We start from the raw sequence: 72,089 nt of genomic DNA, 5'->3' as shown, positions 1-72,089 counted from the left end.
TCATATGAAGACAAAAATTATATACTATATTGTATAATAAGAAGAAATTTACAGAAGCTCAAGATGCCAAATGTAGTTGACATAGTCTAGAAGGAATGTTTAGACTATATTCCTAAACAATTTGGTTGAGGCCGTGGAAAAATTGTCCTCTAAAAAAAACTACTTTATTTCATTATTAATTGAAATATTTAGATGAAGAGATCATCTCTTGCTTTAACTCCTTTAATGGCTCCCCAGTAAATACAGGGTGAAATTCAAACTTTTTAAAGTAGCAAAGCCCTTCACCACCTGGCTTTATTCTCCTTCGGTGAACCCACAGTCAATGTTCCAGTCATAAAGAACTATGTACCTGGCTAAATACAGTCCTTTTTCATACCACCTTCCATGATCTCCAAGTAGAAAAACCTCTTCCAATCTTTTTATTTGTCTACTTTAGTGAACTCAAACGTACTCTTCAAGACACTTCCAGGCATTTTATCAGTTTATTTTAAAATATGTGTTGAGTGCCTACACTATCCAGGCATTACACTGGGGTACACAGTTGAAAGGGTGAAGTTCATGCCCTTAATAACTGATGATCTGGTGACAGTAGTGTGTAAAGGCAAATAATTTCAATGTAATGCATATGTTCTAAGTTTTGGATGTGCTGAGAGTAAAAGGAGAGCTCTGATGAGGGGCTTTTTAACCACCGTAGAAGGTTAGGGGAGCTTCCAGGAAGAGACAATGTCTGGTGCCACGTCTTAGAGGAGTGAAGGCCTGAATTAAGAGGGAAAAAAAGTGGCAGATTTGAACATCATTCTCTGTAAATCCTACCTCAGCACAGTTGACTCTTTTGTTTATTTTAGATATTAATGCATCGTGAATGAACTTAATATATTTATTGTAGTATGCATAGGACATACTCTTAAAAGTAATCATTAGACTGTAATTCACTGATTGATTTACATTTTTGTCACCTTAGTAGACAGAGCTATGTCCTTTTGAAGTCATTATATTTAAAACAAAAAAGTGATTAATATATGCATGATCACATAGAGTATAAATATTTAGTAAATGTATACGATCAAGGCCCATTGGGATAATCATTCCAATAGGAAAGTGACAACCAATGTCAAAATATAAAATCTTCATTTCAAAATATGAGGTAGATAGAGTCACAGAAAAGCACATCAATTTCTGTACTGTTTCATTGATATGATTTCTTTTTCATTAATATGAAAGGAGGGTCACCAGTAATATAGTCCTGAGAACCCTCTTGGAGCAGTGCTGTGCAAACAACACTGCCCTCTAGCACTAGACTTTTCTGATCACAGGAAATACCACAGGTAACAAGAAAAATCAATAAGCAGGATAGGAAGGAAAAATGCTCTAAGGACACAGAAACGAAGTCATCAAAACTGTCTTCTTTTAGGGAAAACCCACATTGCAACAGGTAAATCAGTTGCTTGTCAGTAGTAATGGATAGACTCATCTTTTCTAAGCAAAGGATTTGAGGATATAATAGGTTAAAATAGTTAGAAGTAGAAATATAGAAATAGAAATATAGTTAGAAAAATAGAATTCACCAGATTCCATTCCATAAATAATAGTTTGACTCACTATAGAGTTCAAACAAATAAAACAGAAACAAAAATGTTTGTAATGTTGCTTGTCCTTTAGTCCATAAAAAAGAACCCAAAGGCTGATATTATATGTGAATTAAAGATATTAGAACTAAAATTTTTGAATGGATATGGATTCTATTTCTAAAATATTTAGAAAGCCTTCTTTCCTACAGGGTTCAATGTTAAATGGAAAAAAAGTCTTCTTATTTTAAAACACAGACTCTCTTAAAAATGTTGATTGACATATTTGATAAGTTTTTTTTTTTTTTTTTGTGAGGAAGATCAGCTCCGAGCTAACATCCATACATCCATGCTAATCCTCCTCTTTTTGCTGAGGAAGACCGGCTCTGAGCTAACATCTATTGCCAATCCTCCTCCTTTTTTTTGTTCCCCCTAAAGCCCCAGTAGATAGTTGTGTGTCATAGTTGCACATCCTTCTAGTTGCTGTATGTGGGACGCGGTCTCAGTATGGCCAGAGAAGCGGTGCGTCGGTGCGCGCCCGGGATTCGAACCCAGGCCGCCAGTAGCGGAGCGTGCACACTTAACGGCTAAGCCATGGGGCCGGCCCTGATAAGTTTTAATTGTGTCTGAAATTAGGTAGTTTTTCAATAATGTGGAAATATGACTAGCAAATTGAATTAAAATCTTAAATCCCTGAAGCAAAGTTCACTTACTACCTAGAACATCCAAGTCCTCAATAGCTATTTTAATAAGTTTATATCATTTTTTCACTATATAAGGAATATATTCTATGTAGAAAATTTGAACCATACATCAAAATGATAAAATATATAAAAACATTCACTCCTAGTCACACCATCCAGAGATAAGCACTATAATAATTTTGGTGTAATTTTTTCTACTTTCACTATTTTTGTTTTACATTTTTTACTTTATTATTTTGCTTTTTGTAATCTCTATTTTGATTGTTTTAAAGGTTATCTTAAAATTTTAAGTTGCATAATAAATACAGTATTATTCATAAATATACTCTCCTTAACAATATGAGTCTTAGAACAATAAAATGTGATTAACCCTTTCCAAATTGTGTATTATGATTGTGCAGGTTTATAGTTTTAAAATGTTTTTGCCCTCCAAATTAGACATTCTTATTATTTGTTACATTATATAGTCAATGTTTGCCTAGGTTTATCCACACATTTGCCAATTTCATTGTCTGTCATTCCATCTCAGACCTGAGAGAATTTTCCTTCCTCCTGAAGGACATACTTTTAAAGTTCACTTAGTAAAGATCAGCTGGTAGTGAAATATCTGTTTTTATCTGAAAATGTCTATATATCACCTTTGTTCTTTTAAAACATGTTTTCTGCACTTACAATTAAAAGTAAAATTTTTAGCTTCTGTACAACAAAGGAAACCATCTAAAAAATGAAAAGGTAGCTTATTGAACTGGACAAAATGTTTGCAAATCATATATCTGATAAGTAGTTAATATCCAAAATATATGAAGAACCCAGACAACTCAATAGCAAAAAAACAAACAATTCAATCAAAAAATAGGCAGAGGATCTGACTAGACATATTTTCCAAAGGAGACACAGATGGACAACAGGTACATGAAAAGATGTTCAACATCGCTAATCACCAGGGAAATGCAAATAAAAACCTCAATGAGATATCACCTCACACCTGTCAGAATGGCTTTTATCAAAAAGATGGAAAATAACAAGTGTTGGCAAGGATGTGGAGAAAAGGGAACCCTTGTACACTGTTGGTGGGAATGCAAATTGGTGCCGCCACTGTCAAAAACAATACAGGGGTTCCTCAAAAAATTAAAACCAGATGATCCATATGATACTAGCAATTCCACTTCTGGGTATTTATCTGAAGAAAATGAAAACGCTAACTCAAAAAGATATATATACCCCCATGTTCACTGCAGCATTATTTACAGTAGCCAAGATAGGTGTCCATTGATGGATGAATGGATAAAGAAAATGTGGTATATGTATCCAATGGAATATTATTCAGCCATAAAAAAAATGAAATTCTGCCATTTGCGACAACATGGATGGACCTGGAGGGCACCATGCTGAGTGAAATAAATCAGACAGAGAAAGACAAATACCATATGATTCCACTTATATGTGGAATCTAAAAACAAAACAAAACAAACAAGGTCACAAGCAAAGAGAACAGATTTGGTGGTTGTCTGAGAAGGTGAAGCAGGAGGTAGGTGAAATGGGTGAAAGGAGTCCAAAGGGAAGGTACACACTTCCAGTTATAAGTAAGTCATGGGGATGTAATGTACGGCATGGTGACTACAGTTAATAATACTGTATTGCATATTTGAAAGGTGCTAAGAGAGTAGGTCTTAAAAGTTCTCATCACAAGAAAAAAATAATTCTGTATGGTTACAGATGACTACTAGACATTGTGCTGATTGTTTTGCAATATATCAAGCATCAAATCATTATGTTATACACCTGAAACTAATATAATGTTTTATGTCAATTATACCTCAATAAAAGAATAAATTTTAAAAAGTAATATATATATTTTTGGACTTTGGAAGGTGTTATTTCACTGATATCTGGCTTCTGTTGTTCTTTAGAAATCACCGGGAAATCCACCTGTCACTCATTATTAGGTACCACGTTCATTTAGGTGGTCAGCTCCTTGTAAATTGGATCATCAGTGAGTGCTGTGCCACTTCTTTTTTCCAAATTATCCAGATAGAGTATTTATTCAGAGCCTATAAAGGAGCAAGAGTCCAATTTCCATTCTCCAGAGAAAACAGCTCTGGAGGTTTCTCTCAACATTGCCAATTCGTCAGCACCAGGTCTAAGCAAGGGTATTCTTCTCTTGCCCTAAGGTGCTCTCATGGAAGTAGGATGATGCAGTCCAAGTCCACTGATGAGGGTCCTTTCCATTTGCTACATCTCCTACCCCATTTTTATTTCTTACCTGTTTTGACCCATACCCTTCCTCCCCCCAATAGTTGGGGTTACCTACTCAGATGTGCTGCTTAGCCTAAGGGCCAATAATAACAGCAGTCTTTCTAGTGTTTCTTCTTAGCCCAAACTGTCACCAGAAACCAGGCAAGGAAAAGGTTACTTAAAATCCAATCCATAACTTAACATAGTCTGTCAAATGTTTTCCAGACAAGGAAAAAACTAAACGGTGCTATTTTCCAGAAGTTGATTTTCTCATTTTTGCAGATGTTGCCATCCTACAGTGAAACTTACACAGTTGCAGCAGGAGCCCTGCAAATTGTGGGGGGACACTTGCAAATCTAAGTGTTCAAAAGTTACTGTGCACCTGTTATGTAATAGCATGTTACATGGACCTCGTTATGTAATGGCCTCGAACTCATTATGTAATGGCCTGTACCTGTGCCCTGATTAAGCCTAGTTGTTACACAGTTGTGAACATATCCTCTGCACTCTGGACTATAAGGTCTCCACTAGGACTGAGCAGGGTGGGGGTGGGGGACATTGCTTTGGGAGCTATCCCTGGTGTTCTCCATTGCTTGTACAAGCCATAAACCTTTTTCTTCCCCCACTTCAGCCTTGGTTGTGCTTTTCTGCTCCACACTCACCAAGAGACAGATCCATTGAGTTTGGTTACAAAACTCCATACAGATACCATAGGACTTGACAGGTAAAGAATAACAAGACTCATAGGAGGGGCCACAGTCATAAGCAGCACTAATTTGGCTATTTGAGGTGGAGTAAAATTACCATCTAACCCAAAGTACCTTGAGTATAGCTCATTGTCAAATATGATGGCATTGTATATGGCATTGTATATGGCATTTTGTTTACACAAGAAAATAATTTACCCTATGTCCTGAGAACATCAGTCCAGGAAAAACAAAAGGAAAAACTTGTCAGTCAGTAAGGACATATAGCTGTTTATTTGCTTTCCCCCCTATATCCTGCCATCTCCTGATCCTAGAAAACTTTCCAGTAGAATCTTCCAATAATCAACCTGAGGACACATGTTATTTAAACAACAAAGCCAATTCTTAAAAATTTTTTTACCAGATGTTTTGACTAATGAGTGTTTTGATGGCCCACTTTGATTAAAGGGGGATAAGGAATGAGGAATGGCTATGCAGAATTTTTTGCTCATTCTGCACGTTAGTAGCTGTAAAATGCCCAGCTTGATCAGAAGAATTATGTCTAGACCAGTTGAATGATAGAGAATCTGCTGTTTCAAACTTCTCCTTGTGTTCTTCAAAGTTGCTTCTGTTACGGGATAAGTGAATCTGAGAGTGTAATAGGTGCCAGTCCTAGTTAACACCCTTTTGTAGCTTCCTGGGGTCCCTGATAAAGGTCCAATGTAATGCCCTTGCAAATGGTGTGCAGGATCGTGTCCTTGGGGAATTTTACGCACAGTCATTTCTAAGTGATTTCTTTCCTGTTGCCATTGGATGCAGTTTCTTATCACTTCAGCCGTTTTATCAGGGACAACAAAAATGCGCTATGACTCTGCTCATTAGTGCATGGCTGAGCATCCACAAGTCTGCTCCTTTCACGAAATCAAGTAGCTGGCTCTGGGGATCTGACTAAGGCATCTGCCCTAGCATTCCTGTTCCCATGAGCCCTTAGCTGTGCATACTCTGTGGGCATCTACAGGACCCATTTTATTCTTCCTCTAAATGCACAGAGGAATTTCCATAAATAAAGGATTCATTCAACGGTATTCTTTATTGTCTAGTTATTTAGGGCTCATTTGCCTGAAAATATAGCAAGGTGATTGTCAAAGGGTAAGGGTTTCTAGATGAGGAAAATGGTCTAATCTCTGAGCACCTTGATTTTTGGCAAGGTCTGTGACAAGTAGCAACTTATTTTTCACGTTTTGAGGAATGCTCCCAATTGCAGCAGCCCACGTAATTCTCAGAAATTTCAAAGGCTGGGCTCAGCTTTGGATTTTAGCTGGATTTATCAGTTAGACTCTCTTTGTCATCTGGGTGACTATGTTTTTAACTCCTTTGCCCTTTTTCCTCTGAGAAGGCAATTCTCATGATGTCACCATATATTTCACTAAGTTGCTCATAATGGTTGTTAAGTTCCAGTCTCATTTCACTAGATTATGGGAATAGGCTGGCGAATTAAAATATCCTTGTGGCAAGATAGTACATGTATACTGGATCCCATTACATAAGAATGTAAATTGTCTCAGTTTGATTTAGAAATCGGAATTGAAAATCAGTTTGCTAGTGGGTCTATAATAGCATACAATACCTCATTGGCCTATTGTCCTTCCTGTATAGTCTTTATCATATCAGGTACCACTGAAGCAATCAGTGAAACCACTTGGTTTAATCCTGGAGTGTCCACTGTTAACCTCCAGCAACCATCTGCCTTAAGAACTGGCCACATAAGAGATAATGGATTACAGGCCTTCTGCTTAATCATCTACATCCTATCAGGCCGATTACATAGTCATATTCTCAGAGTTGGAGAATACATGCTCATATTCAAATTGCTGATATCAAACCAAGTATTATATTGAAGGTTTTCCACTTACATTAGAAGGATTCTAAAAATATTGGTTGCATAAGCAGGATATGGTACTGAGAGTTTGAAAAGAAAAGCATCTCTCTTTTTTTTACTTTTACATACTTTCTGCATATAAGGAGGCATTATCTCCGTAGTCAGGAGTAGGTTGCTAGTTCATTTTTTTAATCAAGAATTCTTAGTCTATACTCTTACCAAAGTATTATCTCTGTCTGGGCTAAATGTAAGTTTCAATCCTGCTCACTTCCTCCTAACTTACATTAGCAAATTTATTACTAAAAAGTAGAGCATTTCATTTTATTGGATTTTTAAATCCTATTTAAAATATAGCTTGACAAATAGAACCCATTTCTTGGGTCTACTAAAGAGCAAAGACTAACTCTAAAGGGAAAATACTTTGTTTTGTAGCAGAAAAAAAGAAATGTGCTTCCCTATCCAAACATCCTTATTGTTTAACACTGGTGGCAATTTTATGAGACTAATGTGATCTAATATCCTAGGCCCCTTGCAGCTTAATGAATTGACTGAAGACAAAAACCCGACACCAGATCTTGACTACTCCAGGTGTCCGGGAAGTATTTCAGGGCCAGATGTTTGTAAGTAATGTGATTTTGTAGTTATTATCTCTGGGGCTGGGAAAGAGGTAAATTCAGTTTGGTTCATTTTTGTTTCAATGTTCTTTTACTTTTCACTTTTCTCCACGGTGTCAATATAGTTCACATTTCTAAGGAGTGGTAAAATAATATTTCATTAAGGTAGTATCTTTGGCTTCTGCAGACTTTCTTTTTATAGATCTGCCTTTGTTGTTTCAATTCAGAAGACATAAATTTAAAGATGTGTACTCTATTGCATCATAAATAAAACAGCCACGTGGGAGAGCCCATTTTAAATGCCCATGCTGTCAGGTCATTTCCACATAAAGAAATCATCACAGGAGAAAGTTAGACATTTGTTTGGCATAACTAATTTTATCTTCAAGTGGGAGCTTGTCAGGGCCCTGAGTATATTTGCACTCTATTCTTCAAAAGCAGTGGACTGTTATGCCCTTTCATTCAATGCTTTTGCTTCCATATGATCGGTTCCTAATTGTTCTGTTACAGAAAAAATAGAGTTTTGATCAAAGAATGACTGAAGTTTATTTTCATTTAACTTTTTATTGTCTTTCTATCTTTCAGTTCTTGCTAAGATTTAAAATGTAATCCTTTATTGAATGTCAGGTTATTCCAATGAAAAAAATTATAATGAATGTGTATATATCCAAAGAAAGTATTTTATTTTATGCTAAAAATACTCAGAGGATTTTTCCAAAGTACCTAAGAAATCCTAAGAATAAAGACATTTTTTTTTCAAACATTATTAAAACTTCTTCAGAACCATGGCTCTTCTAGAAGAAAAGGTGTTGCTGATGTTGGATATGGCTACTTCACTCTGATGTTGGCCTTTGAAAGTGAACACATATGTGTACAGAGATAGGAGCATTTCACTCCTATCAGATGATCTCAGGGGTCCCGAGTCAAGGTCTACACTTGCGTTAAATGGAAAATCTGAGGCATGTATGATTTAGATAATGAATTTGGAACCTTGACTAATATTACCACAATGCTTCAATGATTTGCTCTCCTTAGGGTAGTCAACAAGGTAATTTTGCTAGTTTCTGTAGTGAGCAGTATAAAAGGAAGAAAGTCATCCTAATTTGGGTCTCTTGATTGAGAGAAAACATCACCTAGAACACAGATTAGACAAGCAACATAAACTACCCGTATTATTAGTAGTAGAACGATTCGTTTTCACCGTAATTACGTTCTTTTTGCAATTGTTTTCTGGGGTTAAGTAATGAGATGAGCAGGGACAATTTAGGTCTATATAGGCAGTTTTATCCTAAGCTTTGCCCTGTATGCCAAATATTGCTCTTAGAATTGATCTGTAATAATAAATGTGTGTCCATCCCATGTTCTTTAAGAACAATTTTATTTTCTAGGGTGTATATATTCTTATGATGATATAGCTATGCTGTTAAGTCAAAATCAAAACACACTTATTGAACCTCCAAGCAACTGAATTAGGGGGATTTTATGACTGTGTTTTAAACTATTTCAACTATTCACATGAGAGGAATTTAAAAAAACTACTGTGAAGAATTCTTGACATAAGAGAGTGTATTAAGATGATTGAATGAATAAATAATTTATCAGATCATTCCGCCTGCCTGACAAAAAATAATTACACTATTTGATTCACTCCCAAAATGTTAGTTTTTAAAAAATTTTACATATAGTGTTTGCTTAAGAAGCAAAATGATTCTTTATACTCTATGATGCCTAAGCATTCACTATGTTCACTAAGTTCACCATGATGTGAACTTAGGAAAATGGGTGGAACACTAACAACATTTCCTAAAATCTTAGTTTCTACTTATCGTACACACTTATTTCACCTAGGTCATGACCTTGCTGAGTGTGAAATTGCAAGGACTTTCCAACGCTTGAGCTTCTATTCTCAAATCTTTTCAAGATAATCAGAAATCATAATGCAATAGCAAACTCAGGAAAACCTCGCCTTACTACTTTCTTCCCAAACCAAGATTGAAAATTTTCAAATGATGTGGATAAAGAAATATCATTCTCTTGGATGCTAACTAGGATTTAGACCTCTGAATCTTATGTAGTTTGCCCCTCTGTCTGATCTTCAGGCAATTTGAGAGGTGTTTTTTTTTTTTTTTTAATCTATACTGAAAGTCTAGGATTTTCACATACTTACCTCTAAAGAGGGGGAAAAGCTCTTTTCCATTAAAAGACTGATTTCTCTTTGAAGTATAGCTCCAGTCAAACCATGTATATTTCAAAAAAAAAAACACATCAAAGCATCAGCCATAATTGATATGGAACGGCTAGTTTGATATTGAAGAGCTACTATGGATTAAAAATTCCAGATAACAGAAAGTGTGAGTTTAACTTCATGTATATTTTAAGCAATGCACATACACATAAATAACATAGATATGTATTTTCATTGTACAACATTTCCATCCACCAAGAAATGTGAATAAATAGTGTGATAACCTAGGATTAACATCGTCCTATAATTTCCTTTTAGTTTGTAAGTTTTCACTAATCTATTTTATCAGATTACTACTTAACCAACAATCCATTTTTTTCTTTTTTTCCCCAGTCCAGCTTTATACTTCCATCTTTATACTTCCAACCAATTTATTACTGGTGAGATGAATAAATATTATTATTTAAAAAAAAAACTAGAAAATAACTTGATCAACCAAGACAGAGTTTGATGTTTTGTTTATAGGACTAGACTTGCACCATAAAGTTTTGTGTTTATTCAAATATATTCTATTTAATCACTCACTGCTTGCTACTGGCTTCAGTGATGACTCAGTTTTCTGGTTATCTTCCTACTTCTCTCTCTCCTTCTCATTCTATGTGTGATCTCTAAATGTTAGAATCCCTCAAGGCTCTACTCTGAGCTGCCAGTATTCTTTTGGAAACTTTCTTCTAAGTGATCTTATCCATATCTATGGCTATAATGGAATCTATATATAAGGACTCCAAACGCAAACTCTAGTTCAATTGACTCATTTGAGCTTCAGATTCATATATTTAACTTCCTATTTGAAATATCCACTTTGATATTTACAAGGAGAAGAAAAAAGAAAGAAAAAACATAGACAGGAGAAAGAGAAAGAAAAGAAGCAAATAAACATAACAAAACATGCCCCAAACTGACCAATTCATCTTCCTGGGTAAATCTCTCTGTAGTCATTGCCATCTCAACAAGTGACAGGATTATCCAACCAGTTGCTTCACTTGGACATTGGAAGTTATTGCTGATATTTCTCTTTCCTTTGTCACCACCATAATCCATCATCAGGTTTGGTCAAGTCAATTCTATAATTTGGCTCATATCACCATCTGTACGACCACTGCCTGGTAAAAACCACCGTTGTCTCTCACCTAGGCTGCAGCAATAGCTTCCTGTCTCCCTATTTACACTCTTGCTTCCACTCAATCCATTATTCACTGAGTGATCTTTTAAAAAGCATCATGCCATTACTCTGTATAATGCTCTTACAAGTACTCTTAGGATAAGGACTCTATAAGAAGCCTGTTTGATCTGGCCCTTTCTAACCTCCCTACCTCTCCTTACAGTTTCCTATTGCTTCTTTACGAAGCTCCAGTCACAATAATCATCTATCCATTCCTAATTTCACCAAGTTCTTTCTCATCTCAAGGTCTTCCATATTCTTGTGTATGAGCGCCTGAAATGAATTTCCTGGAACCCTTCAGTAGAAGACCTATCACTCTTCCTCAACTATCAGCTCTCAACTTAAAAATCACGTTGCAAAGAGCACTTACCAGATAACCATTCTAAAGATGAGTCTCCTTATTCTGTGTTCTCACTGAACCACCACTTTTGAAAAATAATTTTTCCCTATCTTTCTCTCTATCATCTTTCTGCCTAAAACCTGTCTATGTTTTAGCTTACTATAGTTTCAACACAGAATACCCTCCTCTCCTTTTAGTAGAGCACAGAGGGAAAGGCATTATTTTCCCTAAAGATTTATATTGCCTCATTCACGAAGATAACTTTCTGTGAGAGAAAAACATTAGATTGGAAGTCATTTTCAATAATCTATGTTCTTTATAAGGGAACAAGGCAAAAGCAATTCTTTAGGAGATTAAACATTGAAGGAGATGAGCTTAATCAGAAAATCCCAATCAAGTAGCTGGGAGCCCTGCACTAGAGAAATAGTGTCCTAGTCTAGTGAATCACAGAACAGGAAAGGCCTTGTGCAATTCCTATCATCAAAGTATTAGTCTCAATTTCAGAAGCCAAAATACATTATATTCCTCTATTGTAAATTCATTTTCTTGCTAAATAATGTAAAAAGTAAATCATGAAGTAAATATATACCTTGAGAATTAAGGAACAAAATTAGCACAGAAAAGAAATAATAAAAGTGGAATTAAAGAAAATGAAAAGTGAAAAACAGTCAAATTAAGTAATAAAAGAGTATACTGAAAAATGTTAATAAAATATAGACAATTGACAAAGATGTTAAAAGTAAAGCTACAAAAGAGAAGGAAGACATGGCAACTTACACAAAAGTTATTTAAAAAATACTATTAGAGAGAGTTAAACTTAATTCAGGGTCTCTCAACCTTGGCATTATAGACTTTTTGAATTGGATAATTCTTTATAGTTGGGGATGGAGGACATTGACCTGTACATTGTGAGACATTTTAGCAACATCTTTGGCCTTTACCCATTGATGCCAGTATCAATTCTTCCCCGGGTTGTGACAACAGAAATTATTCCCAAGCATTGCCAAATGTCTCAAGGAGAGCAACATCACCCCCAACTCACCCCTTCCCACTGAAAACCCCTGGCTTCACATGGCTTCATGTGAAGGGAACATGACTTTGTATGAAAGTATCCAGTGAATTAACAGTGAAATTTTGGAAAAATCACTTAACCAATATATATCTAAAATTTTCCTCAGGAAAATGGATATATCTACCCTGCCTACTTCGTAGATTATATTATTCAAATGCTTTCAAGAAAATAATGACAAAGTAGAAAAATAAAAATGGAAACGACAGAGTAGAAGACTTTATAAATGCAGATAAAAGAGTCAAACACAATTGTTATATTGCAGTTTCAAATTTTACTTTGATCTCTTGGCAGCTAAAGTGAAAATGAAGATGATTACTTGCCTAATTCCTTAACAGACAGGAGACAAAAAGCCAGTTCCTCTAGGAAGCTTGGGTTCTCTTAGCCCTTTCCTATTAGACATCCTTGACTTTATGAAGAAGACAGAAGGACATAGAGGACAGAACCCATAATACTTTTATGGCAAGTATACTCGTGATTTTGATACAGTTGTTTAGACGTAGTGTTCTTCAATAAATGCTCAGGGAATAACATTAAAACATAATCTAGTGAGGCAACTCTGTGATCAATTCACATGCTAAAGCCCACCTTGACCTAAGGCTATGATTTAAAGTTTAAGATCAGTGATTGACTGGATAGCCTTCAAGATTTTTTTTTTTTTTTTGGTGAAGAAGATCAGCCCTGAGCTAACATCTGCCAATCTTCCTCTTTTTGCTGAGGAAGACTGGCCCTGGGCCATCTTGCTCCACTTTATATGGGACGCCTGCCACAGCATGGCCTGACAAGTGGTGCGTCAGTGCACGCCTGGATCTGAACTGGCGAACCGCGGGCCGCTGCAGCAGAGCTCGGGAACTTAACTGCTTGTGCCACCGGGCCGGCCCCTGCCTTCAAGATTTTTAATAAGAATTACTTCTTTCTGGCTTTTTATAAGCGCTTGATATCAATTATTTTGATATTATATTTGTGGATGCAGCCTTATTAGATAAACTGCATAACTGGGCAATTAAAATTATTATTTCTTTCTCTTTCCTACCAAAGTACATATGAGCCATTGCCATCCGAAGTACAAGGCCTTTTCTGAAATTGGTGCAGGGTATCTACCTGCCTGGGCTGAGCAATGGGAGTTGGGTATGTAGTAGATAGAAAAGGTGCTGAGCAAAAAGAGACAAAAATTTCTTTAACTCCACATCACCATTGCACTGTATATGAATTTTGCTAATTTTATCTTTCTTCAATATCTCTTTGAATATAATCATATTTTTTATTACTGTATTTCTCCAAGACTTAATCTTCCTGAGCTAATCTTTTTATATCAGTAAAACAAACAACAAACTGGAGGAGAGATTTCTGTGTGTTGAGTTTGAAAACAATGGGCTTCTTTTTCAATGACCCCCTCTCCAGAATAAACACTAAAAGGTCAGTCCATTGCAAGGCAGGGAATATTTCTTTTGTTTTGTTGTTTTATTTAGTAATTCCTTATTAACACTATTTATGAAATCATTAAAATAATATTGTCTGCTGGGCCATTAGTGCTGTCTCATGAACAACTGAGGCCTGACTTGTTAACAAATTATATATTTATTTATATATATATATATGTAAATATAATGATATCTTATATAGACAATGATCTCTTTCTTCAATATGTAGTGTCCCAAAGGCCCCCGTATAGGCCAGCTAATTTAAAGACCATGTGTCTGTGCAGATCTACAAAAGAAGCAAAAGGAATTGGCCAAGGAAAAGGGCAACCCCAGAGAATTTGCTGGAAATATAATACTTTGCACATAACTGAGTCTCACTAAATAAATATTAAATAAAGGAGAAGAATATAATATGGTAGTTTGGCTATCAGCCAGGGAGAAATGTATTCACAATTAGGAAGTCAGTAACCACCTGCCTAAGGTGATTGACAGAGGTTATTTAATTATTTGAGCATAAAAATCATGCTGCAATGTATTCCTTTTAGAGTAATAAAATTATTCTTCTTGTTCTCTTAAAGACTTGAGGAACACTGATATGGCATAACTGCTAAGATTTTCAGATTAATTATTCCTTCCTTGTGCACATGTAATTCCCATTTGTTATCTGGTTATCTGATTACTTACATAACTTCACATGCAATTTAAGATGCCGGCCAGAAATCCCCAAGGCAAATTTTGGCAAAAGAAGGTGAAAAAGTTGAAAAATAAAAATCTTCCAACATTTTTCTGTTTTTATAAAGGCTGATGTGGCTGGCTTGGCACCTCGTTAAGCAAATCAGTGTTAATTGCTAACACTTTAGTAAATTAAAGAGGCACGAGAGGGCTGTGGACAGTCAGGCAGAAGGTAGTAGTTCTGGAAGTGCCAACTAACTAAAACCTCACAGGTCCAACTCAGCCTGGTCATAGTGAGGGGCATTCCCTGGGAAAGCCAGTAAAGAAGGCAATTCTATGAGCACTTTTGGTAAGGAAATGAACAAAATACTTCTGAAAATTCTTGGAGTGTTTGTCTTTTTGCACAAGGTCCAATCAATTCGACTGCCACAAAAGGAAGTCTGAGGAGAAGCTAAACTAACCTGAGGATTGCCATGAGCCCACTAGTTTACTAGGGCAAATTATAGATGCCTAAATAGGCCGGAAAAGATAATACAAGAATGAATTCAAATCAAGGAAATAATCGCTAATTCTCTAAAATAATATTAGTTGGTTCAAGATGAGAGTTATCCATTCAGAGTTTCTTTTGCCCATCAAGCATAGTTTTCATATCAGAAAAATGACACTTAGAGAGGTTAGATATGTGTAAAGTCATACAATACAGGTGACTGAGATGGGGCTAGGTTCATCATTTCTCGGTTCTCTCTTCTCTCCACTGGATCTTGATACAGTCATACACAGGCAAAGGCAACATCCATGTATCAGAATGGAGAGAATTAGTCAAGGCAAATGATGTACTTTATGCTCAACCCAATAAATGATTGCCAGATATGTTTAGATGCAGAGAGGACAGAAGAGCTCTGCAGATGTTGGTTTTCAGAAAGCAGCTCGAAATGCAGGTATGAAGTTTTAGAGGAAGACTGGAGTTAGAAAAAGAGATTTCAGGTCTTCTACAGAGCAATTTTCTGCATCCAATTAGATGGGTAAAACTTTCACAAAAGAGGGGTACATTAATTATCATTATGTGTCTAGAGCAAGAAGAGAAGGACAAAGAGGAGTAAGTCAAGGAGACAATATTTTCAGAGGAGAATGAGGAGAGAGCAGTGCTGTGGACATTAAGGAAAGAGAAGACGGCTGACACTGTCAAGTCTTGCAAAGAAGTTATGAAATACGAGAATGTAGCAGACAATGTCTCAGCCGAGGAAGAGTTCATGTGCACCTTGAGGGGAGGTATTTCATGGAGTTGAGGTCTCAGAAACGAAAGTAACATAGCTTGGGAGGTGACTTGGAGGCCATCACTGAGTGAGTATCAGTGTGATTCTTAGACCTCCTAACTGACAGTCCTGGAGATTGTGTGTATGTGTGTGTTTGGGGGTGGGGGTGTAGGTTGTTTAAATCGAGAGGGAGAAGGACCTACAAAAGAATGCATAGACACATTTTTCAAGAAAGATCTTAAATCCTAACAAAACACAAACAAAACCAAAATAATTATTACTTATCCTCACATCATTTAGAGATCCTCCCCTTTGCCTAACTCTAAAAGGCACCATTTGCCTAGGTAGTGATATGAAGTGTTACCTGGAATTTTGCAAAGTGGCTACCCTGATTATTCCATAAAAACAACATCAAAAATATAGAAAATGCATCAGAGTAATTAATAAAGAACAGCAATATATGTATAGAAACATGCACATATGAACCATTTTATCATTTCACTAAATTATGAAAATGTAATCACAAATTAGCACTAGGGTACTAAGTATTACTGTTGTGGCATTTTCAGAATTATAAAGAAAAGCTATGCCAGAGCTACAACAAGAATATAGGTCCCTTACTATAATATAAGTCCATTCAGATTTATTTTCTAAAACCAAATTTGCAAATGAATATAATGAATAAACATTTGTACAGTGATGGATGGCAACTAGACTTTTGGTGGTGAACATGATATAGTCTTCACAGAAATCAAAATATAATGATGCACACTGGAAATATATGTAATGTTATAAACCAATGTTACCTCAATTAAAAAATTAATTAAAAATAAGTAAATAAACATCAAAACAAACAAAAATGTTGATTAGAAAAATCTGACTAAAGCTCTATTTTTATGTTTATTTCACATTTTAACCTCTTTATAAGAGTAAATAAAAAATAATGAAGATTAATTAGTTTCAAATTTTTACCATGTAAGAGAGGAAAGCTGTTGCTAATAACCATTTAACTTAAGATACATTCCTATATATGTTCAAGGTCAGTATTTTTCACACTTGGTTGTACACTGGAATTACCTGGGGAGTTTTAAAAACACTGGGTTCAATCCAGAGCGATACTGATTGAATTGGTATGAGATGTGGCCTGGACATCAGTGTTGTTTTAAGCTCCCTGGAGTTATTTTAATGTGCAGCCTAGTTTGAGAACCACTGTTCTAAGGCAAAATATCTGGTAGCCAACTTCTTTTATGAAAATGGTTAAGCTTGCTCAACAGAGTTAGCAAAGGGCATTCCAAGAAGAGGCTTAAATTGAAATGTGTGGGTAGAAAGCAGGCTTGAGGATGCACTGGATGATCCCTAGAGCCCCACTCAAGACTGGAACAAGTACCTAAACCAAAATTGTATTTGTCAAGTGCTGGTTTTATTTGTTTGTTTATTTTACAAGATTAGGAGCACATTCTATTGTATCTACAGCCTGCAGGAACATCAAAAGCCAAGAGATCTGGGCCCTTGAGTGATCAAACTTTCCCAAATGGGAAGGATTGTAATTGAGTCACGAGGCTTCAGAACCCAAACTCCTATGCTCAGATCCGGAAACTTGATTTCATACAGTCCTTTGGGGTGATCAGTGCAATCAAAAACACAATAGGTTCATCCATCAGCCAGTACGTCAATTTATTTTCATCCAAAAGTAGCGATCTGAATAGGTCACGCTCTACTTTGAGGCATATCCAGTTTGGAGACCAACTTGGATGTGAAAGGTGGCTTGGCAAGCAAGCAATTAGAAAGAAGATATTCTCTGGAGAAGGGCCATGAGTATTTGGTAACCTGAAGAAAGGTCATTTTCCACTCTAGGGACATTTAGTCCAAAGAGCCTTTGCTTTCTCCAGTCGTGTAGAATCAGAGAATCATCTCTTTAAAGTGTGGCTTAAATACTGCTAAATCCTTGCTTTCATCTTTTCTATTCCTAGACTCTATGCTGACTGCTGCAGTGTTTATTACAAAAGTGTTCAGACAATGTTAGTAAAGTTAGATACCTTAACCTCACTCTATTCCATCTGGTGATAACTTCCACACAGGATGCTCTGGCCATCTTTAGTAGATATTCCAGGCTCTTTGGCATAGTGGCTAAGAGCATGTGCTTAGAAATCTGATTACCTAGGTTTGAATTATGATCCCACCACTCATCAGCTTGATTAATTAAATTCTCTAACCTTCGGTTGTCTCGTCTATAAAATGCAAACAATGATACCAATCTCATATATCACTTGTGAGGACTAAATGATGCATTCATTGTAAATAATGTTTGCAGTGTTTGGCACTGGTAGTAAAACCATTCATTATAATTATTATTTTTACCAATCATCATCAGCAATATATTTTATTCCACTCCTACCACATGTTACTGAATTAGAAGAGCGAGAATAGCACATTTTAGAAGGCACAATGGATGAGGAGCAGAAATATCTGTGAAAGGCAGCCCCTAATCCATGGAAATATAAAACTCAGCCAAAAGAAACTCTTTTCTTTACAGGTCCAGAGACTTCTGACTAAGATTACACATATCTATTTGTGGCTCACTATATCTTTCCATTAAATGGTATAGCTCTCCTTTCGTTTTAGTGTCAAGTGACTGACGGTGTTATATATCTAGTAACTATTAAAAGGAGTTCAATGCTTGTAATCCAAAGAAGATGAACATTTTTTTGAAATAGAGATATCTCAGATAGTCACCGACTGGAACACACACAAAAATAATATGGTAATAACAAAACATTAGCATAAATAGTCACAGATCACAAATGTGACATGCACATTAAGAAATAAGTAATATTAGATATGGACCCGTAGAATGACTTTAATTTTGTGATACAGTAACCAACTGCAAGTTATTGTAGAAGAGAAATATACCTGACAAACAGAGAAAAACCATCAGCTTCCCAGCAAAAGGGAAGATTTGACAAGGTTTTGATCAGAAGTATCATTAATGAAAGATTAATAACCTGAATGATTAATAAGATCTGAAAGTGAAGAATTTCCTTTTATCTCCTTTTGCCTTCCTGTCCTTTAATGTAGGTGTTAATGAGTATTGAAATGTACAAAAGGCAAGAAAAGGTATAAGAAAAGGGGGCAAATTAAATCTTCATCCTTGAATAATCCAACTTGGTCTTCATGACTTTCCCTATTTGAGCACCTCAGAAAATAGATATTCTGTGACAGGAATTTTCCATGGCTATTTCTGCACAGAAAGTAAATATTCATAGAATAAGAAAAATGTCACTTAGGCCTTCTATTAGATGATCTCTAGGAAAAGTAAAAATTCTTAAACAGCGTATTTTCTGAGAGAAGAAAAAGCTGTTGTCCTCAGCAAAATAAGCACCCCTTTGTAGCAAATCCGTATCTGCCCTTCACTCTCTAACTAGTCCCCCACCTTCAATGTTCAGAAGAAAATGTTCTCATCAGGAACTAAGGAGGGGTTTTATTTTCTCTCATCGTTGTTTTGACCAAATATTTCAAATTAAATATCTGTTTAGGGTCTGCAAATTTGCTACATTTGCCAAGTGGGGAACCCCCCCAACTGTGTGAGCAGACCCTCTAGATGCCTACACAATGGGAGACAGTGATGTTACAAAGGAACATGGCACAATATGACCACAGGCTCGTCACAATAGCTGTAACTCTGCCTAACAGCAAATCATTTTTTATTTCTTCATTAAACAGAAAGCTAAGGTTTACATCAGACCAAATACTTATAACTGTTTAATGTTGTGGTTTTGTGTAACTACACATCTTACTTTTCTGGGATTGGTACTTTGGTACCTGTGTGTGGCAAAAGTCAAGATCTCACTGCTATTCGGTCCTCCTAACACCCAAGTCAGTCCGGCCAGGCTTGCAGCAGGAGGTCCCTCTGTCTTCCCTGGAGCCCCCTGACTATGCCTCTTAGGCTCGTGCTAGTCTGAAATGCAGGGGAGTGCTCTGAGACCCCTTCTGCTGCTCTTGTTGGTGCATTGACTACTTGTCCTCTGGACATATATTACCACATCATTTTAACTGTTGCTGATATCCTATGTTGTCATCTCCACAAATGTGCAAGGCTGTATATTTTCTTTGGCCACCTGGCAATCTGAGAACAAATTTCATATTTTCTAGGCCCCTATTATACCTTAATTTCATTCTGTGGTAATCGGAATCACTGAGTGGAGATAATACTCTCAGTCTTTTGAAAGGCCCGTTTCATGCCATGACCCACAACATCAATATCTCAGGGGCTGCACCCCTCCTTTGGGTGTGCTGACCTCTGTGACGGCACTAGCTGTCTAGCCAGTGACCAGCTCGAGCAATTTACACTCAAGTCTCCTTGGTCCCTGAAGATACTGTCTTGGAATTATCCCATTAGAATCTACTCCTAGAGCGCTTCATAGAGCTCGATATTTCACTCTGTGCTTTCATATGAGACAATAGATTTCCCAGTTAAATGTCATTGGAAATACTAACATGGGGAACAATGGGATAGAAAAACCAAAGCTCAGGGGTCTGGCCCACCTGGGTTTGAGCCTTAGCTCCTATAATCTGTGACCCTGGACAACTACGTACCTCCCTGGCCTCCGTCTCCTCACTTGTGAAGTGGAGATAATGGATGGCTGCTTCACCAAGCTGCTTGAAGGTTAAATGAGGTAAGAAATGTAGGGTGCCTAATTAGTGCCTAAACCTGTCATGGATGCTGAATACATGGTAGCAGTGGATGTTAGCATCTTTTTTCAACACCTCCTATCCCTTTACTATCACCTTTGTATTCCTCACCTTTCTACAAAAAAATGATGGTATTTTTTGTTTGTTTACTTTTTATTTTGTCAAAAACATCTTTTGACTACCATGCTTAGCTATGGCAATGTTATCAAATGCCGTCAAGGGAATCAATGCCATTAAAAAAAATTCACTCAATTTTGTTCATATCTAGGTCTCACTAGCAGAATAAATTAATACCTAAATATAAATAAATAGAAAATGAATTGTGTCATGTATTATCAGTCCCAAATTGCACCCTTTAGTGCTACACCATATTAGCTTGAGTGAGATGTAAACTAAAAATATTTTCAAATCATGATGCTTAAATTAAGACATCAGAAGTTATGCTACAAATACTCAGATGGAATTTCACTGCCCTCGGTAGAGCCAGAAATACATTTTGCTACAATTTTTAATTATGTAACATAAAAATTGAAATATTTATAAGCAATCATAATCAAACTAAAAACTAAGCACAATTTTAAAACCCATGTTTATGGGTAATGTTTTTCATCCTCTCCTCCCAACAAAGGAGATTAAATGAACAAAACAACATGCCTCAAGTATCTTACACTTCTTTAATTTCACAGTCCTGGTTAACCCATATCCCAGTGCAAATTTCACAAGGATAATTGAAGCATCCCAACCTTGGCGACAACCCAGGTCTTTGGAGGATGAAAAATAGTAAAGACAGGATATGCTTGCACCTAGTCAAAGGATGACGCTCCCTGGGGACTAAGGCATCCTGAAAGGAAAAATTGTTAGATACTTAAAAGTTTGTTTATATCTGTGGTAGTTACTACTGCTATTTTCCAAATATTCCTGTCTCTCCATCGTCCTGGGGCCCTTTGTGGATGGGTGAGCCATGTGGCTCCTTTGCCCAGTGAGTTAGCTATATGAAAGTGCCTTTTACTGCTAATACATTTAATTGCCAATGCAGGAACTTGTTGGGATTTCCCTTTGGGACTGTGACTGTTATGATCGCTGCACAGTGAACCTGGGTCCCTGAGTGTCTGCATGGAGCAGATTCACCCCGGATGACCAGCAGTGGGCATGTGTGAGTGAAAGAAAAACATTTATTGTTTAAAGCATTCGTTAAATGGGAATTGTGGAAGACAACCTTCCTCTTCCCATCACTCATCTCCCACCCTTCACAATAGACCATTACCGAAGAAATAAAGAGGGCTGGCTCTGGAACACATTCCTGAGAAATTTGTTAGAGACAAGAGGTACAAAGAATTCTATGGGCTGATACAAAAGCCAGAGTTGGCCAGGAAAGAAACACCAGAAAGAGAATCTCTAGGTCAGAGCAAACAGAGAAACAGGGAACACACTAAAACTGCTCTTCAGGAGAGGAAACACTCAGATCATATTTTATTCAACAATCTGTTAGCTTTAAAAATTATAAAGCAAGTAACAAACTATTGAATAAAATATGTTATATCTTCCTATCTTGACATATATGCATTCATATGGGCAAAATGTATAAAGCTATGTTTTTTATTTGAAAAAAATTTGGAAAAATATCTAAGTTGAATGCATCTATTTTGCATATTTCTTTAGTTCTGTTGATGGACTGGCTATGGTTGAATGAACAATACTTATTCTATAAAATTATTGATTCCAATTCTGCAAAATCACTAATTTTGTTGTTATAATCAAAGCTTTCACATAATTTGTGTAACACTGAAAATAATGATCTAGGAAAGGGTTCAATCAGCTCTGAACCACGATACTTGTTCTGGCACAGCCCTCAAGTGAAGAATTTTTTTAATAGTTTAAATGTTGAAAATAATTAAAAGAAGAGTAATATTTCATGATAGCCAGCCTCAGTGATCTAGTGATTAAGATTCAGCGCTCTCAGCGCCACGGCCCACGTTTCCAGACTAGACAGACTAGGAAGAAGGACCTGGCCACCAACTTCCAAAAAAACTGGCCATGAAAACTCTAAAATAGCAGCGGAGCACTGTCTGATAGAGTGCTGGAAGGTGAGAGGATGGCACATACAGACAGGGCAGGTTCCACTCTGCTGTACCAAGGGTCGCTAGGAATCAGAATCAACTTGACAGCACTAACAACAAATATTTCATGATACATGAAAATTGTATCCAGTGTCCTTAAGTTAAGTTGTATTGAAACTGGCCAAGCCCACTCATTTAGGTGGTGTCTATGGCTGTTCTCCCACTACAACAGCAGAGTTGAATAGTCGTGACTGAGGACTGCGTGGCCCACAACTCTAAAATAGTTAGTATCTGGTACTTTACAGAAAAGTTTGTTAACCCCTGATCTGAAGGACCAAAATGTAACCATATGCAAATACAAAAATGTTTATTTATTTTTTAGAAAAGTGTAAAGGAATGAAACTATTAAAAATTGAATAATTGTTTTATGTCTTCAAAAATATTCCCTTAAATTTTCTATTAAAATTAAATGGTAAAACACAAATTATATTAAAGTGTCTTAAACTCCAAATCAAAAATTTTAATCAGGCTGGAATGTTATCTGTTTTTTAATGTAATTAATTTATATTAAACATTTCCATTAAAATGAATCTATCTTCACTAAGTGCAACTCTAGTATTTAATATCCATCTAGTTGCCAAGGTAAATCATTAGTAACATGTTTCCATCACATCATATCTGTACCTATACAAGAGTAGGATGAAATATTTTATATTTCCAACCATCCTCAGCAGCCACGTTCAATTATTATGAACTGCCCTCATCGTGTGTACCTCCAAAATGAATTAGAGCAAAAAGAGAAGCAAGTAAATGGACTTGAAAGCTTTCTGATTACAAAAAATAACGTATTACATCTCTGCTATGAAAGAGAAATGATTTGAAAAGTTAAATCACTTTTCTTTCCTCTTAACCTAAATATATCCACCACACCACCTCTTCCCTTGCTCTGAGTCAGTGTCTCTTTCCAAAGTTGGCAGTTGCACACGATGCAGACCCTCATGGTGTTCCTACTAGACTGCCTTTTGTAAGGATAGAGATTTCAACCTGAAGCCTGAACAGTGTTAGTAATTAGAGCAGACGTTTAGAGTTACATCAAGTGGGACAGAGATCCCTATGTTCTATAGTAAATTTGTCTTTGCTGTTTGTGGCTTGTGGGGTATGGGCTCTGCTTGCTTGAGTTCAAGGGTGTTATAGTTGTTCAAATATGGTTAGGGCCAGAGGGAGTCCAGGGCTGGGGCCCTGTCCTCCACCTCTCCAAGGGATGCAGATGCATGTTACTGATGTTAGAAGCTCTAAATATTCTTAATCTTATTCAATATTAGATCCTAGGAAGCTTTAATTTGGCTCCTTGACAATGACTGCTTTTCTTTTGAATCTGGTATGAGTACAACCAATATTCCCCAATCGGGAGCCTCCCATGGAAAAGTAGCTTTCTCCTTTCAGAAGATGGGAATGTAACATTCCATTCGCCCCAGTGTCTTCACTTGTTTGACATCTGGCTTTCCCTGAGAACTTCCATAAACAAATGGCCCTCAAATGTAGACTGCTTAGCAACAAAGGATTCTTGACAATGCTTGCACTATTACAAAAAAAAAAGTAGATGTTATGGGCTGAAGTATGTTCTCCATCTCAAAATTACATGTTGAAATCATAACCTCTAGGACCCCAAAATGTGACCATATTTGGGGATAGGGTCTTTGCAGAGGTAATTAATTTTAAATGAAGATATTAGGGTGGGCTCTAATCCAGTATGACTGGTGCCCTTATAATAAGAGGAAATTTGGACACAGAAACATAAAAAGGAAGATGATATGAAGACACAGGGGGAAGATGGACATCTACAAGCCAAGAGAAAGGTCTGGAACAGATCTTTCCCTCACAGTCCTCAGAAGAAGCCAACTCTGATGACATCTCGATCTCAGACTCCTAGCCTCCAGGACTACGAGAAAATAATTTCTGTTGTTTAATACACTTAGGCTGTGTTTCTTTGTCACTATAGCTCTAGAAAACTAATACAATAGCATAGCAGAGGAGCAAGCCTACAGGAATACAGACATACATGTTGTGCTCAGTAGAACACACTAGCCCTGGCATATGCCACTGCGGAGGATGGGAAATTAGAGGACTTGTCCCTTCTCTTAATGACTTCACCTTGTAAGTTTTTCCTTTTGCCAATAAAGCCTATTTCCTATCCCAACCAGGAGTTGATGTTTCGAAATTTGTCCTGAATCCTGATGTTCAAACAATGCTAATCCAGAAGGGACCCATCTGGCATGAAAGTCATTATCTTTTATTTTTTTATTTCTTGTTTGTAAATTGTACCACATAATGACTTGACGTGCATATATTACAAAATGATTACCACAATAAGTTTAGTTAACATCCATCTCCTCATATCATCTTTAAGGTTTATAAGTATTCAATTGTCTTTTTCTGCATAACAAACCTCCATAAGACCAGTAGTATAAAACACCACTTCATTAGGCTCACAGATTTTTGTGGTTAGGATTTGAGACCAAGCACACTGGCAATAGCTTGTCTCTGTTCAGTGATACTGAGGTCCAAGCTAGACAGATTCAAAAGGCTAGGGAGGTGCCCAAATTGGGAAAGAGCAAACTGCATAGGAGAATTTTGGCTTGAAGCCAGAAAGCCTGAGTTTGACTCCAAATTTGCAACTAATTTGTTGTGTAACCTTCTGCAGTTCATATAATCTCACTGACCTTTATTTCTTCACTTTTAAAATGAATGTGCTAAGGCACTCTTTTCAGTAATCTTCATAAGAATTAAAGATTGTGCACAAATTTCCTAACAGGATGTCTGATAAAGAGTAGATTGTTTCTTCTAACACCTTATTGAGGTGTAATTGACATACCTTAAAGCACACGTGGTTAAATTTTAAGAAACTGACAAAATGTTTTCTAAAATAGTTGTAACTTTTTGCATTCCCACCAACAGCACATGAGAGTGCCAGTTCTTCCATATCCTCTCCACTTTGTATGATTTGTCTTTAATTTTAGCTATTTTAATTGTAGTGTTAGCTATTCTAATAGATATCCAGTTGTATCAGAATGTGTTTTAATTTGCATTTCCCTAATATTAATGATATTAAATAGCTTTTTATATTAGCTTATCTGTCATTCTTATTTTCTTAGGTGAAGTTTTGCTCAAATATATTGCCTTGTTTTTTTAGTAGCTTGTTTAATTCTTACTGAGTTTTAAAAGTTCTTTATATTTTCCGGATATAAGTCCTCTATCAGATATATGCCTTGCAAATATTTTCTCCCAGTTTGTGGACTGCTTTTTCATTCTCTTGACAGTGTCTTTCTAAGATCAGAATTTTTAAAGTTTGAGGAATCCAATTAATCATTTTTTCCTTTTACGGATTGTAATTTGGTATTGTATCCAATAAATCTTTGATTGACCCAAGATCAAAAGATGTTTTTCCTGTATTTTCTTCTAGAGGTTTTATAGTTTCAGCTTTTACATTTAGCTGTATGATCCATTTTGAGTTAAGTTTTGTATATAATTTGAGGTATGACAATATACAATGCACATAACAACCTCCTTGAACACAGAATTATCTGAACCAAATATCAATAGTGCTGAGAAGCACTGGTTTAGAAGATGACCAGTAGATTCACATGGCAGGTGCACCAGGCACACGTGAGAGAATGCAGGGATGCAAAGCTCCAATGCTGGTAGATTTAGACTTAGATTGTCAAAGGTCTTTTGTGGCATGCAAAGATGTTGTACAGGGAAGGGGTGGAAAGGCTAAGAGGTAAGAAAACTACTACTGGAGATAGAGGTCATATTACTTCATAGTATTAGGTCAGAATATCAAATAACATTAAATCTATACTAAAGTTATTCCCTCTTCGATTCTCTTTTGATTTTCTTAATTATCTTACAGTAAATGTTCTAGTTTGTTAGTAACATGCCTTTTAACACCTCACTAGCATTTGCTATTTTTTTTTAATAAGGAGCAATCTTCACCTGCTGTGTCATCAACAAACAGCATCTCCCAGCTAGAATTTAATAATAATGTCAAGTTTTCATTGCTTTTCTTTTAACAGCTGCGTTCTGTTAATGTAAGTGAAAATGTTTTTCAACTATAGTAGTTACAGAAAGTTTTCTTTTTAAATGAATTTAAGTTAAAAATGAGAGTTGCTCTAAAGAAAAATATTAAGTAAAATAGTAGTAGAGATGGTAGGGTATGAAGTTATGGCAAAAGCTATAGTATGGTGTGCAAATGACAGAGTTTTGGACAATAATATCTAGATGATGGGAAATATTTTGAAAATTAAGCAAGGAAATAATAGGATTAATTGCCATTTTAGAAATATTACTTTGAATGTGAAGTGAAGTATCCATGGATGGGAGGAACAGGAAATATAGGCAAGGAGATTGTGTCATAACTTATGCAAGAAACCTGAAAATGGACGCTCTCGAGATATTTTAGGAGGTGAAAAAGAGTGTCTCATAACTCAAAGGGTTTAAAAAAAAAAAGATATTTCTGTTGGAAAAGAAGGAATCCACTGTCTGTAAATAATTAATGATGGCTGGGATTGTTTGAATAGAGCCAGCATGATTATCTGCCAGGGATGGTGGGGGACTTCTGAGTTGATGCAGGTTGTAACTCTTCCAAATATACGTTTTTTGATGATTTAAATGTTTAATTTTTTTATTCACTCACTAAATAATACCTTTTGAAGTTCTCCTGTATGTCGAACACTGTGTTACATCTACAACAATGAAGAAGGGTGGTGGAAAATCTGCTCTTTAGTAGCCAAGGAGACAGGCAATTGAGCAGATAATTAGAAGGATGTATGACAAAGCTCATTAGTGGAAGTAGATGGGAGGTCACAACAGAGGGGTCAGGGAAGGGCAGGCAGGAAAAAGGGAAAATACAGGAGCTGAGCAGGGAAAGGGTGGAGGAAGCTGAATCTTGAAGCAGAAAAGAGTGAGTGTGGGTTAAGAATTGTTATTCCAAGCAGAGAAAATTAAATGGGCAAAGGTTCTGAGGCAAACAGAATGGCTCTTTTAGTGAAATGAGGAAAAGTTAGGATGCCAGGTGATGGTGGGAAGATGTCATGAGGGGAAGGATTGAGATGTAAGCAGTGAGGCTTTGGACAATTGAGGAAATTCTTGAAAGCCTTGTCAAAAGTTTTGGATATCATCTTAAAAACAATGGGAAGTCATTCAAAGTTTTGACCTAGAAGGTGTTAACTTTTTCACATTTCACATGTTCATCCAAATATGCATAAAGACTGGTTTAAATGCTATTGATTTACTTATATTATTGAGATATTTTAGAATATTCCACACAAAATTGTCTAGCTTTCAAAGTTCTAAATGACTGAACATCCAGTAATTGTCATTTCTCAATTTATGTAAATTTAACTACAAATAACATTGATATTTATAGGCCTCAAAAAAAATATTTTGTATGAAGTTTTACATGAATTCAAGAATAATGATAGTTACAATTTGTAATACAAATAAACATCCATCTTTAGTCTTAAAAAGGTTTTGGAATGGGGCTCCAGTTTCTTGTACTTGGGCATTTCAAATGGGCTCAAATTTGAATTGTTTCACTGTTTTTACTTTTCTTTGTAGGTTACAAAAATATATATTGTATTAGATTTTGCCTTTTCTTAGGATATGGGAGAAATTCAATCTAGTAAATTAATTGTATTGCTATATTTTCAGAACTTAGCTCATATGCAGTGCTTTTTAAGTTTATCATGACATGCAACTGTTCGTATTTATTTTAACTTGCATAAAGTGTTTTGTAACTTATTCTTATTCTTTAAAACCTGCATTCAACACTCGAGACTGCAGAGCTAATCTGTGAACTTCTAATTGAACAAACTAATCGCATCTCTAGGTTATTCAATTTACCTTTGTCCCCCTCTTTTTCAATAGATGCTGTGGTATTTTGCATCTTGTCTATCAAGACAGAAACCATCTCCCTAAATAACTGCTCTAAACTTGAAGATGACGGAGAAGATAGAGTGACCCTTCAATGGTAAATGTGCAGTAACCGTATAGATATTGGCTATGAAACACATTACTATTTCTCTACAGTTTCACAGCTTTCAAAAGTTACTCCTCTAACTCCACAAAGGCATAACATTTGCTCTTGAAGAAGAAATATTTTAGCTCATTTCAATTGGAAATTGCTGAAAAGAAACTCTTGTTTACAGGAGATTTCAAGCCAAAACTTCAACTTTTTAGATGAACCACATATCTCCAACACCCAAAATTTAGTTCTAAAAAAATTAACAAACCAAAAGTTACATCCTGAATCACTAATTCTAAGTTCTTGTATATAAGTTTGTTAACATCTGATCCATCTCTCTAACATTAGTACATTGTATACATTTTTTGTAATGTTCTCAGCAGTGCATCTGGTTTGTTTCTGCATGCCCAGGGCCTTGGCACCACATCTCAATTAACACCCACCAACAGTACCCCAGAGAATGTCAGCAAGGGGTTAATTTTTACCACTTTACCTACCAAAACAGTAACACAATTCTCAACAAGAGCTGGGCATGTTCAAAGAAGTATATGCTGTGTCTTCCAATTGAAGCAATCATTAGATTCAGACAGCAAGTGATAACCAATTAAAAACAAACTGTTTCTAAGAATTTGGTTTGACATTGGGAATGTATCAAATACAATATCACTTAAAATATTAGTACATGTACAGTTAGTTCATTTTGTGGCAATCTCCTTCAAGAATTTCTAGGCCTTGAGAAAATCTGTCTTGATAGAGACAGGGAAAAAAATAAAGAAAATAAAGAAATAAAGGAAAATAAATAAATCTCTTGATAGAGAGGAAAAAAACTTTTGAAAAAATAAAGAAAGATAGAGATATGAAAAAATAAATAAAGAGATAGGAAAGGAAAGTAAGAAAGAGAGAGAGAGAGGGAGGGGGCGAAGAAATAAATTCAACTAAGAAAAATCCATGGTGCGTGAAAAAACACCAAGTGAGGCTGTTGGTGAAGTTGGATGTAGCAACAATTCATTTAAGAAATATATTCTAAATGCCAACCATGGGCAGTGCCTTAAGTTCTTCACACAGAACTCTCAAGAATCTGGTAGTCTCATTGGGAAGATACAATTTAGACCCAACGTAAGGCAAAACTCCGCTTCTCAAGAGAGGTCCGTGAGCCACCCACATCAGAATCAAGAGAGTTGCTTATTTAAAATGCGGATCAGATTCACAACGCTTACTCCAGATCTACTGAATTCTAATCTGAAGCCCTCCCCACGTCCCACTACAAATAAGCATTTTACTTAAGTCCCCTAGTTGTTGCATATAATATACATTAAAATCTGAAAAGTCCTCGTGAAGAACATATGAAGTAACCTGAGGGAGGTACAGGAAAAATGCTTCAGAGATCAAAGAAGATAAATGACTTCAACAAAGGAGAGTCACCAATATCCCTTAATCTGCAGGAGTTACATCTAGCAGTCACCTAATAGCACCACAACAATTAGTTTAGTAACAAATAATGACAACATTTCAAATTAAGAAAAGTCCTAAAGCAAGATATTATCATTAGATCTACCTGAATTCAACATAATAAAAGGTTATTTAGTTCATGAACTCAGCATTCGGAGATTTCCCAAAGAAAACAAAAGATTACTAATTCCCATTACTGAAAATCTTCCTACGGTCTGTGAATTGTTCAGGTTCCAGAGATTTTCTTTCAAGGGAGTTAAGGATATCTTTTCTGACTATATACCTACAAAATCTCCAAATTTTATCTTATTGTTAAAGGTAATATGTGTTCTATTAATCCTGTTCAAAAAGGCGTTCCTATTCCCAGAATACACCCAGCCCCCCTTATATGCAGGTTCCATAACCATGGATTCAACCAACTGCAGATAGAAATCCCCAAGATGGTTGCATCTGTACTGAACATGTACAAAATATTTTTTTCTTGTCATTACTCTCTAAACAATACAGAACAATACAGAACTATTTACAGAGCATTTACATTTTCTTAGGTATTATAAGTAATCTAGAGATGATTTAAAGCATACAGGAAGATGTGCATAGATTGTATGCAAATACTACACCATTTTATATAAGGGACTTGAGCATCCATGAATTTTAGTATCTATGAGGGTCCAGGAATCCATCTCCAGATATATTGAGGGACAACTGTACTATCATTTTCCCCATAGGGCCCTTGGGTTTTGGAAAAGGATCATATTATTAAATTTTGTACATTAGTTTCAAAATGTATTAGTGGCATAGAGAAATATTTTAGAGAATCCTTATTTATGTTCAGTATTTACAAATGTGCCTGGAACTTGAACTAGGAATAAAACCTATGTAGAGAAAGGTGTGTTGAATCAACTAATCCAGAAACAGTATTCTCTGGGGATTGAGACTCTAAATATATTCTTAAACATAGGTTTCTGTTTGTATTCATAGCCAGTAACACAGAACTGAAGAGGATTGGATTGGTCCTGTGGATGGAAGTGTTAATTTTTCAACGAGGTGAATATTAACCACCAAGCAAGAGTTCTTTATATAGATTAAATTATCTACTGCCCTACCTCTAACAAAAAAAGCATATTAAAATTGCAAAAAACCTAACACATAAAGTACAAGTTTGATCCAATTGACATCTCAAATAATATTACAAATCAAAGAAGGGTTATCCCTCTGAGGAGAAATTCTAGAAGAGATGGCTGACCTGTGCACGTTAGCAGACATAAAAATCCTACCTGTCTCTACAAACTGGATAGCAATGCCAAGCTTTATCTTCCGTTTATTAGAAAATAATTGATTTGTTTTCTTAAAGACCGGCTCTCTGCCTCTCCAGGTGAAAAGAGTTTCCCGCGCCTTCAACCTTTTGATTACAGAAGTCGTTTTTTATCCACATCTCCAGGGAGAACACCAATTGCTCATTATGGTTCATACTGTCAATAAAACAGCATTGTGACAGTGGCAGCAGGCATGGAGTTCCCCAACAACCCAAAAAATGTTCATGTGAAAAAATCTGTTAAACAAATCATTCATGCAGAAAGCCACCGTGTTATTGAAGACAAGTTCAACAGCCTATAGAGACAAAAGCCCAGCGTCTTAGAACTCCCCTTCATTGTAACTGGGATGAGGTCCTATAGTCTTTGTGACTGGGATGAGGTCTTATAGATGACTCCTCTCTCAAGTTCATCTAGTATTCCTCTTGAAACACTGTAGGCCAGACAAGTAAAGAGATCTTGCTTTGTGTTTTGGTCTCATCTCTTCCTATCATGAAATATGTTGAGGGAATGCATGGATTCCCTAGAGGGCAAACAGGATAACTTCTACTGACTGCTTTGCTGTAACTTTTTCTACTTCAAGATAATCTATGAACTAAAGATTTGAAAACATCATAGTTTTGTCTGACCTCTTAACTTAAAAAGCTCCCCCTAAGATCTAGTCCACCCAAATCTCATTAATTCTAAATTTAATGCTAAAAGAAGTCTTTATTTAAAATGTGAATAGTTCTCAACAGTCTGTATGCATATTCACTCTTCATTATTATTCATTATCAATCTTTGGGTCTTTTTCCTAGATTAATTAGGGCAAAAAATAATACAATAGTCTTCATTTAAACAAACAAACAAAAACTACTAACATGTCCTGTATCTCATTGTTTTCTTTTCTCAAAGCCTTCAATACAATAATCTACATATACAATAATGGAAACATGTTTAAACAAATTATGATACATTCATAAACATGATTATTATACAGCATTGAGATTTATCAATAATTTCAATGGCATAGGTAATTTCTTACGCAATAATGTAAATATGAACTACACAGTATTACTTAGTATTTTTGTTCTAAATATGGAGAAAAGACAGACTCAAAATGAAAAACAGATAGAGAAGTAATAGAGAAAAGACTACTAATGGATACGGGTTTTCTTTTCAGATGACATAAATCTTCTACACTTAGATTGTGGGTATGGCTGTGGAACTCTGTAATACACTAAAAACCATTGAATTGTGTACTTTAAATATGTGAATATTATGGTATGTGAATGATGTCTCAATAAAGATGTTAAAATGTTAGATAAGATTATTTTAAATAATTTTATTAAAGTATAATTCATATAAAATATCTACTTTAGGTATACAGTTTGATAAATTGTAACAAAGGTTTACACTAACAAAATCATGACATAGACCATTTCTCTTAGTTCAAGTATTATCTTGTGTTCCTTTCTAGTCAGTCTCTTCTTCAACCCTCAGCTTCAGGAAAGCATTAATCAGATTTCTGTCACTCTAGATTAGACAATTTTTCTAGAGTTTCATATAAATGGAATCACACAGTATGCACTCTTTTATTTAGCTCAACATCGTGATTTTGCGATTGCATGTATCAGTATTTTGCCTCTTTACACTGATGATTCATGTTTCATTCATTTCTTGATGAATTTTGGGCATGCTTACAGATTTTTAGTATTTGGCTATTAAGAACGAAACTACTATAAACATTCATGCATGCATATGTGTGGCTATGTATTTTTATTTCTTTTGGGTGAGTACTAAAAAGTGAAATGGGTGGAGTATATGGGAGTTTGTTTTTGTTTTGTAACTTTTTATGAAACTGTCAAACTATTTTCCAAAGTAGTTGTACCGTTACAAATCTCATCAGCCATATATGAGCTTTTTGATCCACACCCTCTCCAGTTCTTGGAAGTTGTCATTATTTGTAATATTAGTCATCCAGGTAGCTGTGTAGTGATATTTTTCTGTGGTTTTAATATACATTTTTCCCAATAAATAACAATACATGCAAATATACCCTCTCGTAATGATGTAAAAAATCTTTATTGGACATTCTGGCTTTTTCCTTTGTGAAGTATCTTTTCACATATTTTTATTGGGTTGTATCTTATAATTAATATGTCAGAAATAGCTGCCCAGCTGTGGGGTATCTGGTCGTCCCAATACAAGTAAGCTCAGGGTCTGCCTGAGCCGTGGGGAGCCACCATGCCTGAGGTCACAGCAGTCCTGTGGAAATCCATACGCGATGAGTGAGCAAGACAAGGATAGAAGAGCCTGGCCATGTCAGCTTGATGTGGAACACTTCAATGGCAGTATTAATTTGAGAATCCGCTAGGTTAGCTGAAGTTTTACTAGATGTGTATTGTAATTTGACTTCTCTTTCTTTATAAATCTTGCTGTCTTCTCTTCCTTTCAAAGAAACTGCCCCCTGATTAACATTCCCCTCCCCATCTCAGCATCTGCTTCTAGAAAACTCAACCTACAACATGACCGAAATCCTCTTTCTGTGTTTATTCTTGTCATTCTTTAAAAAGTAAAAATTTTCATTTACAGCTGCATGAGTGACAAACAACAAAACAGTACTGTGTTTCTTCGTAACTGGTTCTAACACTCGAAAATCATAAACAACTAAGAACACTGGGTAACCTTTGTACACCAGACCCTAACTGAAAATATGTTCTTTACCCATAAATAATAGGATGTTTTAACCAGCTGTGAACTCTGCCTTATTAAGAGTTCTAGTTTTCAAAACGTAAATAGCATGAACACTGAGATAGTCTCTTTGTAGCACCTTGAAAGCCATGATATTTTTTTTTTTTCAAATTCTCCTCAGAGAATGATTTCCCTATCCTGACAAGTAAATAAATTTAGGCCTTCACTATTAGAAAACAAAACAAAAAGGCTTTGTTGTTCTTCGCTTTATTTTTTGACAAAACTCAGGCTTGAACCCTGCCCTATCCTATGCTGATAGCCCATTTCTCTGTGTGTAGAGAAAACTCAGTTTGGCAGCCTAACCTTTATTTTCCAAGTTTGTTTGTCTTGCCTAACTTCTGGATTTTGCTTTATGCTCTTCTCCTTCTTAATCGCTTGGCTCAGTTCCTGGGCCCAATCCTGGTTCAGACTCCTGTTGCCTGTCCGACCCTGTGGCCTTCCATAATTTGGTGGTTATATCATGCACATGAAATGGCAGTGAGCGTTTATATTAATAAAAATTACAGTCTCATTATGTCATTTGCAGTCACACTGATATGCAGAAAGACAGATTGGAAGAACTTGGTGAAGATTATACATAGTACGTGCAATATTGTTGTCTATTAATTAAGTAAATGTTCCTCTACTTCCAGCACTACTTAACCTCACCAAACTCCTTTAATTGGTTCTCTAGCTCCAGGCACATCCTCTGTTCCATAATTAATGTCCAGGCTCTCAATCTCAGCTAAATCCAGGCCATAAAACCACAGAGAGCAGGGCAGTGAAAGTCAGAGAAGATTCCAGAGCCCAAGAGGCAAAAAGAAGGAATATAAGACAATCATCAGAATTCCAATCACTGCAAAAAGAAAATACAGATAAATCAAACTCCCCAAGGGCTCCGAAGCTTTCTAATTACAACTTCACACGCAAACACATCCACACCAACACACATGTGCACACACACACAGACAAGAACACATGAATACACACGCACATTCTCTATATTTCTTTAACATCAAGGAAACAAGTTTCCTGAATTAGCTGGAGAAAAAAATAAGATATTCAGAGGTGCCAAGGAGAATAATAAACAGGAGAAAAATGCATCTTGCATCTAAAACAAGCCTTTTGTTCCTTCTGGAGGGATATCAAAAAAAAGGAGAGAGAAACAGATGCCCCCTATGTAATGACCTTTTATAAGGGCATAAAGAGTTCTGGCACCACCATTATTCCCTGAGTGCTGTTCTTTTGCACTAAATTACCACCTGAAATTCTCCTTTGCTTTATCCTCCTCTGCTGAACCTCAGAGGTGAGGCTGGGTACTGCTGACATGGCAGGTATAATGCAGTCAGTGAAAACACTTCACAACAAGCACTCTTCCCCATTGACCTTCAGCCCCTCCTCTGGAGGGGAAGCATCTGGCAGCTTTGTATTACAATATGGGCAAGGCATTGTGCACAGCCCTAGGACTTCTCTCCTTCATGTCAGAAACCCCCCTTAGCAAAAATTAATGAAGGAGGAAATGGGGCATGAGGCCCAAATATACTGTTCTCTCTCAAAGTGAGGATTTAAGGCTTTGAATCATATTAAGCATAAGCATCTGAAAGAGACATTTCCTGTCATACATCATCATTTTAGTGGAAGAGATTTTCACGGGGAATACAATCTGATTAGCCTGTTAGGATAGAGTTTATTTATGTATATGCCACAATATGGGATAGACAGTGGTTTAAAGGAAAAAGTGTTCCTTTTATACTATCTTTGGCATATAAACTAAGTATTATATTTCCTTGACTTTTGAGTTGTTATTGATTAACATATAGCATGATTTTGCTAGGTAAGTTTCTAAAATTTGGTACTTTTACCTTTAAAAAGTTTCCCCAATATTGGGGGCATTTGAACTCAAAGTGTGAGTTCTTTCTGCAAGGCCCCCAAATGCCCTTCTGCAAGAATGAGGACCCCAAGTTGAAGCCAGTTAACCTGAAGACAAAATGCACCTGTGAAACCAATAGGTTTTGCACTACTGCTGAAACCCGGAGGCTGGTAGGAGAAAATGTAAGGTGATCAAACTGACATTTTTTTTTTTTTTTAAATGAGAGCTTAAAATTCTGTTTGCTGATAACTTTATCTCCACCAGAAGTATTATTTAATCTTACCAAATTCACTTGGATTGGTTTTTATTTGAATCATTCAATGTTGAGAGGTAATTCTCCATTGGATCTCTCGCAATTTCCCAAGTCTTGCAAGCAAGGTACTGACTGCTCTTTATTTCAGGCTATCTTTTCAAGGTTGTTTGTATGAGGAACAGCCTTCAAAAATAGAGACAGTATTCCCTTCTGTAGCAAAGGGTAGGTATTCTTACTCTCTAATATAATAAAGATAATCTCTCCCTCTAGAGCTAAAGGCAGCCATGCTTATGCTATTTATAAAAAATTTGAAATCCCAAACCTCAGGATTGATCTCCTATAATGCAGTTTAGTGCAGACAGCCTCTGGTCCTTGTCTTAATACTCTGTGGGAACTGAGGCTCGAAGACCTGAACAAACAAGCTGATCCTATCACTACTATTATGGCTGTGAATAATCACTGGTCTTTCTCCTCTAGCCAGGGGTGTGTGTCTTCTACTACCATCCATGAAACTAGAGTATACTAACTGTGTGCCTGAAAGTAGAATAAAATTACAAACCTTTCTATTTTCTTGACAGATTTAATGATGAAGATGCGATTATGTGAGAGGCATGACTTTCTGAAAACAGAAGTATGAGGGCCTTATGGGCAGATTAGTGAGATTTGAGGAAAGTCCTTGGGAATTGGTAGCAAATATTTTGACGAAATTGTGTAGTCTAGTGAGAAATAAATGGTTCTCTACTTTATTGCCAGTTAAATGAGGGGAGATTGGGGAGGTGGTTAGAGGCAGAGAACCAGAGAGCTGCCTGCACTGTGCGCTAGTTGGCTAACTCTTCTCTGAGTGGAAGACTTCTTCTCCAAACTGCCCTGTTGCATAATAAACCCAGACAAAATTCAAAGACCTGATATCCAATTTAAACTCCCTGGGACTACGTGAATGGATGCAAAGTACTTAATCCATCTGGCAGTTTTAACGACTAGTCCTAAAATGTGTCCTAGATGGGCGGAAGTTTCTTCTTCTCTTTGGACAACAGTTACAAAAATGTGCTTCCACACTGAGCATAAAATGGGGTAAATTTCTGACAACTATGAACAGAAACCAAGTGAATCATCAGAATTTTGTCTGGGTTGCTTGTGAGATGAGGAGGCAGGGCACATAATACTTGTTGAGAAAGACTGGAAACAGCTGGGTTGCCTTACAGCCCCTGTATCCACGTCTGTCATGCCAATTTTAGATCCATTCAGAGAAGACAATAAGCAGTCTCAGAGCTTTTTGCAGTGGATGCTGTTATAAGGGAGCTTTGCCCCTATCTGGGAGATTTCCCTGAGATAGGCAAACTCCTGTGGGAAACCATAGATGAGGCATCGACTAATATTCAGAGTCTCTTACTACTTGAGGTTGAGTTTTCAATACCGAGGAAGATGACCAATTGTAGAATGAGAAACTGACCCAAAGAAATCTAGATAAATTCTTGAAGCCAGCCTTAACATCCTGGAAAACTTCTCTAGCCTAGAGATAAAACTTAAGCGATGTTATGTTTGTAATGGGGCAGCAGATGCTTTGGATGTAGGTGGACTCCTCAAAGAAAGTTAAGTAGTGTGACCCAAGCCTGAGCCAGCCAGAAAGCGCAAACCCCACGATCCCATCCAAAAAAACAACGTGGATGTAAATGCTGAGTCAAAGGCTTTGAAAGCTGAAATAGATGGTGTCAGCCAGGAAGATCTTGCTGTATAATACAGAGCATTGAGCAGGCCCAAATGCTGGAAATTTGGCTGAGTCATGAGCTGCCAGCATGCTGCTCAAAACAAAAAGTAAATACAAAGCCATGTTTAATGGCATGGTACCGCTTTCTTCTTGTGTGTTACGAATCCCTCCCATGCCCTCTATCCTGACCTCAGCTATTTTAAGGAGAATAAAGATGATTAGAAGAGAGGCCAATAACTCCATTACCCCTAGAGGGATCAAAGATCCTACACACCCTTCTAAGTACGTGGGGGGCTCTGGGGAGAAGAAAGAATCAAACTTTTATGCCTTTGATGGATATGTGTGCCCAAATCACAATCCTCTCCAGACTATGGAAAGAAAAAGCACCCAGATTCAACTAACAGGGTTGAGCACAGTGGGGAAGAGAAGTTAACATGACCTTGTAGTGGGATGCTTCGGGCCAATTAAATGAAATGTTGTTGTTTCTCCATCTAAAAGTAGAATAGGAATTGATGTTATATGTGTGTACTTCCCCAGCACGTAAGTGACAGGAGATTCTCCAGATCAGGAAAAGCTCAGGAAAACCACAACATGTAAATCATTTCCCTCCATTCCCCCTTTCGTTTGCAACCAGTGGTTGGTTAGGATTGAGTGTGAATGCCTCTAGTCTCCAGGTTCAAAGCTTAGTTGGCAAGTCAGAATCATCAGGCTCAACAGCCCTGACTATGATGTTATCACACTACCACCTGCAAGGGTAGCTAATAAACCCTGACAAATTGCAGGTACCTGTCTGACAACTTAAATGTCTTGGGACTATGTGAATGGATTCAAAACACTTAATCCCTCTCGCAGTCAAGGGAAAACTGTTGTCTCATCCCACTGCCTGATAGGAAAGCTACTAGGCCCATGGGGCCCTTGATTCACAGAGGTTCCCCTAAATGTCTGGGCTTGGTTCATTGATTTGGCTAAGCTGAAAACTTATGACATCCACTGGGCTTCTGTATCCGTTCAACCTAGGTGCTAGCAGTGAAGAATAGAAAATAGTGTGATCGATTTGCTCAGTGGACAGAACTCATGGCCATTTTCATATCTCTGGCAAATACCCACCTTGATGAAACTTGTTACAATTTCACTGAAGCTTGGGTGATTGCCAATGGCCTAGTGTTTGGTCTGCCACTTGGAGAACTACAGACTGGTAGATTAATACTCTCCTCTTTGGGGCCACGAAACACAGAAACTAATCACTGCTACTGATCAAACCATCTGGTTTCTTCACGCAAAAGCTCAAGTTAAGTGCCCTTTATCTGATGAGACCAACTGAAGTCAAGCTGCTGTTTGAGCCTGCATCACACAAAATACTTCCGTTTCTGCCTGAGCATAGCAACATGTTCTCAATCACAAACTGTCTCTGATGTAGACACTGCTCCATGCCAGACTCACGACTTCTTGAAAGGGTTGACCCCTTTGTCGCACAGTAAGAGAGGCCACATTGCATGAAGTACTGCTTCTGCCTGATGCTAGCAGATATACTCACACTTTAGATGCCCTCTCAGTGTTATCAGCAGTGTCTCACCATGGTTGACATGTCTGCAGGTTACATTGTTGCTGGTCATTCTGATCAGCCAACTCACGTGACACTATTGTGGCCCGTGAAACAAACCTGTGTCATGTGTCTAGCATGACAAAACATTTTCAATGTGATAATGTAGAGCATTTTATCACAAAATCTACTTGGCATTGGACTTTCCATGCTCCTAACCATCCACAGATATCTCTGCATTTTTGTAAGCATTTGGTGATGTTGCTTTTTATTATACCTATTCTAATATGTAGGTAAGGATATATCATTGACCATAATTTGATTGTCACTCCCCTTAAACTCACCTTATGGCTGCTGCTGTCTCTCCTGGATACATTTCAATTGACTGTCAATACACCTTTACACAAAATAAATTATACCCTGGTCCATACTTATACAAATATATGAATTTTGTATTTTCCTGTATAATTTTCTCATATAATACATGTCTACTAATTACTTGACAAGAGTTCAAAGAATTAAAGGAATAAGGATATGTATATATAAATCTCAAGTGATTCAAAAAAAATCTGTATTTTCTCAACAGCATCACTGCCTTATTGATGTATGCTACCATATGTTCAGGTTAATTTGTCTTAGTCCTACAGAGAGAATATCATATTTTAGGCAAGTCTATATTGAGAAAGAATGGTTATCATACTGGGATATTAGGTATCTTCTTATGATAACACAGGAGCACACCAAAAATGACCAGTCTACTCTTAGTAATTGAATAATTAAGATAGAAGTCACATAGGCTATAGTTGGGAAAGCTCAAGGTAGGACTCAATATTCTAATTAGTAGTAATTAGCATACTAGCGCCAGGAGAAATAGTAATAACAAATATTTATACAATAATTTAGAGCTTGGACATCATTTTCATAAATTAACCTCTTCGGTCTTCCCAATAAATCTTTTATTATTGACATTTTACAGATAAGGGAAATTAATCTTAGAGAAATTGAAAAATCTGTTATGTCAGATCATAACCTAAGCCCCAGATTAGAATGCAGATCTGCTGAATACCAAATCTATACTGATATTTGAGAGAGAAGAGAGAAGTTCCTGTCTTTGGCCTCTTTCTCCCTCCCTTGCTGAGTTTTCTGCCTCATGAAGGTGATCAGGAGTTGCCGCTAGATTCATAGATGTCTTCCTTGAAACAGGGTGATCAAATATAATTTAACACATCATTTTAATTACTAATAAATACGTGGATAAGCAAAGTTCAAAATAAAAGGTGATGAGGATTACTGGTGAATAAATTCTTGGAGGTACCCAGCTTTATATATCTTAACAGCCTCAATTCAAAAGTGGTGGTAGAAAAAGTTTATTTAAAATGTGTCAGCCTATTCATAAAGTCTTACATTGCTAGGCTTATGTCCTTGCCCAGACAGAGAAGGGATGATTTCAAGTATTTGGAAAAAAAAAAATTACCCTCTTAATCAGGAACGTGGTGAATCTATGCCTTCCCCATGACAATCTTAACTATTAAATGGTTAAAAAGAAAAATAAAATGTTTTTTGAGGGGAGGACTATGCATACATGTTGCAATGTTTAGCTTTAAAAAAAATTAAAAAAAACAAAACTTAGTGTGTTCTTAAATATTTAGCTTGTAAAAACTAGTGAATTCCATGACAATACTGTACTCTCTAAAATTTACATTATAACCTGAAGAAAAGACTTTACTAGCTGAAGAAGTAAAAGACTTTACTAGCTGAAGACAGTTTAAGACTGTCCTAAAGTCTCATCTATTTTATAAAGACATGATTCTCTTCCCCAAAAAACATTTCAATATTTTTAAATCAAGTCTTAACAGAATTTTTCCTAGTAGTTGTGGTTTGATATGTGACAAATTCTATCAGTGTACAAAACATTTAACAATCAATTGTGAGTTCATGGGATATTACTACATTAAACAATGAGGCCTTAATTTTAAGTGTATTTGCCCTTCAGAATAGAATGTGAACATGTTCAAAGTTATAACAATTCAAATGTTAGCACCAGGCAGTGTTTTCTCTCTTACAGCAATGGTTTAGATGAGGATGTCTTACCACTATTAACAAAACATCTGTTGGAGACTCAGCCATTAAGACAAATAGTTTCCTTTCTAATTGTTCGAATGTGAAATGAACATTGGGTTATTAAGAGAAGCTCAGGCCAGACAGATACGAATCTATAGGAGGAAGAAAGAGAAGCTGAGCGTGGGCAAGAGCACGCTTCTGCTATGAGCTGCTTAGAAGGCATCCTCTGTCATAGACAGTGAGGTCAAGACAAAACAAACCAGGCAGTGCCACAGGATTGCTACTTTAGACAATAACAAAACAATTCTCTCTTAAAAGAGGAAAATGAGCTGATGTAGCACTTTCCCGTTTCTCAGTAAACTCTGAGTAACCTCAGGATGATGGATATATTAGTGATGATATAAACCCTTCTGCACTTACTGTCCTGTTTGAGGTGATCCTCTCTCAGGCTTAAGGATCGGAAAATGTTTTTCACGCATCCCTCAGTCTGAATCGCTATTTGATTAAATTTTGTCAATGATGTCATTCAATTATCTCAAATGATTTAATCTTTTTTCTAATAATTTAATATACATGGTTTTAAAAGGTAATCGCTACTAAAATGCCTCATTTACGTCTTTTTCCAACAGCTGCTCTATTAGCACAATGAAAACCAGGACTTTACTCTGCAATCTCATGATAGACAGAAAACTGAGCTAGATTTCCAGTATATCCATACTAAATCGTTCAAAGTCCTGAAGTCATAATGCAGATCTAAGTTGGCAGTTTAAAATCGTCTGACCTCTTTGTGACTTTCCTGAAGTGAGCTCCTTCAATGAGACCAATGACAAAAGAAATGGCCCATGCTGGATTGATATTAAGGCTCACCTCTTTCCAATTCTTTTTTCAGTAGTCTCAGAGGAGGGAAGGGATCAGACATGCTCCCTTAATTTTGTTTCCTGGCAATTAACTCCCAGAATAACACCAAATAATTACAACCATAACATTGCAGAAAAAGTTAGAGTAGCCGTAAATGTTGCTAAGCTGTGAACTTTGACAAACGAGCCCCTGTAAATGGTGCAAGGCTGACTGCCATGCACCCAGTAACGGGCTCTGCATTGACACTCAGAAGATGTGGGGAAGGAGACAGTTCAGCATGCTGAAGGAAAATCTAACAGCTTGAAGTATGATATTGTGTTTTGGGGGTAGGGGACAGGAGAAATATCACACAGAAAGAATTCATTAAGAGTTGTTACAGAGAAAACCACAAGCCCAAAGTGGCGTCACTAGTGCTAAAGCCCGTAATACCAAAACTAGATTAATACCTAAACTAATTGCTGTTTCAACCTCTCCCATCTTGTTAGTCAATCAGTTGGGAATTTTCCGGTCAGCGCCAATGAGGTAATCTGTTATGGAGCCCCTCTCCATTCTCCAGAGGAAGAAGAGGCAATCTACATGACACAACTCTTGCCCTTCCCTGCAAAAAAGATGTCCTGGCCTAAAAATAATCTTGTCTTTTCTTCTGCTAATAGCTCCCTTGCCTACCCTCCTTCCTATAAAAACCATCCATTTTGTATAATTCCTCAGAGTATGTCTATACTTGCTAGATGAGATGCTGCCTGATTCATGAATCACTTAATAAAGCCAATTAAATCTTCAAATTTACTGGGTTGAATTTTTTAACATAGTGAAAGCAGCAGTACCTCAAGTGAAATATCCCTGCATTTACCTGTCTATCTATTTCTCTATTATTTTACTTTCTTTGAAGAAGGAGAGAGACAAAAAATAATGAATAATCTTCCTATGTTGTTCTCCTCAAGGGTACACAGCAGAGTGGCCCTGAGTTTCCGCGTGTACTAGTAAGCAGAAAGAGAACTGTTCTGTTTACCAAACTGAGGGCTGAGTAACTCTAGGTCACCAGTGGCCCTCAGACTCCCTCAAGCATTGTCAGTCAGAGTGACCAACCCCATCCACACTAGTGCATGTAGTCTGTATATTTTATTGGTGAGAATATAAATTCCTTAAGTGTTTTGACTTCAGCCGTGCTCCATTCCCTTTCAATTATTCCTCTTTCTTCAGTGCATGTTCCTCCTTCCACCCACTATTTCCCCAGCCCAGTAACGCTGACCTTGCTTCAAGTCACTTCTAGAATTGAACTCTGCAGGCTGTGAGTACTCTACTACCAAGGCCTTTCTTAGTTTTGCCCATTCTCACATTGCATTTCATTCCATAAGGCCATGAATAAAACAATTAATAGAAAAAATTTGAGTTAAATGTTTAAAGAATTCATAGATACTCCCTTCAGTTAATCTTTGCATTTCCATAGTGAATAAGATGGAACGCTCCAGGATGATGACAGGGAGACTCTGGAAAAGTACTGTTTCCTAGGGATCTCTGCGTCTTTGAAGTAATAGCAAAATGGTTCCATTTAAAAGATTTTCTGCTAAAAAGTGTTTTTTTGTTTCAGTTATCTTCTAATAAAAGTAGGATCTTTCTAAATCTTAAAACTTTAAAAACAGCTTGAGGGGCAGGCCTGGTTAAGTTTGAGCATTCTTCTTTGGCAGCCCAGAGCTCACTGGTTCGGATCCTGGGCGCAGACCTACTCACTGTTCATCAAGCCATGCTGAGGCAGCGTCCCACATAGAAGAGCTACAACTCTACAACTATGATACATAACTATGTACTGGGACTTTGGGGAGAAAAAAGAAAAAGAGAGATCGGCAACAGATGTTAGCACAGGGCTAGTCTTCCATCAAAAAAAAAAAAAAAGACAAAAAAAGAAAAGCAGCCTAGGATCTAATAGTCTCATAGTAGTTTGGGGACAGCCATTCAGCAAAATATCCCCAAGAGCTCCAGCCTTCAAACGGAAAGAGTAAAAAAGGTGGTTGTGTAGGCAAAAAAGTCCTGTCCTAATTGGGAGACAATAAAGCCTGAATTTCAGTTAGCAGATATAATACACACGTGTAGGTGTGTCCTTCCTCTTGATTTCTGATCATTGAGGAAACGTGATGGTATAAATCTGATTATTTGGGCCCCTGTCCTGTCATTCAAAAAACACATATTAAAAAATCAGAGGCAGCAATCTAATAACCCACCATAATTATTTTAATAATTCAAAAATCAGATAATTAGAGAGAGAGAGAAAAAAAGAAAGCTAGAATTTACACTGGCATAAGCAAAAAGCAAATTCTTTGGAAATATATCTACAAGCACAAGAGGGTGATTTATATTCCCAGGATCTTTTAAATGATGAGCCATAGATTGGAAAGAAAAGGTAAGTCCAATGGAGATGTGAGGAAAATAATGACTGAGATGTTATTATGCTACTCAAAGTCTCAGGCAGGAATGCCTATGCTTTTTCCACCTTTTCAACCCAAATGCCTTACCATGCATGCTGTTAGGTGAGTGGAAATCAGGAAAAAGAAAATCAGTTACAATAGTGTACTAAAAACCTAAAATAAGAGTTGATATCTACATGCTCTAGAATGTAACCTAGTTTTAAAGATGATATTATGCTAATTATAGTCATTTCCTTTTTGTCTCTGTTTGTTTTGATACAGTGTTTAGCTATTGATTGTGAAAACATTATTAAGGATAATAGGTACCCTGATGCTCGACACGGTTGACGTGCCTGTGAGAAATCAAATTTTTGGAACATGAGGATGCATTGTAACGTATTCAGTAAAAATATATAGGTTTATGATTAAAATCTTGGACAATACTAGTTTATGTAGTGTCATCAAATGTCACAGTGTCTCTTCAAACATGATGTAACCTCAATCTGCATTTACCTAAATCCCGCGACCTGCTTGTTAATCAAAATTTCTACAAGTTGTTTTGTGAGTCAACTGATAATAGAGATATTGGTTATGAATAATATGCCAGAAGAGCTAACTTTGGTTTATATTGGATGTGATGTGAATGTACCTAAGGAATGACTCCTTAGGTACATTGCTGAATTCATGCCCCAAAGAATGTGGGATTAAAAGAAACAAACAAATAAAATAAAATTTTAAATCAGAGTAAGGCAGTCACTGACCTATGGGATTCTTCTAATCCCATAGTTTCACTGAGTTCTAAATACCTCTAAGTGTGTAAGCAATTGTAACCTCATGGTACGGGCCTGGCATGGAGTCACAGACAAAGAAATACCAGAAAAGCCAATCCAATACTGAGAATAATTAAAAAGCAATTAAATAATTCAATCTTTAATAATGTTTACCAAAAAAATTCATAAAGTTAATCCATTTACAAAGTAACTCAAACTTATTGAAATTTGTATTCTCCATTCTCTTTCTAAATATGTAACATATGTATGTATATATGTATATATATATAAGGATGGATGTGTATATGTGTGTGTGTGTGTATACTCTGAATGTATATCTGATACATCTATGATCTAGTTATCTCTCTATATAAATATTGCCTGCCCTGCTGGTCTAGTGGTTAAGAATCTGCGCGCTCACCCCCACAGCTCAGGTTTGATTCCTGGTCAGAGAACCACACCACTCATCTGTCAGTTGTCATACTATGGCGGCTGCAAGTTGCTGTGGTGCTGAAAGCTATGCTATTGGTATTTCAAATACAAGCAGGGTCATCCATGGTGGACAGGCTTCCAGACTAGACAGACTAGGAAGAAGGACCTGGCCACTCCAGAAAAAATTGGCCATGAAAATAGCAGCAGAGCATTGTGGAATATAACCCTGGAAGGAGAGAGGATGGTGCAAAAAGACCTTCAGGGTTCCACCCTGCTGTGCACAGGGTTGCTACTGGTTGGAATTGACTGACGACACTAACAACAACTATATAAATGTATCCATGTATGTGTATATATATGTATACACACACACAAACATACATATATACACACATGTATATATACATACATCTCATGTACTTGGCAGCTACCTTAGGCCAAAAATGCTCGTCCAATCTGTTTCAGTACCTTTTCTCTCTTTCTGTTAGTCTCTGAACTGGCTCTTTATTAGGTAGATCAATTTAAACTATCATGCTTCTTTAACTATTTTCCTAATTCAGTCATTAACAGCAATTCTTTCAAATTTGGAGGGTGAGAGTTGTAAGGATGAAGAAAGAATTTAATTTCCTCTCTTTTATCCATTAGATACTATCCCTTAATCAAATATTTGTGGCTCTTTCCAATATATGTATAGATTCCACTCCCAAATCATCCACAGTCCACTCAAATCCCACCTCTCAATTTCTTTTCTCCCACATTGAGTTGGCTTCCTCTTGAATTCCTGCATTGATAGGGGCCAGCTCAAGATCACTCCTCCCAATGAGTGAGAAATTCTGGGGAAAGATCCAATCTCACAAGACTCTCTTACCTCTGCTAAAAGAATCAAGATAAACAGCACTCAGAGTAAGATCTAGCCTTCCTATTTTTTCAGACCAATGGATTTGAGCAGAAGTGATTTAGAACATTTCCAGGCCTGTTCTTTTTTTTTTTTTTTTTTGTGAGGAAGATCAGCCCTGAGCTAACAACCGTGCTAATCCAACTCTTTTTGCTGAGGAAGATCGGTTCTGAGCTAACATCTATTGCCAATCCTCCACCTTATTTTTTTTTTCCCCAAAGCCCCAGTAGATAGTTGTATGTCATAGTTGCACATCCTTCTAGTTGCTGTATGTGGGATGCAGCCTCAGCGTGGCAGGAGAAGCAGTGCATCAGTGCGCGCCCGGGATCTGAACCCGGGCCGCCAGTAGCTGAGCGCGCACTCAACCACCAAGCCACGGGGCCGGCCCCCCAGGCCTGTTCTTTAAAAGCATCCATCAAGATCCCACAGCCCTTTTGTTTCTCTGCGTTGTGATGTTGGAGACCACATGTTTCAAAGGACATAATTCCAAGATGGAGATGAGCAGCCCAAACAATTTGTGGACTGTGATTCAAAAAAGATACAAGCCTTTATTATATTAAGTCTCTATCAGAACTTCCAAATCTTTTTTAGGTTGAGCTAGTAACAATAATTGCAAAATGTGTTTGATTACAAGTCCTGTAACATTAAGCAATTCCCTAGAGGATCTGGCATCTTTCAGTGGAACAAGAAATGTCTTTGAACTAGTTTAAGTGTTCATTTTCACCATCTATCCAAAAAGGCTTCAGATGCATTAAGAAAGTGGTGTTTTTGAAAATTTAGGTAAAAAGTAGGTTTAGTTTGCAATTTCATGAGTTAGTGTCTTCTGTTTTCATAAACTCACCTAGGACGTATTTTAATGCTCTGTAGAGTACTTTCTTGTAAAAACATAGAATTGTTTGAAAATTTTAATTTTTATCTCAGAGACTTCTATTTTCCTCTATTTTTGATGTACTAGTCTAAAAACTCTCACATTTCATGTCTGAACAGCTTCCATCTCATAGTACAATAGCTGATACTTGGACGATAGTGGCAACTATGTGCTCTCGGCTCAAGATTAATCTGCTAAATTTCAGGTGCAGATGAGTGTTTGACTCTAAGTCCAAACTTGGGAGGGAGAACCCACAAAATAAAAGTTACCTGAATAAAGCCGAAGCATCTTGAGGGCTAATCCAGGTATAGAGATATAATCAAGCCTGAAAACTTACATAATTAAAGACAGAGAAATCTTTCCTAAAGTCTTTTAAAGAATGACAATAGGGAATGGAATTCTATAATATTCCAGCAGATGAAACTTTTACCATCTTCCCTCTTTCTCTTTTTTTTTCCTCTCTCCACCTCCATTTCTGTGTGTGTAGGTGTGTACCCTTGCACCTTACACCTTCAAAAGTTTCCCCCAAATCTTTCATTCATGTTCTTTAAAATTCATCCACTTCCTCTCCTGGGCTAACATATTTTTATGTAAAACAAGTCAGTTTACTTAGCTGTCTTCAATATTTTTCTTATTTACCTATCACCAATATTTGGTATTCAAAGAGACAATGCAAGGTTAATCCAACTAAAAAACATATATTTCCCCAATTTGGTTTCAAAATACAAGAAAAGTTTGATGTTCCCCTAGATTAGCTGAAAACCAATCCCTCATCCTGCAAGTGGTACCAACCTCTCCCACTTCCATTATGCCCTAGACTCTGAAAGTGAACACTGTCATGCCCAAATGTCCAGACTTGTTTACTGCCTCAACACTGGAGATTTCTAAATCTTACCAAAATCTGGTTACTCCAGAATAAGCATCGTCAGATTAGTCTTGCAGCTAAAGCGAATATCTGATAGAAGCTATTATGGACTGAATGTTTGTGCCCCCTCGAAATTCTTATTTGGAAACCATAACCCCCAATGTGATGGTATTTGGAGGTGGGACTTTGGGGAGGTTTAAATGAAGTCATGAGGGTGGGGCACCCACGACGATGGGATTAGTGTCCTTATAAGAAGAGGAAGAGATACAAAAGCTTGCTTTCTCTCTGCCATGTGAGGACACAGAGAAAAGATGGCCGTCTGCAAGCCAGCAAGAAGGCCCTCACCAAGAGCCAAATCTGCTGGCGTCTTGGTCTTGGACTTCCCAGTCTCCAGAACTGTGAGAAATAAATGTCTATTGTTTAAGCCGCCAGTCTACAGTATTTTGCTATAGCAGCCTGAGCTGACTAAGAAGCTATTGAAACCATACTCTTTCAACAGCACTGGAGCTATTGATGGCATCTGTCAGGTCAGATGCGATGTGGCTGGGACGAAGCCTTGGTTTGGTCTCTATGATGAACATGAGTGCAGATCTCTTTCTATACCATAGCAGTTTTTATACCTGAAAGATAAGACCAAGCAATCATCATATACCCACCTAAGGAAGCCCCACATCAAAATTTATCAGGTCTTTACTTTTCCTCATTCTTCCACTGCTCTGGGACATAAAATGGCCAGTAGTATATATAAATTTGGACAGATGCTGTTATCTTCAACTTTATAGATCTAGTGTCACTATTTCATTTTGAATACTCACTAAAAATTTTAGCTCACATTTTCTGTCTAGTTTGATCTTCAACAATTATGTATCAATAGCTTATAGATACCTCACCGTCAAAGAATCTAGAGTTATTATTTTAGTTTGGTGGGATTATGGGTATTAGTAATCACTCGTATCATTTCTTAAGAAGTTTTAATAAAAAATGAACAGTACACCTAATCTATTCAATTTTGCATTTATCAATAAACTAATAGACATAATTAAATTACCATGAGGTGTCCATTATAGATTTGTGTAAAAACATTGATATTAATGTTAAATTTTGAGTGTAGAAGTAATTTTCATTTAGAAGCAAACGTTCACAACTTAAACAATGATAAAAAGAACAAGGATTTTTAATGTCATTCTCTTGATTGTTTTTGAGTTATTAAGTATGGCTATTAGCTGTGTCCAAAATTTAGTATTAAGTTTCTATGCTTCTAACTATAGATATTTTATCTTGGCTGTAGTTGGACAGAATTGTTTGTTATTAAGTTTATTAAAGATGAAAATCAATTATGACAAAATTTAAATTTTATATAATAAATTATTGTCTATTTGAAAAACAACAAAAACAACCAAAAAACAAAATGATTTAGCTAAATATTTCTTCATATTTCCTAATGATCCTGGAATTCTCAACAATTTCTACATTATTATCTTCCAGGAGTTAAATGATACTGTGATATCCAAGATGTTAATATATTGACTTTATAACAAAGTGCAAGCAGAGAAGTTAAATTTAGAATCTCTTCATATTTCTGAAATGTGCACATGAATATTTTTCATTCCAATGTTTAATTTACCCTGGATTGAACGAGTCAGAATAATCCTAAGAATGCAGTGTTTTCACCTAAGAATTAATCACTAAAAATATGATTATTTTAATAAATTCACATTTTTTCAAAGTTCTGAAAACCTGGATTTTCCTCCTTTAATGATACCACAAATTTTTTCTTCATTTTCCAGAAAAGAAAACAGATTCAGAAATTGTGAAATTAAGTTATGCTCAGAGTCTATGCTTTTGAACCAATAATGTTTTTCTATGCTCCTAGCTCTTACAATGATCCTATAAGGATAATTCACTCAAAACATGCCTTATTTCCAGGCTGAGTCTGTTTTATTTATCACAGAGTTCGACTATTTCTTATAAATTAGATAGGTTCTTATAAAGGAACCTAAATTTGGAAAGTTATTTCCATAAATTTCAAAATGACTAGCTGGGAGAAGTTTGAAAATTAATGAGTTAGAAGACTAATATGAGGTAGAATTTTTAAAAACTTAAGAATTCTGATTCTTATGTAAATGTTTTAGTTTCATGAATTTGAAATTCTACCTTTGGTATAAAAGACAGCACTTTTTACCAAATTAATATTTCATATAGTTTAAAGCCCTTCTGAAAATTGTTTTCTAATTACATTGATTTGGGGAAACAAGAAGGTTACAGTTTTGATAATTTTGAGAACCTAATCTATTTTACTTTTAGTTGGTATGCTGAGAATTGTCTTCATTATTTATCCTTCCAAGCACAAATATTAGCTAATAGAATCAGTAACGAAACATAGATGTGAACTGATATTAACACTACTTCAATACATAAACATGAGTAGTTTTAAATGGAATAGTAATAAGATAGAATAACAGAGGCTGAAATCAAAAGCCTGAAAATTCCATCTATACAATTAACAATAAAATTGATATTGTCTTCACCCTAGTCTACAAAAATCCACTTCATATCTACTGGGAGTCGGGATAGCTACTAGAAATTTATAGTTTCCTAACAGTTATTATTCTTCAGAAAGCATAGAGTTTTTAAATTTATTTGCTTAATAAAGGAAAATATCTATCATTGAGGTCACTGTGATTATAGTTCTTATAAATATTTGATTCTACAAAAGAAATTTTATTTGATTTTGTTGCAAAATAAGTTTCATGTTTGACAATTTATTTACTCTCTTACCCAAATATCTGATCCTATCTTCGATCTTTAAAATTTAACAAGACATATCAATTACAACTCTGTTGTCAGCTATGAATGTTCTTCTATAAATTGTATATGAATATTTTCCATCTGAATATGTAACCAAATCTTTTATAAATATGTTTGTACTGTGTCTACAAAGATAAACAAGAATTAAAAATATTTCCTATATATTGTAAAGACAGCTATTCAACTTTATCTAAATTTACATTACTTAATAGAAGATGGGTATTTATATTACATTCACTATTACAAGTTGTGTTAAGGACCAAATTATATATAAATGCAGTAAAATCCTGTGATTACACTCACGGTGATGAATACTATGAGCTCAGATTTAAAGTAATTGACAATTGGCTCCCAAATCCTGAGAACTGCAGGCAGCCTAGCTGTGCAGCCAGGCCTGAATCATTTAATTAAAGTCACAACAATACCACCCTGCATTTTAAGCAATTGAATTGTTTCAGACTCTAATTAGGTGTTACATGTTACGGTGTTTTACTATTATATATGGTGTTGGGGTGTGTGTGTGTGTGTGTGTGTGTGTAAGGATGTTTTTATTGCACATAAATGCTTTTATGAATGAATTATTTTCCAAAGTCTTTCCCAGATATTTAAAAGAGGCAATGATTAAGAAGACAACTGATAAAGGACCATTTTGGGCAGAAGATATTTAAAGAACTATTTGGGTTACATAAGGAACCCATTAAATCTAGTGATTTTCCTACATTTATTTTTTCAGTATCACCTCAGTTTCATGCACTTCAGTCATTTTATCCACTTTTACTGTTTCAGGTAGAGTGTATCTTCGGTAATTTATTTCCCTGATGGTATCTTATCCCCTTTCACTTAACTGCATATAAGCCTTAAATGACCTGGAATTTACTTCATGAAAGGCAACACGGTATAGAAAGAGGACATAACGTGGGGGTTTTTATTCCCTGCTTTAATGCTTAATGCTAGTTTTAGGCATTGAATTCCCTGAGATTTGATATTCACGTAAAAATCAAATAATAAACCTGCCGGAATTCATTGGGTTAATGTAAATGAGAAAATTAGTGAGCATGCAAATATGAGATCCTAGTTTTTTTTTGAACTATAAAAAATTTTTCTATCAAAACAATCATCCAACAAAACACTTTTAAATATCTAAGTTCAAAACATGATGTTCTGCGTCACGCCTGTAAGTGAATATGGCACAGGCAGAGTTTACCTTACAAAGCTTGTAAGCGCGTGGCCAGTGTCACTCAGGCCCGTATTTAACACTGAGCCCATAGGAAATAGAAATTGAATATGTTATATTTGGAGCTATAGTCTGTTCTGATAAAACACGTTTCCGTTACATGAATTAACTCTTATGTGATTGTTCAACGGGATAATTTTGTCAGTTTAAGTTGAGTGTTGGGTTGGGCCATATGCAATTTGAAGCTAGAATAGTCTGCATAGAATTTGAACCTTCCGCAGGAAAAGACAAGTCCCTTAGTGCAGCTGCTGTACAAGCAAGAGCACTTGCAGCTGCACAGACTCTCCATCCACACAGAAGCACACCCTGCTGTCACCTTTGGCAGCTGGCATTTTCTCCTGTACTCAGAGCTCAGAAGCTACCATTTAGACACTATTTTTCAATGCATTCTAAAGCCCCTGAATCAGCATTCAGCTGCCCTGAGATGCCTGGCTAGACTCTTCAAGTTATTTGTTGATGAATCAATAATTGCTTTCAATAATATTCTGGATATAAAGTTGCATAGATTTTGAGTGGTCTGGCCTAACTCTATTTTTCCCATGCGACTTGTTATTACAGAATGTGATTTTTTTTTCAGGAAAGCATATACTCTTTTATAGCAAAAACTCTTATTTTCTCAATTTGAAGTAGCTTCATTAGAAAATATTTATATGTTCACTATCTAAAATGTCACTAAATTTCTTCTTGAAACAAGCGAGAATGATCTGTTTAAATAACACAAATAATTGCTACTTGCTGTCTTTGGCATAGATTTGCAAAAAGTGATGCTCTAGGTAGCTGGATTGGGTACCCACTGAAAAGAAATATGGTCTATTTAAGTCCTGTTGACAGTGGAAAACAGCTTAGTAGCAGTATGTGGGTGAGGGCCAATCACTGTGGGTCATTTCAAAGGTCAAAAGCAAAAAGGAAAATGGGAGCAGGACCTTCTGGAGTGGAGGCACATGGTGGGCTGAGGTGAAACAAAACTGGAGCCCAGGAAAGTATCTGTAAGTCTCCGCTAAAGGTTTTAACACACACGCACGTACACACACACACACACACACACACACACACACACACACCAAAACCTAGAAGGGCTTTAAGGTTGCAACATGAATGCTGGTAAGTAAAGCATGTTGACTAGGGTGGCATTAGCCAGTATTTCTTCTTTCTCTGAACTTGCTCCAGGGAAACCCATTTCTGTTGTCTTAGGGTAGGCAATATGGAATCCGTACTGATTCCACCATCTACTGGCAGGCGTCCATATTCCACGAGAGTCTGCTACTTTCAAAGAGACACATCACCCCAGCCAGTTTCACGGGTTAACAATTCTTCCCATAGGGCCTTACCTCCTGCTCGCAGGTACTGCCAAATCTCACTGACCACTGCCAATTCTGTGATGTGGTGGAGACCTAGAACTGCTAAGCTTATTTTATCCCTCTAGGATCTTCAATCTAAATCATAGTAAGTCATGTGCTAATAGGGGACAATATCTCTGTAGTGGGTACTGTGGTGTACCACACAGACACCCAGCTTCAGGCCTAAAACATTCATTCACTGAGCTGCTAGGAATGTTGGGTGGTGTGTGTCCAAAGCTGAGTTCCTCGTCAGAAATCGCCCTTACCCAAAGGAATCTGCTTTGCTTGAGACTGTAACTCCTCTCCAGGTACAGCCTTCATTCAATGCTTGGTTCATGTGGGGGTATAAAGGCCTGCTCCCTTTCTTCTATTCACAACTCAAGTAAGCGTTATATGGAATTATCTAGAATCAGAAAATTGTTTAAGATAAAAAAAATTCCCCTGTTTTCAATTTTTCAGAAGAAAAATTGTGTAGAATTATTATTTCTTCCAAACGTGTTTGGTAGAATTCCCCAGTGAAGCCCACTGGGCTTGGAGTTTGTTTCATGGAAAGGTTCTTAACTACAAATCCAATTATTTTAGTGTAGCTCTATAGTCAAAAGTTATAGTATTTACATGGGTTCAAAAACAGTGTTGCTTGTGCTCCAGTGTCCTACAGTTTTTAAAGGAATATCAGTTTTTCGGTTCATTTTTAATCCAGACCCTTGTCCCCTCGTTCCATCCTTTCTCTCCTATATGGTAAATATGTGTACAGTAGAGTTAGAACTGGCAAGCAATTGATGACATTCTATAATTGTATTTTTTCCTTTAAAACTAAGTTCCAATTACTTGGTAAATCTTGTCCATCTAATTGTCTCTTTCTTTGGGAATGTTCTATTTTAGACCTGATTTCCTAAAAAACAGAGCCTGAGGCCAAACTCATGTGGTAATGCTTTATTGAGGGTGGGATTCAATTGAGAAAAACAAAATTGAGGGGGAGAGGGGCGTATGAACAGACTGTATTTCTCAGACTCTCTGGAACTTACCTGAGATATTCAGAGGTTCCAGGTCTCCTACCACACTGGATCTGGAATCAAGAATGTCTGTGGTTCCCACCAAAACCCAGACATTGCCACCAGGAAGGCTGAGGTGCAGATCACGATAGGAGATGAGGCCACAATGCTGGGGAGAGACTTCACAACTCTGGGATGGCCCAAGGCATTTCTGGGCCTCTCACCCAGAAAGCAGGGCAACCGGCTAAAACTAAAGTGACATCTAAGGTCAGGGATATTGGGGAGGGCAAATAAATCCAGACCGAGACAAGTTCACTGTGAGTGGCTTCTCATAAAAACAGGCTTCTGCTGAGCCCAAACACCCTCAGTTTCCTCTTAAAGTTCCCAGATATGCCTACTTGGGATATAGACACAGTTACATAGCTTAAGCTCAAGTTAGGAATTCCTGCCAGAAGCCTCTTTAAGAGGACATCAGGAACCTACTGTTTATATGAATTTAAGCACATAGCATACTGCTCTAGTTTTCTTCTACGTTTTGCAGAGCCTTGGAGAATCAGCATATAGGAAGGCTGCTCTGAGTCCTAGTTGTAGATATCCACCTGTTCCTACTGGATTTGGTATTGGTAATGGAGCCCAAGAACCTTTGCAGCCCAGGAGAAAAGCTGCATGGGCTTACAAATAGAGAAACTGTTAGTTATACTGTTAGAAGACAGGGTGCCATCGTGGCTTCATAAGCTCACGTGAATTAAGAGCAGTGGGGCACCTTAGTTTCGGAATTGTAAAAACATCTGTCTTGAGCATGGTTCTTCAATGGTGCTCTCTTCCACCCTTCATAAGCTGACGTTTCCACAATTATTAGAGTAATTTCCAGGTTTCCGAAATAAAGATCAAGTTAACTCTTGACAGTGCTTTTGCTTCCCTGTTCCTCATTCCACTCAAATTCCTCAGAAGTATACTGCCTGGGACTGTTCCTGTCACCACTCTAGCTAGAGTGCCTATTTTGGAAGAGTGCCTACTATGACAAGACCAAGATTTTGACAGGAGCAATGCCATTTTCAACCCTGGTATGGTGGCTTGCCCTCCAACAGAGGGAGCCCTCTGAAGCAGTATCTGCAGACAGTATCCATTTAGAAACACCTGTCAATCTTACCCTTGCGTGGAACATGGTGGAGTTCTCTTTCTCTAAACCTAACAACATACCATTTGGGTAAAGATTCTCCCTAAGTTAGATTTCTCTAAATAGTATCTCATCTGTTTGGAAGACTCTAAATCTTCTTTTTAGAATTTAAGAATTTTAAAAAAGCATTCATTGCCCTCAGTTATGCTGGCTTCAGGTGCGGATTTCTTTTTCTTTTTCAGAAGTTTATATATTCATTTTAAGGATTAAAAAAGATGGAGTAGACATAAGCTTTCATGTTCATTTTCGCAATTCTCCATCTTTGCAGAAATCCCTTATGAGTGTTTAAATAAGTCATTTTATCCTGTAGCACCTGTACAGCTAAAGACTAATTCTTACTGACTCCAACAGAAGTCATTATGGTAAGTTTAATTTTGCATCCATTTTAAAAGCAGAGTACACAGCTGGGAACTCTCTTAAGGGCATCTGTAACACATACTGCATCCTTCTCCCTGTAGACTCATTGTGTCAGGCCTAAGACTCATGGCCTGTGGCTGACACAAAAAGCTATATATATATATATATATATATATATATATATATATATATATATATATATATATATATATAAAATACAAACTGAAACTCAAGTGCCCCCAATGAATTATGCTGTGAAACAATTTATTGTGCCTACCTAAAGATTCATTTTAAAGAAATGAAAAAAGCAAGTCATTACTGTGTTTTCTTTCCTCTGCTGGCACTGACTCAATATTTCAAGTATGAAAAAAATGAATATAGTGATTGTTTCATTCTTGATAAACGATAAAAAGCTGAGAAATTGCCCCCCAATACCTGATTCCAGAATTTTGGGGAATCTATACAAACTGTGTAGAACACCTCCCATTCCATTAAAAACCATCCTGAATCTCCAGATCTCAAAGACAAACTCTCAAACTATTGTGTTCCTTCTCAGATTTCCAAAACAAAGGCAGGTTACATATGCAATACTGTTTGTTGGAGGTTGACAGCTGTATCCATTTTTCTTTTGCAGTGGTGGGAGGGAGTTGTGTTTGCACGACTCTAATTTTTTGCCATACCTCTAAGTGCATGCCTCAGTGACATATCATTAATCGACAGAAATGAACCTGCTGGGCCCAAGCGTTCTGACTGCTATCGCTATACCTAAATCCTATGCCTAGCGTCCAATTTCATTACAAACATAAGCAAAAATGTCTAAAAGCAAACAAACAGCAGCCAGATAAAAAGCATTAATTGAATTGCATTCAACCTGACTTAATGAATCCTTTAACCAGCAGACATAAGGTGGTGAGCAGTTTTAGGGTATCTATTATTGTGAACTTAAATTGATGTAGACAAACAAAAGGAAGTAACAAACACATAGACATAACTCAATTAACAGCCATTGAATTGTATTGTTTGGATGAACTACTTGTCAGAAATTGTTAATTATCCTTAGCTGCAGAAAACCAAATCAGGAAACATCTTCTAATTAACTATTGAACATTATTTTGCTGGTTCTACATTGCTTTGTATTTATAAATGACTAAATTATTTGTATATATTTTTATGTTTTCCCCCATTAAGTTAAATCAATATGTATTACCCTCTTCATTTTAAAGATGAATCAATTTAGGAGAAGTCAGAGAAAACCAACTTGTGCAAAAATGCTTAACTAATTAGACGACCTATGGTTCTCAACTCAGGATTGTATCACCTGTTGCATATCATATTAGTGAGAAATAATTTTCCTTTTGTACCTCATTTATCAGATGTCTCTCTTCTGCATTGACTAAGACTCTTGCCCAGACCCTTTCTCTACACTAAGATATTTTGTTTTTTGGCTTCATACCTCCTACAACTTTTCCAAGGTCATAACAGAGTTGGCATCCTCATATCACACACAGGAGCTTACATCTTCATTCTTCCATCCTCAAACAAGAGTACAATTTCTTATGATTCCCTATAATTGTGGCAGGTTAACTCATGGAAGCATCCAGTGGAACTGTTGAAATAGTTAATAACTATCTTTATGCAGCTGGTCTAGAATTCTGAAAGAAAAAAGTAGTTTGCAAAAGAAGAAAAAATTAATAGTACTTCCTAGTGCTATTGTGGAAAATAATCTAATTATCAAATTTAAATTCTGTGGCCCATTTAAACATGTAGGCACTCAATTAATGCTTGCTATTGTTTTTGTTATTAAGGCCTATCATGAGGTCAATCCATTCCTCTATATTTAATAAATTAAATTAAATATTTAATTTATTAAAATTAGACATGTAAAACATATTTCAGGTTCTCCCAAAATTATAGTACTGAACATGGGAGAGATATGCCAGATGGGAGAGAGGAGTTATTTATTTTAAAATATCTATAGGGGATAATGTATTGTTCAATTTCAAAATCTCTTAAGTATTACTTTTAAAAAGTAACTGTGTCTTGGTAACTAAAAGAGTATATATTGGCCCCTATGCTTCTCCAGCTGTGCTGCCAGGGGTACTGAAGACAAACACATTAGTACTAGTGAATCTCCAGCCAGTTCTAATCATTCTCCTCCATTCATTTTTAGGCCCAAGACTGTCAACCCCCAACTACCATGTTTAAATCAAAGAAGAAAATTAAAACTATTGTGGGACAAAAAGACCTTCCCTAATCTTGTAATTCTTGAATTCTAGGCAAGGGTTTGTCTTTTCTCCAAGACTTGTCTGCTCTTTCCTAGCTTAATTGAACCAATGGCTAATGTTGCAACAATCACGGATATTAGGGGGACTAATAGATTTAGAAAAAGTAAAAGAGAAAAAGCTAATAATGTGTGTGGTTGAAAATCATAGAAAGAAAAAAGTTACTCATATACAGCTGATTGAATAGATTACCAAAGCCATTCTGAAAGGCAACTGGCTATAAAATAGAAATTTAAAATGTGACTGTGTTATGATCAATGTGTTTACTTCTAGTACTTCTAGTAATCTAGTCTGTAGAAATACAGAAACAAACACAGAGAATTTTGCTCTTGTAAGTGAGAGAAATCTAACTCCAGCTTAGGCAAAGAGGGGTATTCACTGATTTACCAAATTGAGTAAGGAAATCTGAAGAAAGACAGGATGGTTGACTGGGAAATATGAGAAACTAAGGATTAAAATATTTTCAGTATTCTCTGTCTCTGTCTCAATTTTCTCCTCATTGTCTCTTAAACATAGAGGAAAACATAGCCACCGGCGGATCCCAACCTTTTCACCTTGGAGCATTCACACCAGAGAAAGAGGAGGTAATTTAGAACAAGTTCCCATAACTGGTCCAAACGATGTGGCAAGGAAATCTGGGTCTTGTAAGAAAATCGTTAATTTCAAGGTTACCATTTATATGGGGGTGGGGATACACCTGAGATCGCTGTAGAAGGAGAAAGGAGGAGACTGGACAGAAAAATATATGTATTACATATGTAGTATATGTATTATATGCATTAATATATGATGTAATATATCATACATAAAAATCAATACAAGTGGATTGTAGAGCTAACCATGAAAGATAAGTAAAAATCTTCTATTAATAATATAAAATGTTTCCATGGATATTTGATAGGAAAAGTTTCCTTAAGTGGCACATGAAAATAACTAATTACAAATACAAAGCTTGAAAAATTGGACTACATTAAAATAAGATCTTCTGTTCACCAAACTCATGGTTAAGAGAGTGGAAAGACAGAATGAAAGGATGAGATGATATTTTCAACACATGTAAGTGATAAAGTACTTATAACTGCAATATATAAAACATTTCCACTAATTAATAAAGTAGAAAACACAGACATGATCTCCTAAAACAATGTGAAAGAAGCTTCAAGTATCATTTTACAAAAGACAAGTCCAAATGGTCAATAAACACAAATCATGCTTTGCTCCAGTAGTTATCACTGAAATTGCTTAGAGGTCACTGTGCTCCTCTGTATGTGCCCTGTTTTACCTATAATTTCAGCCATGTCTTTCAGTCTTCCTAAGACAGGATTTTGCCTTATGGGTGTGTCATGTATTTCCATCTTCTCCAGGGCTTCTCCAATGTCAAGAAGACCAACAAAAACCTGCAGGGTAAGTATGGAAGTGCAAGGAGGATGGGGTAACACTCTACCAAGCAAGGACTAGAGTCAATGAATAATTAGTTGATCCTTGAGTGGGCAATTCTGAGTGGCATTCTGTACACTCTTCAGAAGGTCCTGGGCATGAATAAGCCCTACTCGCCCACAGTGCTGACCTCAATAATACATGTTTAGACTAGGTTTTCACTTTTCCATCACTCCCTAAGGTCCTTCATTCCTGCTTCCTTGGACTGCATCCTGCATAAAGTTCATTTCTTAAGCTCTGCTTTCAAGAAGAAACTCAACCTAAGACAGACATACAAATTAAGGCCACAGTAATATCCCTTTAAGCACACATCAGAATAAGTTAAACTAAAACCTGGAGTTGGTGAGGATATGGAACAACACTCTCATACAGTGCTGGTGGGAGTGCAATCGGTATACATATTTTGGAACATTCTCCAAGATAGACCACATACTGGACCAGAAAACACATCTTAAAAAATAAAAACAATAGAAACCATAACTTGTATACTCTTAGGTGGAATTACACAAGAAATCAATAACAAAAAGATAGCTGAAAAATCAAAAAATACTTGGAAACTAAACAACACACTTATAAGTTACACATGGGACAAGAAAAAAAATCTCAAGAGAAATTTTAAAATATTTTGAACTAAATCAAAATGAAAATACAACTTAAAATTTGTGGAATATAGTGAAAGCAGTGTTTAGAGGGAAATTTATATCATTGAATGAACATGTTAGAAAAGAAGAAAGGTCTAAAATCAATAATCTAAGCTTTCACTTAAGAAACTCAAAAAAAAAAAAAGAAAAAGGAAATTAAATTCGAAATAAGAATTATAACAGAAATAAATAAAACTAAAAACAGAATCAATAGAGAATATCAATGAAACCAAAAGCTATTTCTTTGAACAACAGGATAAAATTCATGTCTCAAGCCAGGTTAAGAAAAAGAGAGGACCAAACTACTAATATCAGAAATGAAAGAGGACATGAATACAGATTCCATGGACATTAAAATGATAATAAAGAAACACTATGAACAACTTTATGGCCATAAATTTGATAACCTGGATGAAATGGACAAATTCCTTGAAAGACACAATCTACCAAAACTCACATAAGAACTAGACAATCTGAGTAGGCCTATATCTATTAAATAAATTGATATAATGATCAATAATCCAAAACAGAAAGCACCAAGTCCAGATGGGTTCACTGTGAATTCTATCAAACATTTAAGAAAAAAATTATACAGATTCTCTACAGTTCCTTTCAGAAGATAGAAGCAGAGGGAATACTTCCTAATTCATTCTGTGAGGCCAGCATTACTCTAACACAAAATCAGACAAAGACATTACAACAAAAGAAAACTACAGATCAATATTTCCCATGAACATAAATGCAAAAACTCTCAACAAAATATCATCAAATTGTATCCATCAATGAATACACACCACAAATAATTATACACCACAATCGATTGGGATTTATCCCAGGTATGAAAGACTGGTTCAACATTTGAAAATCAGTTAATATAATCCATCACACCAACAGGCTAAAAAACAAAAATCACATGATCATATCAATAGATGCACAAAAAACATTTGACAAAATCCAATATCCATTTAAAATAAAAACTCTCAGTAAACTAGAAACAGAGGGTAACTTCCTCAAATTCATAAAGAACATCTATAAAATCGACAGCTAACATCATACTTAATGGTGAGAAATTAGAAGCTTTCTCACTAAGATGAGGAACAAAGCAAGGATGTCCCCTCAAACCACTCTTTTTTAAAAATGGTACTGAAAGATCTAGCTGTTACAATAAGAAAAGAAAAGAAAAAGTATACTGATTGAGAAGAAAGAAATAAAGCTACCTTTGTTTCAGATGATATGATTTTTTATGCAGAAAACTCAAAAGATTCAACAAAAATAACTCCTGAACTAATAAGTACTTATAGCAAGGTTGCAGGATACAAGGTTAATATATAAAAATCAATTCCTTTCCTATTTACGAGCAATGAACAAGTGAAATTTGAAATTAAAAACACAATACCATTTACATTAGCACCCCAAAATTGAATACTTAGATATAAATCTAATGAAATATGTAAAAGATCCATATGAGGAAAACTACAACAATCTGATGAACAAAATTAAAAAACTAAATAAATGGAGAGATATCCCATGTTCGTGGATAGGAACACTCAATATTGTCAAGATGTCAGTTCTTCCCAAATTGATCTATTGATTCAATGCAATTCCAATAAAAATCCCACAAGTGATTTTGTGGATATTAGCAAACTAATTCTAAAGTTTATACAGAGAGGCAAAAAACCCAGAATAGCCAACACAACATGGAAGGAGAAGAAAAGAATTAGAGGACTGACACTACCTGACATCAAGACTCACTATGAAGCTACAGTAATCAAAATAGTGTGATATGGGTGAAAGAATAGACAAACAGATCAATGGGAGAGAAGAGAGAGCCCACAAATAGGCCCACATGAATATGATCACCTGATCTTTGGCAAAGGAGTAAAGGAAGTACAGTGGAGCAAAGACTGTCTTTTCAACAAATGATGCTGGGCATCCACATGTGAAAACATGAAATCTAGACATGGACCTTAGACTCTTTGCAAAAATTAATTCAAAATAGATCACAGACCTAAATGTAAAATGCAAAACTACAGAACTTCCCCATGATAACATAGGAGAAAATCTAAATGTCCTTGGGTTTAGCAATGACTTTTTAGAGAAACAACCAAGGCACAATCCATGAAAGAAATAATTGATAAGCTTGACTTGCTTAAAATTGAACATTCCTGTTTTGCAAAAGGCATGGTCAAGAAAATGAAAATACAATCATAGCCTTGCAGAAAATATTTGCAAAAGACTCATCTGACAAAGGACTGATTCAAAATATATAAGAAGTCTTAAAACTCAAAAATAAGAAAATGAACAATTCAATTTAAAAACGGGCCAAAGACCTTAACAGACACCTCACCAAAGAAGATATGCAGATGACAAATAAGCATATGAAAAATGACCCACGTCATATATCAAGAAATCGCAAATTAATACAACAGTGAGACATCACTACACATCTATTAGAATGGCCAAAATCCAGAACGCTGACAACTGACACCAAATGCTGGAGAGGATATGGAGCAACAGGAATTCTCATTCATTGTTGGTGGGAATGCAAAATGGTACAGGCATTTTGGCAGCATCTTATAAAACTAAACATATGCCGACTATATGATCCAGCAATTGTGCTCCTTGGCGTTTACTAAAGGAGTTGAAAACTTATGTCTACATAAAAACCTGCACACAGATGTTTATAGCAGTTTTATTCACAATTGCTAAAACTTGGAAGAAACCAGGACGTACTTCAGTAGATGAACGATAAATAAACTGCGTTACATCCAGACAACCAAATATTATGTGCTAAAATGAGATATCAAGCCATGAAAAGACATGAAGGAAACTTGAATGCCTGTCACTAAGTGCAAGAAGGCAATCTGAAAAGACTACATGTTATACAATTTCAACTATATGACTTTCTGGAAAAGGCAAAACTATGGATATGATAAAAAGGTCAGTGGTTGCCAGAGGTGAGGAGGATTGGAGCGATGAATAGGTGGAGCACAGAGGATTTTTAAGGCAGTGAAACTAGTCTGCATGAAACTAGAATGATGGATACATGTCATTCTATATTTTTCCAAACCCATAGGAAATAAAACACCAAGAGTCAACCCTAATATATTCTATGGACTTTGGGTGATAATGATGTGTCAATGTAGGTCCATCAATTGTAGCAAATATATTATTTTGGTGGGGGTAATGGGAGTGGCTATGCATCTGTGGTGGCAGGGGAAATATGGGAAATCTCTGTACCCTCTGCCCAATTTTGCTATGAACCTAAAACTGGTCTAAAAATTAAGTCTACAAAAAAAAGAAAATCATAGATGTGAATACCGTCAAATCAGGATAGAGTGTACATTTGCGGGAAAGAGAATGATAACTGTCTGGAATGGGGCGCTAGGGGGCTTTCTGCTGGTGTTAGTGATGACTGTTTCAAGTCTGTTTCTTGATGTGGATGTTGTTTACACCAGTATTTGTTTTGCTGTAAACCATTTAGCTTTACATTTCTCTTTTGTGCACCCTAACAGTATTATATTTCAAGGCAACAAATATTGAAGAGCAAACAAACAAAAACAGATGAATAAGACAAGGTCTAGAGAGTAGAAGAAGTGTGCAAGGGGATAATAGTATAGTCTTTCCCCATGCAGAATTAATGCCCCATTTTGTTCCCAAAATAAAATAAGAAGGCCATTCAGTTGAACGTGGTGTGTTTCTTGGCCCAGCACAATGAATGGAGAAGGTTATCCTTACCACTCAGACTTGACCACCTCCTGGGAGCTATGCAAGGCCGCTTGTATCCCAAAGCTGGCCTGCAGTCCACAATGTGTTTATGGACATTATTTTTAAACTTGCTCACATCTACAATAACATTTGTTGAGGATATACATCACTGGGTCTGGATATGTGTGTGAATTCTGTCACCAGGACTCTTACTCATCTCTGTCTTAAATCCTGAGGTTAATCCATGAATACCTTCCTTGGGTTTTACTATGATTCTTTCTTCAATTTTATTATTTTCTCCATAATATATTTTGATTTTGATCTAAGACACTCCTATATTAATTGCCAAACCTGTTTACTGAAAGAAACATGCCGTGGTCAATTTGCATCATTTTGAATGGGATTATTGGATAGATGTATTTAACTCTGAGCTTCAGAACCCTAGGCCTACAGATTTACGTATTACAGTTGTTTGTGGACGGGATTGTTCCTGACTGAGAAGATATCAAAGATAAGTTGGAGTTAGGTGGTCCCATATGGTAAGATTAAAGTGCTACAGGTGAAATACAAATCTTCCTGCATAAAAAAAAAAAACCCACAAAACACATAAAGCAAATTTTAAAAAGCATTATTGCTTGAAATTATCTGTTTATCTATTGTTAACTCATCCAGAAATCTTAATATAATGTTCAGAAAATCGAAGACTCTCTTTACTACAAGTAATGATTACTTTAGACCAAAGGTTAACTCTTTTTAATGATACAACATTATGATCTAAATGATGCAAGAAAGTGATGAGTCATTTAGGACCTTATCTATTATCTCTATTTAATTATTTAATGATGTAACAAAGGATTTCCATGAAAAGTTTTTCTTATGCCTTGTGTAAAGAAGAGGGTGAGTTTCTTCTGGCTCTCCTTTTATTCTTAGATAGATATTCTTAGATCTCTGTAGGCATAGATCCAGAGGGACCACAATTTGTTCACCCTTCTTTGCTGGTTGTAGAACAGTAATCCATATAAGAACCAGAAGGCTAGGTTCTACACAGCCCAACATTATTTTAAGACAGAATGATGGTTTATATAGCTTCCTTAATTTAGAAAGCAACTCTAAGATTTAAAACAAAATCTAAGAAAAATATTAATAATAACCAGTGAAAGTTAGTATGTGATAACACATTTATGTTCAGCAAAAACATAAATAGATGTAAGTTATCCAGAGAAAAAATCCAATATGTGCTAAGAAAACTTCAAATATTAATATTCTTTGACTCATTAATTCCAATTCTAGAAATATTGTGCACATAGATGTGTGCACAGGGACGCTCATGTTTATAACAGCAAATCACTGGAAACAAATTAAATATCCAAATATAGTAAAATTATAGTTTTCAAGAACTTAAAAAATATTTAATAGTTTTTGAAAAAGGGAATTTAATATATAGCAAAAATTGTTATGTATTTACATATTCCTAAAGATGTCAAATTTTAAAATATAAATGATATATGCAAAAAATCACTGAAATAGAACTCTTTGCCAAAATGTTAACAAGGGATATCCCTGGATTGTAGAAGAGTAGAGATAGCCTTTTCTTTCTTTCTTTTTTTTTAATTCTAAACTTTCTACAATGACATGCCCATAAAAATTGATAGTGAAAGGAATAATACCGAGAATCTCTTGTTCCTGAAGTTCATACATGCCCCTCCCTCATTGTGGTGTCCCTATAGATTTAAGAAGCACAAGGTTTCAATCCCATGTGTGGTGTCAGTACAAACTTATGCTTAATATTTTAACAGCACTTATCTTAATGTGCTCTTCGGCACTTCTGTGAAGCCAAATTTTTTGGAATTTGCAATGTGTTTATCCTAGAGCCTATTTTCCCCTTGCTTTCACACATGTATCCTTAGATGACTAAATTAGCTTTTTGACTTCAATATTCAGCAACCAGGATCCTGTGTGATTGAATTCATCAGCTCTTGTTTTCCCACTATTGAGATAAAGGTGTTTGTTTAACAATAGAATATTTTAACCTGGCAGATGAAAAATTGTCACTTTGACAACAGTGTTTGATGCCAAGTTAAACGCACACACTGGCAGTTATCTCAGGGTGTTAACTGTTCTGTAAACATATCCAGGATTTTAAGACAATACATTAATATGTGACTGGAATTCAATGACTATTTTAAAAAATAGATCTTTAAAAAATAGATCTGAAAGGCAAGATTGTATAATGGGGCCAATTGTGCTTGTTAATTTTTACCGCCCATCTTGGTGATGCAGCAAGAAACCAGGATTATATTAAACAACTAATATTCAAACAGGAATTATCTAATATTTACATTTGAACTTTGGTAAATTTGGAAAATTCTTAGTCATTTTCACACTTTAATATATATAAAAAATAGCAAGAATAAGTGCTAGAGTGCTCATGGAAGACAAGAACTCTTGAGTTAAAAAAACAAAAACAGAAAATGAACATTGACAACCTCGCACTGGTGATAATCAACTGATAGCAATAATGTTTTAATTCCTCGTGTTTCTAATATTGTTGCATTAAGCAAACTGAAGCAGTTGAATGGAGAAAAATGCTTTGGTTTCCAACAACCCAGCCTTAGAGACATCACTTGTGATGTAATAACTTTGGGTGAAGCCGGCCCCACTTCTGCCTACATGCTTAGTGGAAAACCCTAAGAGAATTGGATCTTTGTCATGATATGAAGCTTCCCTGGTCCACATACTCTCTGCTTGGATGAAGCTTTATGATTCAACCTGTCCCGTTCCTGAGATCAAGACTGAATTGGGGAAATAAGTATTTTTCAAGCCGTTTTTCCAAGAGGAGTCACCCAATTTGCATCTATACTGAGTCACTTCTACCTTGAAGGATAGTGCTGGGGCCGTGAGATTAGCTGCCTGCTATGGGTTGTGGGCACTAGAGGAGAATAATTAGTTTCTCAATGTCTTGTGTTTATTCACAACACTCTAATAAATAAGTTTATTTTTAGGAAACTGATTCTAAGTGCTTAATTCTCAAGGCCTATATTATTGAGTTGGAAACTGAAAAAGCTATATCCATTTTTTATTATTCCTCTATTCTAGATACTCAGTAGGTAGCCCAGATAGCCTCTATTAATTATCATTTACTGATCAAAATAACTCTAAATGATGAGAATAGCATTAAATCTCCACAATGATGATATTAGGTGAAGAAACTGAAAATGCACGAGCGTTAACATTCAAAGCAAGGATTTGAACACAGGCTTATTAGACTTTAGGCCCTAATTTTTATGATTATTCTTCTGAAGCCCCCTTTTCTATTCTCATATACAAATTCTCCTGTATTTAGGACAATGAATAAAGAGTTATCCATACTTGTTCCAAATAACTAAACCTTACATCATGAAACAAACACTTGTAATATATTAATAATTCTAATAGTTGTATATGGTTCTATACACACATGATTTATAAGACAGAAATAAAATTAAATGATTACTTATTTGTATTTCATATTTTATAGACTTTTTTATAAGACAATATTGAGTGTATCAAACTCTCAATTGGTGGTCAGTTGCCCCTCAGGTTGGTTTATTCCTATAGGAACTGACTTGGACCCTATGCTTTCTAACATTCTTATATTTGTTTTTTTTGGGGGGGAGGAATATTGGCCCTGAGCTAACATCTGTGCCCATCTTCCTCTATTTTACATGTAGGATACCTGCCACAGCATGGCTTGATAACCGGTGTGTAGGTCTGTGCCCAGGATCCAAACCTGCAAATGCTGGGCCGCCGAAGCAGAGTGCGAAAACTTAACCACTATGCCCCTGGGCTGACCCCTATATTTGCTTTTTATAGGTTTATTTTCTGGCTATTAAGCTGCTCATTGGTATTCTCAATGAGCAGCCTGTATGTCTCCTCTTTCTAATCTGTTCTTTCTAATTACCTACAGTCTGAGATCTTGTATAATCTTGATTGTTAGACTTGTGTGTAAACTGAGATAAAACAATATATGTGTAATGATCAGAGAGGCTCTTCTATTAGTACAAGAGAAGAAAGTTCTATTTTGTGTGTGTTAGTATTATTGACTTGAAGTCTGCTATTTTGGCTTCTTCCAGATATTTGAGTTTGTTAGTGATGTAGGGAACTAACAGAGAATTAATAGAAATGAAGGTAAATTGCAAAAGAGAGACTTGAAGAGAAAACTGTTGGAAGTTCTTGGAAAATTCATTAAGAATACAAACATTCAAGTATTTATGCAATTTAAAAATCTCTAGAAGATACCTCCCATTAATGAGCAAAGTGCAATGTACAAAATGCAAGACTTGACTATACCACCATGATTCTAAAGAAAGAATAAGAAAGTATTTCCTTTGAATATCAGTCTAATCTGGTATCACAGTTTGTTTCTGCAAGAGGAAAGGAGAAGTTCTCTACTCCAGAAAAATGACTCTCCATCTGCTTCTGCCAATGTCCACTCCTTTCCTTCATTTTCAGAAAATGGAGGAAACATTCATCTAATTTTTCAGAATGTAGAATATAACTTGAGGGCATATATTCCCATGTGTAAAAACCATTTGAATTTACTGGCTTCCTTCCAAGGTATGACCCCACCTACCGTCTACATTTATGTGAGGGGAAGATCCTTAAGAATGCTTCCATTTAGGAAGGCATGTTCTCTTTCCTCTCATCTCCCATAGATTGCGGAGAGAGAAACTGACCCAAGCCTACCATCCTAAGAAAGATATTTCTGGCTATATTTTACTCATTTGAACACTTTAAGTATATTGGCGACTCCTCCAGTTTCCAAGATCATGCACGCCAGCTGAGGATTGTATTTTCTCAAAAGTGAGATTTAAATCTTAACGGAAATATTGGCCCATGTAGGCCTCCAAACTGAGGTATGTGCCTCAAGCTGCTCACTAGAATTTACTACCTACCCAGTTGACAATAAAATGACATGTTGATTCTAACTAACTCTTACTCCTTTTATATAGCTCCTCTGAAGATTTCACTGGAGGAGAGGTGATTGGCAGGACAGGACTTGAGAATCCATTCATTCTTTAAGCAAGTGCTGTCAAACATATCATAACATATTCAAACGCCAACCTTGCTTCAAAAATCTCTAAATGTACATATGAATTGCTTTACTGAGTATCCACCACTGTGCTAGCGATGATAATGATGAGTATGGATAGGTTTAGAGTAATAAGTGAGGACAAAAAAGAGATTTTGTATTTGTCGATCTCATTTAAAGAAATGATAACAGTTTATTAATCTCTGCTTTATGGAAACATGAAAGGAACCCATGAACTAAACTTTGAATAAGACACATTATTCCTTCTAATGAAACTTGCTCAGGCTCTCTCCCTGTTTTCCCCAACGTGATATGAAAAATAACATTTTCATCAACCTATTTCACAGCAACGTTGGAAGACCTTGTGACATAATATGTCTTCATTTAAGGAATAGCATTCATTAAAATACAAGTTCCCAGAAGGCAGAGACTTTGCACTCTATTAGAGCTGTATTATACTTAATGCCTTTTTCTTATATGGCATCAATGATTATGATGATAATACACAATGTCCAACAGCAAAATGGCATATGTCATAGTGAGGTTGTTTGGAAACTCACAGTTGTAAGATTGAAATAGTTGCCTGTTGGCTAGTGCATACTCCGATAGGAGATAAAAATGAATTGCGTTTGTCTTCCCCACAGTGATGTGCTTACTAGAGGAAAGAGTAAGCAATGTTTTAGATTCCAGTCACAACTTGACAAAAGAGAACATAAAAATAGGTGCTTACATGTTGTTATAGCACAGGGAGTCCAAAAACGGACTTCTCTCCAAGGAAAAACAAGTTACTGAAAAAATAAGTGTCCTCTAAAAACAAAAAACTGTTGCTCTAACCAGAACTACAATCTGAGGCGGGGAGAAGATGCAAAGCACAGACACGGAGCCAGGTGTTCTCCATGCAAGCAGCTGCTCCATAGTGATGCACTGTGTGAAACAGCCAATTTCTCAGCTACAGAGAAGCCCGACTTCACCCATGGCCAAGAAAGCTTTCTATTTCATTTGAACAATTCTATGAATGCGGGAATAGAAACAGTACTTTCTCCAATCCAAAAGACTACAGGGAAAAACCAAACATATCAAAGATGGCAGGAGAGACCTAAAGAGGGAATTAGCTACTCCTAGGATTGCTGCAAACTGGTGTAAGCTCTAGCACAAGGCACTTCAATTCTCTACCAATCAGTCCGCTAGTACATAAAATTAGAGGATTAGACAAATCATTCTAGCTTGTAATTTTTTACAGTTCTAAGCAATATAAGGTGAATAAATACCTTAAAATCATTAATATCTAATAAATTATGTTCTTCCATGCAAAGTCCATGTAATAAGTAAGGCGATTGATGTATTCAATGTATTTGGACAAATAGATAATGGCAAGAAAGGAGACAATCTCTCCAAATCCAAGGATTACACTTCTGAAGAACATTAATAAATTTGTTCACTGGGAAAACTAAAATTACTAAAAGGAAAAATGTAAGTGGAGAAAGAAAGCAAAAATAAACCATAGTGCCAAGTCTCTATGGAAACTCTGGAAAGTAAGCATATATGCCACAAGCAAGAGGCCAAGAAAAAAGAAGTGTTATAAGCATACGTTTTGTTAGAATTTAAAAGAATTTTAAAGAATCTAGCCACTATATGTTTAATAGCAGTACTCTCTAAAAGTGATTGTTCCACCAGCATTATTATTTGATGATATTGTCCATTGTTTCATTGAGATCCTGCTGATTCCTGAGCATCATGCCATCCCAGAAATGGAAGGACAATGAATGTCATGTAGTCCATTCCACTTGGTACTTAGCATTCTTACCAACAGGTCATTTTATGCTCTCTGTTTGTTCAATTGTATACGTCATGAACGATACTCATGTATGTTTGAAATGTGAGGTCGTGATTCACCTGACACAGGGAGCAATGCTCAAAATAAAGAGATGGGATCTTGCCGAAAAATCCTAGTCTCACATTTGTAATGAAACTTTTATAAGCATGTGTTATGGAAATTCCCTAAAAGATAAGAAACGGGATTTAAACCATCCCTATCCCCACAAAGGAGACTCTCAGAAGATCATTTCACATTCAGGAGACTTCCATGTCCCAGTGGAGACCCCTCTGACAAGAACTACTACATCTTCCGCAGGTCAGCAAGAAACCAATGTGAGCCAGCTATCCCATTGCATGCTAGAGACAATTGCTTTTAAATTATTTTAAAATGAGAAGAAGAAAGAGTTTAACCCCAAAACAGATTAAAGTTAACAATAAATGTAAGACCCATGCTAACCAATTTAACTTCTTATCAGACAGGAAAAAGGAGATGAACTCCAATGAAAGCCATGTTTTAGACACAAATGCTAAGCAGCTCATTTGTTTTGATTCACAAGCCATGTACTCTACCAGCTCAAAATGCGGATTGTTTTCCATGGTATCCAAACCAATTTTAAGCGACTGCAG

This window comes from Diceros bicornis, chromosome 16 (genome assembly GCF_020826845.1).
Source record: "Diceros bicornis minor isolate mBicDic1 chromosome 16, mDicBic1.mat.cur, whole genome shotgun sequence".
NCBI classification, from domain to species: domain Eukaryota; kingdom Metazoa; phylum Chordata; class Mammalia; order Perissodactyla; family Rhinocerotidae; genus Diceros; species Diceros bicornis.
The sequence above is the reverse complement of the archived record's forward strand: the minus strand, read 5'-3'. Positions refer to the sequence as shown.